The 72,089-nt window shown below is 38.0% G+C and overlaps 1 protein-coding gene across 2 annotated transcripts; it reads left to right on the top strand.

Moving 5' to 3' along the window:
* The first annotated feature begins 36,675 nt into the window (after positions 1-36,675).
* On the top strand, positions 36,676-52,162 carry LOC140892673 (calpain-type cysteine protease DEK1). Of its 2 annotated transcripts, none has more exons than XM_073301624.1 (32): positions 36,676-37,003; positions 37,117-37,258; positions 39,265-39,515; positions 40,076-40,258; positions 40,365-40,500; positions 40,721-40,851; positions 40,964-41,078; positions 41,173-42,151; positions 42,270-42,380; positions 43,095-43,153; positions 43,231-43,393; positions 43,821-44,094; positions 44,213-44,363; positions 44,485-44,596; positions 44,685-44,850; positions 44,997-45,067; positions 45,191-45,282; positions 45,426-45,588; positions 45,680-45,751; positions 46,519-46,896; positions 46,989-47,104; positions 47,189-47,486; positions 47,667-47,986; positions 48,152-48,503; positions 48,648-48,968; positions 49,346-49,450; positions 49,604-49,732; positions 50,102-50,482; positions 50,564-50,701; positions 50,868-51,104; positions 51,209-51,634; positions 51,751-52,162. In XM_073301624.1, the coding sequence occupies exons 2-31, from the start codon at positions 37,137-37,139 to the stop codon at positions 51,512-51,514; spliced, it is 6,432 nt and encodes a 2,143-aa protein (XP_073157725.1). In that variant the 5' UTR covers positions 36,676-37,003; positions 37,117-37,136; the 3' UTR covers positions 51,515-51,634; positions 51,751-52,162. The 2 variants fall into 2 exon arrangements, with proteins under 2 accessions (XP_073157725.1, XP_073157723.1); XM_073301622.1 differs by having other exon boundaries at positions 51,709-52,161.
* Positions 52,163-72,089: the final 19,927 nt, after the last annotated feature.

Consider the following 72,089-nt stretch of genomic DNA (forward strand, 5'->3'; position numbering starts at 1 on the left):
CTTGAAGGGGATCAAGATGAACCCGATGTTGGATGTGATCCAAGAAACTTCAAGGAAGCAATTTCTGATGCGGATTCAAATTTATGGCTTGAAGCTATGCAGTCGGAAATAGATTCGATGCATACAAACCAAGTTTGGTCTTTAGTAGATCCTCCCGATGGAATTGTTCCAATAGGGTGTAAATGGATCTACAGGAGAAAGCTTGGGCCTGATGGTAAGGTATTGACCTACAAGGCGCGATTGGTGGCGAAAGGTTATACTCAAAGACAAGGAGTTGACTATGATGAAACCTTTTCACCAGTTGCAATGTTCAAGAATCCTTATTGCCATAGCTGCTTGGTATGACTATGAGATATGGCAAATGGATGTGAAGACTACTTTTCTTAATGGAGACATTAACGAAGAAATCTATATGACGCAGCCTGAGGGATACACATCCATGGGAAGCGAGCATAAGGTATGAAAGCTTCAGAGATCAATCTATGGTCTAAAACAAGCATCAAGAAGTTGGAACCAGAAATTTGATGAAACAATAAAGGATTTTGGTTTCATCAAGAACCCGGAGGAACCATGCGTGTACAAGAAAGTAGTTAAGGATGCTGTGACATTCTTAGTACTTTATGTTGATGACATCCTACTCATTGGGAATGACGTAGGGATGTTGCAGTCAACAAAGATATGGTTATCAGGTAGATTCTCGATGAAGGATTTGGGTGAGGCATCCTATGTTCTAGGGATACAGATCTATAGAGATAGATCTAAGAGAATGATAGGACTCACTCAATCAACCTACATCGACACCATATTGAAACGGTTTTCAATGGATGGGTCCAAGAGAGGACATCTACCCATGTGTCATGGAGTTTCTCTATCCAAGTCTATGTGTCCCAAGACTGATGAAAAGATAGAGAAAATGACACATGTACCATATGCGTCAGCCATAGGTAGTATCATGTATGGGATGATATCTACCAGACCGGATGTAGCATTTGCTCTGAGTGTCACGAGCAGATATCAAGCTAATCCCGGTCAAATGCATTGGAAAGCCGTGAAGGACATTCTTAAGTACTTACGAAGGACTAAGAATATGTTCATGGTATATGGAGGAAGAGAACTAAAATTGGAAGGCTATACCGACTCTAGCTTCCAAAGTGACGTGGATGACTCGAAGTCAACCTCTGGATTTGTGTTCATGCTCAATGGCGGTGCTGTCTCTTGGAAGAGTTCCAAGCAGGACACCACAGCGGATTCCACCACTGACGCAGAATACATTGCAGCATCAGCTACTGCTAAAGAGGCTGTTTGGATGAGGAATTTCGTCCAAGAGTTGGGCGTCATTCCTGAAGTTGTTGGTCCAGTCCCGGTGTACTGTGACAACACTGGTGCCGTTGCTCAGGCAAAGGAACCAAGGTCTCATCAAAGATCTAAACACCTACTGAGGAAATACCACATCATCCGGGAGATTGTGGAAAGAGGAGACATCACTGTCGAAAGAGTGGCCTCTGCAGACAATATCGCTGATCCACTTACTAAGCCCTTGCCAGGACCATTATTTGACAAACATCGCGAAGCAATGGGTCTACGTAGTATGACTAGTTGGCTTTAGGGCAAGTGGGAGATTGAAAGAGTGGGTGCCCGGTGAGCCAACTTGTGGCTAAGGGCTTTGATGACTCTTTGTATAAACAATCTTTTGTTTAATATAATTTAGACTTTTATTAATGGCAATGACTTTATCTTTCTTCATATTGTTATATTGTGATATACTATTGTTGTTTTGATAAAGACCTTGAATATACTATAGTGTATGTAAGATGTGGTAGAACATGGAGATGTCTATCATGAAACACATCTTATAGTCACTGTATATTCTAAACTGTTCCTAGTCGATTGAGCCGTCCGATAATAAGGATAAGGATCACTCGAGTTTGAGACTAACATTTGCGATGCAGAGTACCACGTTTCATTGGTAGGGAACATAGAGATGTTCGAAGCATGCAAATGGATATTCATATGATGAATGATCGAACTACCCTATTCGGACTTTTCAAGTGGTTATCACTTATCGAGTGGATAAAGTCCGCGGTTTTGGTTGTACACCATTAGTCCTTACTACTTGAAACATCATTGAGACTCTATATGCTAGTACTGTGCTTTGACTCGTTTACCGACTCTATTGGGGTCATCAGGTGTCGGGATTGGGTACAGTTACAACACATATAGGAGTCGATGCTTTGTTGTCAAGGATTCACCACATACTTGCGAGTGTGGATATCCTATGCGATCTAAGGAGATATTAGTGTGACGAATCTCTGGCCAGAGTACATGATGTGATTTAAGAAATGGTTTCTTAGTAGCACATGCGATGTCACTATTTGATCTTCAAGATGTATTGCATAGTTTTAGAATCTCGAACGACTCTCGATTTACCAATGGTTGTTGATTCGATCGGGATATATGGATGAAGGGACCGTACTGTACGCTAACCAAAATCTATTGGTTCTTGCAGGCACTATCAGTGATACCTAGGGAATCATGGGGCGATGTTGCTAGGCGCTCTTACCATGATTCGATGGGCAAGTCGGAAATTGTTGTTCCGAGTCACAAGGAGTTGTGAGCCCACGGCTAGCTGTATCCCTGAACCATTGAGGGTCACACAGAGTAATGGATTTTTAATCTTCGTTGAGATAGTTAAATTTAAAGAGTTAAATTTAATGAACAAAGAAGTTGGACTTCTTATTTAAGAGTAGAGGAGTAAGATTTCCTAAAATGACATAGGGATGGGCATTTTTGGAAATCACTGAATTCGGATTCAGAAAAATTTATCTTGACTTTAAAAGGTGCAGAAATGGTTTCTGTGCACATTGGTGAAATCGGTTTATCAATCGGAGTCACGATGAATTTTATATTAATTTCTGAACATGCGGGCTTTGCTTGTCGGGCTTGAACTTATGACTAATGGGCCCTAAGCTGTTAGCGGCCTACATTATAAATAAGTTATTGCAGTACAGAAATTACATAACAACAGGTCACAAAATTATTTTCGAAAAAAACCCTATTTTTCTAAGTGTGGCCGCCGACCCCCCTCCCCTCTGCTCGGAAAAATCCAGTCTGTGAATTTTGAATTACAGTCTGGTTTAACGGATCAAATTCGTTAATTTTCTTCGTAGAAACTTCTGATAGATTTTTTAGTGCAATCTATCAGAGGGATTAAATATCCGTTCGTGGACCTGATTGAAGAACAGTTCGTCCATCAGTTCCAGGGATATACAACAAGAGCAGAGCAATCTGTTGGTGTCCATAATCTCGATTCGAGATTGGAGGTAAAAATTTATAATTGTTATTTAATTTTTACACACACAATTTAATCGTAAAGTTTTGATACCCATTATGGAATCGTTCCATATAAAATTTTTAAACTTCCGCTGCACCGGGTATCAATTCTGATTGATCTGATCGCTGCGTTCTCCAACAAATAAATGTAGCGACTCAACCCGGATACACTATCTAATCAGAGTTTAGATCATAATTAAGCATGCAATTAAAATAAATTAAGTAATTTGCTGCGGAAGATTTATATAAATGCTGGTCGGCAGAATACAACCGACTAAACAAATTCTATTATACAACCCAATAGAATAACACTCCTAAGGACAAATAAAACCTACAGCTAAACCTGTTGTCTTCTCTGGTCGCTGGTCTCTCCAAGCTATTGGGCACACTACCTGCACCTGCACCTGCCCCGTCGAATGGGTTGTCCAGACATACAGAAAATACTGGACGTGAGAGACTACGCTCAATATGAAAGCAATGATATATAAAATATATGCAACACATAAGTGACTTTAAAACAAGGGTAAATCAGTCTACTCAGGGGCTCCATGAATATACAGCGCCGTGCTGTATAGCTAGTCCGCGGGGCACTCGTATATTCACCCATCAACTATAGCGTCTACTCCACCTTCGTGGTCGCTCCTAGTGATAGCAAAAACCAGGGACTGAGCCTCCCTAGACACGAATCCATAAGGAGTAACTCATCACCGATGGAAACCATCATGACTCACATCTCACGGGATGCAGTCCAGTACGTATAAAAATATGCATGTGCTAAATCAGTAAAAACATGGAAAACACATAGCACATACCCATGCAACACATATATCATATATCATGCTGGCAATATCAGTCAGTACTTACGTACCTCACTAAAGGCAGTCCTAGCAGTCCCACTCTAGGTTCCAAGCATATCATCAGCTCTACAATGCAAATTATCCATGCATTATTATTTAAGCTCTAAAAGCCTTAACTAAGCTATTGCATACTCCTAAATAATTTAAGGAGACCATAATTATACCTGCATCCGTCGTCAGCCCGTTGATGGTGACTGCCTCAAAACTTAGGCACAGCTTCGCTACGATGCCGGGATCTCTCCGCTACTTCCGGATTCCCAATAGGACGCCTAGATATCCCTAGATCTGACTAGAAAGATCTAAGAACGAGATAGAAAAGAGGAAAGGGGCGAGTTGAAATGAGGCATCGACACCTCTACTTATAAACGCAGAACGGAACATCCATTCACGCCATCGGAGCGTCCGTTCAGATCAGAACGTCCGATCGCTCATCGAAGCATCCGATGTCCCATCACGTTTATAAGCAATGATGTCACTTTGCTGACATCACGGATGATGACAGCCCTACCAAAACGGAATGTCCGATCGTCCAACGGACCTTCCGATCCTAGTTGTTCCTTCGGGCCATTTTCGATCATTCTAAGTTCATTTCTGAATTCCTTAGACTTATCTGAAGCTTCCTTAATCATGTTTTACTTAATCTAAACATGATCACTTGATTAATTACCATTAATCACTAATTCTGGATACGGGTTACTACAGAATTCAACCGACAGGAAAACCCATAATTAAACATTGTATAATACAACCAAATCGAGTAGTGTATCAAATCCCTAATCACTATGGGAACTTAGTGAAATCCTGGCCCCTGGTCTCCACCCTGTTGAGATCCACCGGCACTATCTAACCTGAGACCTGCCCCATCGAATAGGGTGTCTAGAAAATAAAGAAATACTGGACATGAGCGACTACGCTCAATACGAAAGCAATGGTATATAAACAAATATGAGGCATGCAAATGGATTTAAAACCCGATAAAAACTCAGTCTGCTCAGGGGCACCAATGAATATACAGTATCATGCTTGATAGCTAATCCATGGGATACTCGTATACTCCCCTATCACCGTAGCATCAGTATCCGTCGTCGCGACGTCTCTCGGTGATAGACAAAACCATATGGGGCTGAGCCTCCCCACCTGACCCACCTCTCACGAGATGCAGTCTAGTGTAAAATCATGTATGTGCAAAAGTGGTAAAACATTGTTTATACAAGCACATACAAATGCAACATATAAGATCATATATCATGCCGGCTATCTCGGTCAGCACTTACGTACCTCTATCACAGTAGGAAAAATCCTAGTACACCGCTCTAGGTTCCAAGCCTACAAGTCAATATTATCCGAGTCACTACTATTGTTCTAAAAGCCTTAACTAAGCTAATAGATATCCCCTAATATTTTTAGGAACCCAAAGTTATACATGCGTTCGTCGTCAGCCCGTTGTTGTCAAAAGTTCAAACTCTTGTACACAGCTCCGCTACGACCGTCGGAACGCCTCTCCAACTCCCTAGGTACGCCTAGAAGTTAGGAAACCACCGAAAAGCTACCAAGAGAAGAGAGGGAAATGGTGCAATAAATGAGCTCCTCTGACCCCATATTTATAGCCTACGATCGGACGGAGAGTCCAATCTGAGATCGGAGCATCCGATCTCGCCCCGTGACGTCACCCAGATGACATCACATTGCTGACATCACGAAACACCTGGACACTATTGATTGGACCTTCCGAACCATCCTCAAATCGGGACCCTACGAGCTATTATCGAGTGTTTTGAATCCATTCTCAAACTCCTCAAACCCATCTGCAATTCCTTAATCAAGATCTACCCAATTTAATCATTATAACCAAGTTAATTACTCATTTTGGGTATGGGTCACTATATGAATTGAATATGAAAACCTTAGATTGCGTTGTGAATATCTTTATGCACCATAGTTCAACTAGTGAAGTGTACCGAGAGAGATGAAATTTCGATTGCTTGACCATTGTACGACACTAGGACTTAGAGAACTCAAAATGTAATCCTGTGAATTTTTGGACACTCTAGTAATGCACTTATGATCTTGGCACTGTATTTGATTTACCCCATCGAAATTAGAAGTTGAAATACCCTCATCAATCCACAAAATTGTTCAACCCTTCGAACTCATAATCCTTGATTGATCCATATATGCATCTTTGAAAAAAAAAAGAAAAAAAAAAGAAAAATTCCATCCGGGCCATGGACGAAGGGATTGAAATCCTAACCCAACCAAGTCCAAAGCTAAGTTTGCGGATTATATGAGGTTGAAACAAAAGAAAAAACAAAAAAAAAATAAAGAAAAAAAGAGAGAGAAACTCCATCCGGGCCATGGATGAGGGGATTGAAATCCTAATCCAACCAAGTCCAAAGCTAAGTTTGCGGATTATATGGGTTTGAAGTAAGTCAAGTGTAAAATCTGGCGGTGCACAAAAATAATTTATGGATCATTCATACCCATAATCGATATCCAAATTCCAACCTTGAAACTTATATATCCATAAGATCATTCGTGAAAAGTCCAAGGGAGGTGTAGGACTCGATGTGACTAGGAGGAACAGTTACATGAGAGGGAAATTTGCACCAATGTGTCAATTGGGTCATTTTGCATTCAAGTAAACAGAGTTTACTTGAGGTACATGACACTGGAGCAACTTCACACACACACATTCATGCTTAATCCAATGGTATGGTATGAAAAGAAAAAGGTGTTTCTAATTGTTAGTAAACATTTCTGAATTCTTTGAGGCTCGAAAACTAGCCATGAGATCATCCGCATTCTGGTATTTTATCATTATGTGTCTTAGTTGTTTTCCTTTGACACCTATTTTGCTCGAGGGAGAGCAAAAGATTAGTATGGGGAGCTTGATAGGTGTCGTTTTTACGTGTTTTATTGCATTATTTTGCATTTTTTTGCATGATTTCGTGTCGTTAAGGCCATTAGTGTTTAGTTATCGAATATTTGTTTCATTCGAATCATTCCTCATGTTTTTGGTTTGTTGTAGGCAAAAAATGGAACATAGAAAGAGTCTAAGCACCGAGAAGTGACGCAAGAACGAATCACAAAGTAGTAATTGTCTAGAAATTATTGATGACTCTAGAATGATCCAAATCCAATCTTCGCCGTTCATAATGTAGTATAAAAATTTTAAAGCTTCTGTCAAAATTTGACCGCTTAATTCGGTATTTACTAGCAAGTGCACTAGGTCAAGTAATAGTAAAGTGGACAGAAAGTCCAAGTATCGATCCCACAAGGACTGTAGTCAATTCTCAAGAATTAATTATTTTACTTAATCTAGACAAAATAATAAAGGATGAAACGAATTAAATAAAAATTTAATTACTAAAAATAATAAAAATTAAAATAACTGAAATATAAATATAATTAAATTGATACAACCAAGACACACGCAGGTACCGAACAAATCATGTAACATGTAGCCGATTCAGGACTCAGATTTAATCTTAGATTACGGGAATTCTCCTAACTTGTTTAAAGGTCTATTTTTAGAACAATCAAACCTACTCAAATATTGACGGATTAATCTTTCGTAATTCTAATCAAATTTGAATGCATTAAATATTTATGAAAATTCAGTTTTCACCTGAAACCGCACACTGAAACCGAATTCTATTTCTAATCGGTTTTACCATGTGTTGATTATCAAAGTGATCGAAATCAATCCCTTCTCTATCGACTTGGAACCGATTAATATGCAAGCAAACAGTTGATCAGGCTATTCACAAGACAAATATAAATCTAACAATCAATAAAATAAAATCAAGTCTGAAAAAATCCCAAATAAACATCCAAGTTTTCTACATAAATTTGCCCGGCCCAATCACGCCGTCTTGATTGAATAAAACTACTCAATAATTGAAATTATAATTAAAAAATAGAAAGAAGAAGAAAAGAAAAGAGAAATCTTCTATTTCAAGCCTTATAGCCGCCTCCCTTGTGTTGTCTGCGTTCTGGAACCCATCATCTGATGATAAAAAGCCTATTTATACGCCCCAAATCTTCAAAAGATTGCATCCTACGCGAATAAGAGTTTCCAAAAATAAAAAGTCTGCACGTCGTCTCGCTCGAGCGGGCTCAAGGTGCGCTAGAGCGAGAGATCTTCTATATATTTTTTTTCCTATCCGTAATTCTCGCTCGAGCGAGCAGTTTCCTGCCTCAAAACTCAAAAATTTCGCGACATGCACGGACCCCGTGCCAGGTCCATGCCTGTGTCCGTGCCTATGTTTTTTCCAGCACACAGTTTTCTTGAAAAAATCAAATCTCAAGTTCTAGATGTCGGATCGAGTTGAAATTTGGACAGCAGCTTCAATACATCTTGAACTTCATTTTGAACAGTGTAGATTGGATTTGGTTCTTTCTAAAATTAAAATTGAATTTTTGACCAAGGCTACTCCGTAATTCATTCTTCAAAAATCCATTTTCCTACAAAATTAACCCGGAGAGTGAAATACACACACATCCACTAAAACACATAAAAACACATAAAAACAATATGAATGCACACAAAATAGACATAAAAATAACACAAAATAATTCATACAAAATGCACTCATCAATACCCCCCATACTTAACTCTTGCTCTCCCTCGAGTAAGACATGCAAAAACAAAATTCAAACAATAACATAAGTAAGAACGAGTCATGTAAATTACAGCCTTAGATAAGTTCAAACACCACCTAAAAAAAATCCCACATGCTCATGATTTTCCATAATACACCATCAGTTTAGCGTGAACGTGTGTGTGTGCCATGTTATTCCAACTACATGCAACTTCAAAAGAATTCGTTCTACGACTGCTTAGCGACCTATGACAAACCAATGCAGGTGTCACAATCCAGTGTTCCTTCCTCCCAACGATCTCTAACAAAAACACGACTCCCTTGAGATAGATTACGCACCTCTGGATTTTGCACCCGATTTTCTTAAGCCCCAATAATTACCCGCAACTTAGCCATAACTAAGATAGGATTTGAATTTCAATCCCCTCGTCTATAGCCCGGATGGAGCTACAATCACATTTAACCCGCAAACTTAGCTATGGAAGAATGATTAGAATTTCAATCATTTTCCAAGCCCGGATGGAATTGTTATTTTCAAATTTCAAATTTTTAACCCCATGAAATCCGCATACTTAGAGACGAACAGAGGATTAGGATTTCAATCCCTTGCTCGTAACCCGGATGGAGTTAAATTTTCATAAAAATTAATATCAATTAAAATTTTTCAAAACTTTTGGTGTGCCCAAGATCGTATATGCAATGTCAGAAATTCATTGAAACTCAAAGAACACATTCAAGATTAACAAGTACCTATTGTCATACAATGGTCAAACAGATACAAACATCATCCAATACATCGCTACATTTCACCGGTCTAACATGCGTGCTTAAAAAATATTCACTACACAACCTACGGTTCTCATGTCTAATCAAGAGCAAAAAAAAATTTCAAAAATCCATTTTTTTTAAATCAACTTCATCGTCATTGGCTATTATGACTCATCCTACTTAATACACATGCAAGACAAAACAAACAACAACAAAAACAAACTAAACGCAAACAAACACGAAACATTACTAATGCAATACAAACATGACACACAATAAAATAAACTAGTCTACCCCTCATACTTATCCAAAGTGTTGCCCTCAATGATTTAAAACAATGAACAGAATGCATGAACAAACACACATATGCAAGACGAACAAAAATAAAATGAAAACAAAAACAACACTCCTCTGGTTTTTTATTCATCCTCGTTCTTCTTGACAGTATCCGCTGGGATGGCAGCAGCAGACTGGGTATATCGGCAAGCATGACAAACTGGAATGAGAAAGAAGCAAAAAAAATAAAATAAAGATAACAATAAAACTAAACAAAAAGAAACTAAAAATCAAGGTAAGAACACTGGGTTGCCTCCCAGTCAGCGCTAAATTTATAGTCTACAGCCCGACTATGCAGAAGCAACCATCAAAAAGCTCCATAATCTATCCAACTTCTTGCTGTCGCATCCAAACGACCATAAAAAATCTTAACTAGAGTGTAGTTTGAAAAATCATGGCATTGAAATATGTTCGCCAAATCATTGAATCTCCCCCAAGCAGCATAAAAAGGCTCCGAGTATTGTTGGTCAAACCTTGTGAACATCTGTCGATGATCCATCTCCAAGTACCTCACAAGTAAGAAACAACAAAATTAAAATTAAAATAAACAAATGCAATAAAAAAATGTCTAGTCTCAAACAAATAATCTATCCTAATATTAACTAAACAGTCCCCGGCAACGGCGCCAAAAACTTAACTGCTTAATTCGGTATTTACTAGCAAGTGCACTAGGTCAAGTAATAGTAAAGTGGACAGAGAGTCCAAGTATTGATCCCACAGGGACTGTATTCAATTCTCAAGAATTAATTATTTTACTTAGTCTAGATAAAAATAATAAAGAAGGATGAAACGAATTAAATAAAAATTTAATTACTAAAAATAATAAAAATAAAAATAACTGAAATATAAATATAATTAAATTGATACAACCAAGACACACGCAGGTACCGAATAAATCATGTAACATATAGCCGATTCAGGACTCAGATTTAATCTTAGATTACGGGAATTCTCCTAACTTGTTCAAAGGTCTATTTCTAGAACAATCAAACCTACTCAAATATTGACGGATTAATCTTTTGTAATTCTAATCAAATTTGAATACATTAAATATTTGTGAAAATTCAGTTTTCACCTGAAACCGCAAACAGAAAACGAATTCTATTTCTAGTCGGTTTTACCATGTGTTGATTATCAAAGTGATCGAAATCAATCCCTCCTCTGTCGACTTGGAACCGATTAACATGCAAGAAAACAGTTGGTCAGGCTATTCACAAGACAAATATAAATCTAACAATCAATAAAATAAAATTAAGTCTGAAAAAATTCCAAATAAACATCCAAGTTTTCTACATAATTTTTTCCGGCCCAATCACGCCGTCTTGGTTGAAAAAACATACTACTCAATAATTGAAATTATAATTCAAAAATAGAAAGAAAAAAAAAAGAAAAGAGAAATCTTCTATCCCAAGCCTTGTAGCCGTCTCCCTTGTGTTGTCTGTGTTCTGGAACCCTTCATCTGATGATAAAAAGCCTATTTATATGCCCCAAATCTTCAAAAGATTGCATCCTTCGTGAATAAGAGTTTTTAAAAATAAAACGTCTGCATGTCGTCTCGCTCGAGCGGGCTCAAGGTGCGCTCGAGTGAGAGATCTTCTGTATAATTTTTTTCTGTCCGTAATTCTCGCTCGAGCGAGCTCAAAATTTCGCGACATTCACGGACCCCGTGCCTGGGTCTGTTCCTATGTTTTTCCAGCGCGCAGTTTTCTTGAAAAAATCATATCTCAAGTTCTAGCCGTCAGATCAAGCTCCAATTTGGACAGCAGCTTCAATACATCTTGAATTTCATTTTGAATAGTGAAGATCAGATTTAGATCTCTCTAAAATTAAAATTGAATTTTTGACCAAGGCTGCACCGTAATTCATTTTTCAAAAATCCATTTTCCTACAAAATTAACCCGGAGAGTGAAATACACACACATGCACTAAAACACATAAAAACAATATGAATGCACACATTATAGACATAAAAATAGCACGAAATAATTCATACAAAATGCACTCATCAAAATTTCTGCTCGATCCAACGGCTAGAACGCCAGATATGATTTTTGCAAGAACTGCAGCTGGACATGAAGCAGCCATTCCTGAGCGCCAAAAGTTGCGCTCGAGCATGCCTATGAAAGAAAAATGTCTGGACAGAGAAGATGTGCACTCGTGCGCGCCCGCGAAGCAAATTTACCTTGGGACAGAGTAAGGTCGCGCTCGAGCGGTCACTTTCTGCGCTCGAGCATGATTGCGAAAAAGGAAACAATATATTTGATGGAGTTTCATGAAGGAAGGAGTCTTGGGCCGTATAAAAAAGAAAATAACATACGAAAAGAGGGTTCCAAACATCATATTGAAGGGGGAAGCGGCAACCATCAAGAAAAAGAGAAAGAAACGCGAGAAGAGGGATGCCGCATGAAGAACTCAAGAAGAATCAAGAACCACAAACACTAGTTTTCTCTTTTCTCTTTTCTATTTGTTGGGATTTAGGAAATCCTACCCCCAATACTATGTTTTGATTTTTTTTTAAGATTGAATTTGGTTTTTATGCATTCTTGATTATATTATTGTGCTTATTGAATCTTTGGAGATTGATCAACTTCGAAGTGATTTTATATCTTATAATTGATATCGAGAGGAGATTTTATAACATGATAGAGTAATATAATCCATGGATCTACAACTTGCATAGTGATAAGTGCATTTTGTATGCATATTTTTGAGATATTTTTATGTCTATTTTGCATGCATATGTTATGTGTTTTAGTTTGATTTGTGTTGTTTCTTGATTTTTGTCTACATGTGTAACGCCCCAAAAAAAATTTATTACCGAATTAATTGGCAATTAAAATAATTATTGAGTTGTAAAAATAATTATTACTATCAAATGAGTTATAGAGTGTATTTACAAAATACACGTGTCAATTAGTCAATGGATTTGAATATTTCTGGATATCTGGTAATATTGACCTTTTGAGATAATTATTGAGATATTGGAATTAAAATAATTATTTTTTTTCCAGATAATTTAATTTGGAGAAATAATCAGTCTGGTTGTATGGTCAAAGTCTAAGATTGACTCAATTTATTTATTGGGACTTTACTGGTCTAGTTGACAGGTCAAAGTTCACTATTCCAGATAATGGTAAAAATGTGTTAAATTATGTTTTGGAGTAAATTAACACAAGAACATTGAAATTGGATGAGACCGGGTCATTTTAGGACCAATTTTTATAATATTTAGTGGTGCCCTCTCTCTCTCATGCACGAAACACCTTAAACACACACTAAACCCTAACCCCCATTCACGCCTCTCCCATCGCCGACCGCCAGCCGCCGCCCTTCGACATCGATTGAACCTCCCATCTTGTAGCTCTCGTCGATGCGGTCACAACCATACCAAGAATCGTGAGTTTTGATGTCCGTTCGGGTTGGATCGAGACGAAATCGCGGCTGCCTTTGTTCTGCATCTTCCTCGCGCGAATTGATGGATTTGAGGTCGATTCTTGTTGTTTTTGAGTTGTTAAGTAGTTCTAGGATGTGTGTAGATCATTTCCCGAGCTTATTACAGCTTTTTCCGTTGAAAAATCGGGTAGATCTGAGCTCGAACGTCACCGCCACCGCCGTCTATTTTTAGCCGATTTCGGCCGCCACGGTGGTCCTCTCCGGTCGTGGCTTAGTGAATTGGAATCGTCTCGTTGAGATCTACAACCTTGCCGAATTTCAAAATTTTTGGAGTTGATTTGCTCATCGCCGCCATGTAGCTGCCGCGCCGCCGCCGCCGTCTCCCCACTTTTTCGGCGACCTCCGACATGTTAACCATTTTTTATCGCCTTGATGTGGTAGATTCGAATATCCAAGTTTCGAGTCGATATTCGAAACCTTTAAGCGGTAAGAGCGCAATAAAGTTTGGTAATTTTTGGTCAAAGTTTGACCAAAGTTGACTAGGGTTGACTTTTGACCATTATATAATTTTTTGAGATCGAAAGCCAGTTGAGGATAATTAGAGGCAGGAATCAGCAGTTTTGGGATTTGTGCTTCCAAAATTGGATAATTATGAGATTTCCGAGTCCCGATATGCGCAACCGCAACTGTATAAGTTTTTCGTGCGTTCTAAACGCAAAGGCATGTTATGCCCTTCCTTTCTCACATCATTTAGATCAGTATATTCACTGTTTTGATGATTAAATTGTGTTGTTGCATTTGTATGTGGATATGATAGCTCAAATTTTAACTCATGCATTATTCACGTTTTTATGTATTGTGGATGATTTTTCTGTCATGGCTAGGTCTTAGTTGTTGTTCAATGGTTTATGGTTGGATTAGGTCCCTTTGAATGTTGTTTTAAGATGTCTTGAAGTAGTTTTGGCTAGGTGAACAGTTTGATGGTTGTAAGGGTGGTCTATCTAGCGGGCGGCTTAGGCAGGGCTCGGGCGAGTCGGTTGTCTGGGTCGGGTAAAGTGTATTAGGATCATATGTTATGGTTTGGTTTCGGATTCTTTTATTTTGGGCCGGGTAATTTATTTAAGAGTCTAAGTGTTTAGTTTATTCATTAGGTTAATTTTGTTATTGGGTCTAAGATGTTCATTGGGCTTAATTTAGTTATTGGGTTTAATTTATTTATTGGGCTTAGTTGTGTATTTGGGATAAAGTGTTATTTGGGCTTGAATGAATTGATTTAGTTATTGAGCTAAGCTTATTGGGCTTAAGATATTTATTGGAGGTTTAATTTAATAATTGAGCTAAATTTGTTAATGAACCTAAGTTGTTTAATTATTTGGTTGGACTAAGTTCTAAGTTGGACTAAGTACTATTGTGTCAATCTAAGTCTGATTGGGTCATTTTAAGTGTGATTGAGTTAGACTAAGTATTTTTGGGCCAGTATAAATGTTAATGAGCCAGTCTAAGTTTATGGGCTTTAGTTAAGGGGCAGCAACTCGAACTAGCCAGTTGCAAACAAAATAGTCCGTAAATATATATTTAATAGATGTATATGTATATTTTGATATAAGTATGATTTTTATTATGAAAAATGAATTAAATATATATTTACGGGCAAAGTTTTAAGAAAATGATATTTCTAAGTTCATGATTCATGCATGTATTTTATGATGAGATAACGGGCATGTAAAGAAAATATTTTTGGGAAGTTGAAGTGATTTGTGACAAACACGAGACTGGAGGTCGGGATACCGGGCCCGATGACCTTTCCACTTATGATTATGAGCCTATGGATCCCCAAAGATTGGGTGAAGTGGCATAGGGCATTAGGGGTACACCCCACAGGCTGCCACCACGTACGATGGATTTAGATTGATCAATAGAATTAGGTTACACTTCACTGATATGACCCACAGGAAAATAGTTTTTATGTTTATGACATGTCAATGCTTATGTTATGTATTATGTTACGTATTATGTTATGATTTAGATTACGACGCAGTTTATGCATACGATTTTACGATCATGCATACATTAGAATCCTCAGGTTATTTTTATATACGTTATGTGCTTACATGTGGTTTTATTTAGTAGTACTCGTTATTAAAGGTAGAGCATGTTGGGCCTTTAGGCTTACTAGATCTAAATGGTGTGCAGGTGAGTTTTATGTTATTCAAGAGGTTGTGGTCCCGACTTATTGTGAAGACCTCTGTGAATCCGTGGCGAGCTAGCACACCCGTGACCTTCGTCAGCTCATGTTTCAGTTGATTTAGTTTATGAAGAGATATTTTATTATTGAGCTAGTTTCCGCACATGTTTACTATTTCTCATTAGTTTGCATACTTTTGAGATTATAGTTGTTTTCATTGATTTTAACCTGTTCGAGTTTTTAAATTTTTAAGATGCAATCGATTTTTATTATGCATTAAATTTTATGAAAATCTATTTTAAGTATAGATACATATATGTATGGGCATATATTTAATATTTAAAAAAAATAAAAATTATGAGTTTGGGTCGTTTCATTTGATATCATAGCAAGGTCTTTGGAGGGTTAGCTAGCCTGCTACGTGGAGCTCAGAAGTCGCACTGTCAGTTTGTGAGTTTTTAAATGCTTTTAATTATGTTTTACGAATGGGACCCATGAGTTAGATTTTTCACTGAAATTTATGTTATAAGGCTTTTAAATTAAAATAAATAGCTATGCAATACGGTTGCGTGAGGGATTATTGAGAATTGTAGTATGTCTTCGAGTCGCGTAGTTTGGGATGCGGGTAATCAGGATCCACCTTCACCTACAGCTCTACCACTCGAAGCTTTTGAGAGGGCCAGCATGGACATGCTAGCTGGTATCACGAGTTTACTTGAGCATCAGGCTGAACAGCTTAGGAGGGCGTACGAGGAGGACATCACTGAGAGGTTCTGCAAGCAGGGACCAAAGGATTTTGCGTGGACCCGTGATCTGAAAAAGTTGATGCCCCGCTAGCCAACTTGTGGCTAAGGGCTTTGAGAGTCTCTTTTTGTAAACAATCTTTGTTTAATATAATATACGTTCTTTAAATGGCGTTCACTTTATCTTATTATTATATAATGATATACTATTGCTATTTTGATAAAGACCTTGAATATACTAAAGTAAGATGAGATAGTGAATATAGAGAGATCACTGTCATGAAACACATCTTATGTTCACTGTATATTCTAAACAGTTCCTAGTCGATTGAGCTGTCCGTTAATAAGGATAAGGATCGCTCGAGATTGAAACTAGCATTTGCGATGCCGAGTACCACGTTTCATTGGTATGGAACATAGAGATGTTCAAAGCATGCAAATGGATATTCATATGATGAATGATCGAACTACCCTATCCGGACTTTCCAAGTGGTTATCACTTATCGAGTGGATATAGTCCGCGGTTTTGGTTGTACACCATTAGTCCTTATTACTTGAAACATCATTGAGACTCTATATGCTAGTACTGTGCTTTGACTCATTTACCGACTCTATTAGGGTCATCAGGTGTCGGGATTGGGTACAATTACGACACATATAGGAGTCGATGCTTTGTTGTCAAGGATTCACCGCACACTTGCGAGTGTGGATATCCTATGCAATCTGAGAAGATATTAGTGTGACGAATCTCTGGCCAGAGTACATGATGTGTTTTAGGTTACTTGGTTTCCTAGTAGCACATGCGATGTCACTATTTGATCTTCAAGATGCATTGCATAGTTATCGAATCTCGAACGACTCTCGATGTATCAATGGTTGTTGATTCGATCGGGATATATGGATGAAGGGACCGTACTGTACGCTAACCAAAATCTATTGGTTCTTGCAGGCACTATCAGTGATACCTAGGGAATCATGGGCGATGTTGCTAGGCGCTCTTACCATGATTCATTGGGTAAGTCGGAAATTGTTGTTCCGAGTCACAAGGAGTTGTGAGCTCACGGCTAGCTGTATCCCTGAACCATTGAAGGTCACACAAGTAATAGAATTTTAATCCCCGTTGAGATAATTAAATTTAAAGAGTTAAATTTAGTGAATAAAGAAGTGGGATTTCTTATTTAAGAGTAGAGGGAGTAAGATTTCCTAAAATGACATAGTGATAGACATTTTTGGAAATCACTGAATTCGGATTCAGAAAATTTATCTTGACTTTAAAAGATGCATAAATGGTTTCTGTACACATTGGTGAAATTGGTTTATAAATCTGAGTCACGATGAATTTTATATTAATTTCTGAACATGCGGGCTTTGCTTGTCAGGCTTGAACTTATGACTAATGGGCCCTAAGCTGTTAGCAGCCCAAATTATAAATAAGTTATTGCAGTATAGAAATTACACACAACACAAGGAACAATTTTCGAAAACCCTAGAGAGTTTCTCTTTAGTTTCGGCCGCCCCCCTCCCTCTGTCTTTGAGATTTTTCAGTCTGCAAATTTCGAATTTGCAGTCTGAATTAGTAGATCAAATCTGTTATTTTTCTTCGTAGAAAATTCTGATAGACTTTCTAGTGCAATCTATCAGAGGGATTAAACTTCTGTTCGTGGACCTGATTGAAGAAAAGTTCGTTCATCAGTTCTTGGGATATACAACAAGAGCAGTTTAATCTGTTTTTGTCCATAATCTCGCTTCGAGATTTTAAGGTAAAATTTACATTGTTTAAATTTTATGTTATCAATTTTAATCGTAGGAATTTGATACCCATATGGAATCGTTCCATATAAAATTTTAAAACTTTCGCTGCGCCGGGTATCATTTTTTTCGATCCGGAGAACGACCGTGTTCCAACAGTGGTATCAGAGACAGGTTGCTCTCGGATTTTACGATTAAAATATTGTTCAATTGTACAAGCCTCGATTTTTCAGAAAAATAAAACGAAAAAAAAAAATTTAAGTTTCCGAGGGGCTGCCCGCTGCCCGAAAAGGCAGCGGGCGGCCGCTGCCCTGCGCGCAGAGTGTCTGCGCGCAGGGTGCCTATGCGCAGCACGCTGCGCGTAGCTGGGCCGCGGATACGGCCCAGCAAAGGGCTGGGCCCCCGGCCCGATTGTCGGGGACTGCCCGGGATCGTCCCGGGAAGCCCAGAAAAGTTAAAATTTTATTTTTTGAAATTTTGAATTTCAGCCCGTTAATTGTTATCAGGCCCAGTTTTTGGCCCGATTGAAAATTGTTTCAGTTGGTCCACGAGGCAATGGGTCAAAATTGTTTGAGTCCAAAATTTTTAAGAAAATTAATTTTTGGATAAATTTTGAATTTTGAAAATTTATAAATTTAATCCAATAAATTAAATCTTTAATTATTAATTTTGGTACAATTGATAATAAAATATGATTTTATGTATAAAATTGGATTTTATATGTAAAATATGATTTTATAGAAAAACTAGATAAAATATGATTTTATATATAAAATAAGATTTTATGTATGAAATATGATTTTATCTATTTAAATTTTATTGCCATTGCATGTTATCCAATGAATTAATTTGGAATTAAAATTATTGGATAAGGATGATCGATTGCCATGACCAATATTATAGGTGTATGTTAGGTTTTTTACATTTGGTTTTATTATTGTTGTTGTGTTTTATTAATGGGCCTGGTTTATGGCCAAATATGAATTGTCATATGTAATATAAGTGGGACTGGTTTATGGCCCGTTCCCACCCCTAAAATATGTATCCCCTACTTGTCATCGAAATTTATTGTAAATTTATAAGACTCAGTGGGAGATGAAGATTTGAAGACAAAGGTGGGCCCAGCAGACAATAAAGACCGAAGAAATGTAAATTGGAGCTCAATGTAATAGGATTGCATTGCATACTTGCATATTATTTAGGATTGGACTTAGACTCGTGATTGGCAACCACGGGTCGATTAGTAATGAAATCGATCATCCTAAAATAATATATGATATTATTTTTGTATGCATGTTTAGACTAAATTGTATGAATCCCGCAAACATATAAATTTTAAATGATGAGGCAAATTTTCAAAATTAAAAATCCCTCATTTTAAATATGATTTAAAATTGATATCAAGATAAATAAAGGAAATTTAAATATTTTTTAAATGTTCCTACCTTCCATCAACGATCAATGTATGAGATGCTACCCGCGGATACGGTCCGGCTCATATTATTGGGGGGGCCCGTTCATCGGAAAGCTGTACATTGGATCGACACATGTTGTAAGTTGGATGGAACTCCCATGGGATTGGCTCATATTATTGGGGATCCACATGGCGACCGTCCATCACAACTTAATATTGATGGGTCATCTTGACGTGTCACAATAAACGGCGTCATATTATTGGGCCCTTATTGGACATGAGGTAAAAACATGGAGGTTGCTTTGGAAGCAATTGGGCTCTACCATTTGAAAATTATGGTTGGCTGATATTATTCGGGACTATAATTTGTCAATTGGACTCCATGTTCCCACTAAAGAAAATGTTTCTCGTTTTCACTAGAGGGTAGTGAAATCGTTAAAATAGTGGGAGTGAGATTCATAAAATAAATTTCGCCTTATTTTATGTCTTAGTAAATTAATTAAACAATCACTGATTATTGTCTGTTTCTTTTCAGTATTTCATTAATATGAATTCGCGCAATCCACTATTCTCTATTCTCGAACAAAACAAACTGACTGGCGCAAACTATACGAAATGGTTCCGTAAGTTGAAGATTGTCTTGACCTCGGAGAAGATGTTCTACGTGTTAGAAAAATGTTCTCCGAAGGAAGCACCAGCTGATATAAGTCCGGAAGAGTTGGCCAAACTTGATAAATGGTGGGACCATGATATCAAGGCCAAATGCTATATGCAAGCTTCGATGTCTGATGAACTCCAGAGGCGATTTGAGGATACCGTGAATGCTACTGACATTCACGTACAACTCAAGGAACTTTTTGGGGCTCAATCGAGAGCTGAAAGGTTCGCTACTGTAAAAGAGTTAATGACGTGTCGCATGCGTGAAGGGACTTCGGTCCGTGATCAAGGGGTACGCGTGATTTGGCTCATTCAGAAGTTGGTAACGCTTGAATTGGTATTGGAGCATGAAATCAATGTGGACTTATTACTTCTCTCTCTTCCTTCATCGTTTGACGGTTTTGTGGTGAATTTCAATATGAACAAGATATAGGCCTCCCTTGAAGAGATGGTCAATATGCTTGTAACTTATGAAGCCACTTTAAAGAAGGATAAACCGATTCTCTTGGTGGGCTCCTCTTCTTCTGCTAAGAAAGGGCCAAGTACAAAGGGTAAGAAACGTTCTGCCCCATCCAAGAAAACCGGACCCGAGAAGAAGAACAAGACAAAGACTTCAAACATGGAAAAATCCAAGGATGTTTGCCATTACTGCAAGAAACCCGGTCATTGGAAACGTAACTGCAAGGAATATCTCGAGCAGTTGCGAACTGCGAAAGGTATGTTTTATATTGAAATAAATGTTTCACTTAATACTACTTCTTGGGTATTGGATACCGGATGTGGATCTCACATTTGCAATGATTTGCAGGTGATGACAAGAAGTCGCAAGCTTAGGATGGGTGAGACCCAGCTGAGGCTCGAAAATGGTTCTCGAGTTGAAGCCAAAGCTGTGGGAGACATTTGTTTAATTTTGCAGAATAATTTTAAGTTATTTTTTAGAGATGTTTTATATGTGCCAGATTTGGTTAAAAACATTATTTCTATTTCTATGCTTGATAGAGATGGTTTTTCTTGCAATTTTGTGAATGAGATTTGCAATATTTACAATAATGAATGTTTAATTGGATGTGGACAACTTGAAAACGATCTATATAACTTAAAATTAAAAGACGTTCCAATTAATTATGTTGATAAACCGGTAACAACAAATAAAAGAAAAATTGATAATCAAAACCCGGCAAACCTTTGGCATGCTAGGCTAGGTCATATTTCTTCAAGGAGGATGAACAAGCTAGTGGGAGAGGGCATGTTTGATATGTCTGATATTAACTCTCTACCTACTTGTGAGTCCTGCCTTAAAGGAAAAATGACTAAATCTCCTTTCAAAGGGAAGCCAGAGCGTAGTCAAAATCTATTGGATTTGATCCATACAGATGTTTGCGGACCATTAAGTATTGGTACAAAATTTGGTCACACCTACTTCATTACCTTTACTGATGATTATTCTAGGTATGGGTACTTATATTTGATGAAATATAAGTCTGAATCATTTGAAAAGTTCAAAGAATTCAAGGCTGAAGTAGAAAACAAACTAGGTAAGAGTATTAAAGCACTTCGATCAGATCGAGGTGGAGAATACTTAAGTACCGAGTTCTTGGATTATCTAAAAGAGAATGGGATTCTCTCTCAGTGGACTCCTCCTATGACACCTCAGCTGAATGGTGTTTCGGAGCGTCGCAATCGAACCTTGTTGGACATGGTTCGATCTATGATGAGTTTCACTGAGCTCCCACCTTCATTTTGGGGCTATGCTCTTGAAACGGCGGTATTGTTGTTAAACAACGTCCACACTAAAGCAGTGGACAAAACACCATACGAGAAATGGAATGGCAAAGCTCCTAAGTATTCGTACTTGAGGATTTGGGGATGTCCTGCTTACGTAAAGCAGACAGTGGGAGATAAGTTGGATAGTCGATCCACCTTATGTTATTTTGTAGGATATCCGAAGAATTCAATCGGATATTATTTCTATCATCCTACTGAAACAAAAGTTTGTTTCAAGGAATGCCACCTTCTTGGAGAAGGAGTTCTTATTGGATAAGAAAGGCAAGATGATGGAACTCGAAGAAATTCGAGAAGAACCCGAGATACAAAATAACGATCCTATACCTCAAGAATCATCACAAGACACGCCTATTACTAGAAGATCCGAGAGGACTTCTAGGCCTCCTATTAGATATGGTCTTCTTCTTGAAGGTGATCAAAGTGAACCCGACATTGGATGTGATCCAAGAAACTTCAAGGAAGCAATTTCTGATGCGGATTCGAATTTATGGCTTGAAGCTATGCAGTCGGAAATAGATTTGATGCATACAAACCAAGTTTGGTCTTTAGTAGATCCTCCCGATGGAATTGTTTCAATAGGGTGTAAATGGATCTACAAGAGAAAACTTGGGCCTGATGGTAAGGTACTGACCTACAAGGCACGATTGGTTGCAAAAGGTTACACTTAAAGACAAAGTGTTGACTATGATGAAACTTTTTCACCAGTCGCAATGTTCAAGTCCATAAGAATCCTTATTGCCATTGCTGCATGGTATGACTATGAGATATGGCAAATGGATGTGAAGACTGCATTCCTTAATGGAAACATTAAGGAAGAGATCTATATGATGCAGCCCGAGGGATTCACATACATGGGAAGCGAGCATAAGGTATGTAAGCTTCAGAGATCGATCTATGATCTCAAACAGGCATCAAGAAGTTGGAACTAGAAATTTGATGAAACAATAAAGGATTTTGTTTTCATCAAGAACCCGGAGGAACCATGCGTGTACAAGAAAGTAGTTAAGGATGCGGTAACATTCTTAGTACTTTATGTTGATGACATCCTACTCATTGGGAATGATGTAGGGATGTTGCAGTCAACAAAGATATGGTTGTTAGGTAGATTCTCGATGAAGAATTTGGGTGAGGCGTCCTATATTCTAGGGATACAGATCTATAGAGATAGATCTAAGAGAATGATAGGACTTACTCAAGCTACCTACATCGACACTATATTGAAAAGGTTTTCAATGGATGAGTCCAAGAGAGGACATCTACCTATGTGTCATGGAGTCTCTCTATCCAAGTCTATGTGTCTCAAGACTGATGAAGAGATAGAGAAAATGACACACATACCATATGCGTCAGCCATAGGGAGTATCATGTATGGGATGATATCTACCAGACCGGATGTGGCATTTTCTCTGAGTGTCACGAGCAAATATCAAGCCAATCCCGGTCAAATGCATTGGAAAGTCGTGAAGGATATTCTTAAGTACTTGAGAAGAACTAAGAACGTATTCATGGTTTATGGAGGAAGAGATCTGAAATTGGAAGGTTATACCGACTCTAGCTTCCAAAGTGACGTGGATGACTCGAAGTCAACCTCTGGATTTGTGTTCATGCTCAATGGCGGTGCTGTCTCTTGGAAGAGTTCCAAGCAGGAAACCACAACGGATTCCACCACTGAGGCAGAATACATTGCGGCATCAGCTGCTGCTAAAAAGGCCGTTTGGATGAGGAATTTCGTCCAAGAGTTGGGCGTTATTCCTGAAGCTGTTGGTCCAGTCCCGGTGTACTGTGACAACACGGGTGTCGTTGCTCAGGCAAAGGAACCAAGGTCTCATCAAAGATCCAAACACGTACTGAGGAAATACCACATCATCCGGGAGATCGTGGAAAGAGGAGACATCACTGTCGAGAGAGTGTCCTCTGCAGACAATATCGCTGATCCACTTACTAAGCCCTTGCCAAAACCATTATTTGACAAACATCGCGAAGCAATGGGACTACGTAGTATGACTAGTTGGCTTTAGGGCAAGTGGAAGATTGAAAGAGTTGATGCCCCGCTAGCCAACTTGTGGCTAAGGGTTTTGAGAGTCTCTTTTTGTAAACAATCTTTGTTTAATATAATATACGTTCTTTAAATGGCGTTCACTTTATCTTATTATTATATAATGATATACTGTTGCTATTTTGATAAAGACCTTGAATATACTAAAGTAAGATGAGATAGTGAATATAGAGAGATCACTGTCATGAAACACATCTTATGTTCACTGTATATTCTAAACAGTTCCTAGTCGATTGAGTCGTCCGTTAATAAGGATAATGATTGCTCGAGATTGAGACTAGCATTTGCGAGGCCGAGTACCACATTTCATTGGTATGGAACATAGAGATGTTCAAAGCATGCAAATGGATATTTATATGATGAATGATCGAACTACCCTATCCGGACTTTCCAAGTGGTTATCACTTATCGAGTGGATATAGCCCGCGGTTTTGGTTGTACACCATTAGTCCTTATTACTTGAAATATCATTGAGACTCTATATGCTAGTACTGTGCTTTGACTCGTTTACCGACTCTATTAGGGTCATCAGGTGTCGGGATTGGGTACAGTTACGACACATATAGGAGTCGATGCTTTGTTGTCAAGGATTCACCGCACACTTGCGAGTGTGGATATCCTATGCAATCTGAGGAGATATTAGTGTAACGAATCTTTGGCCAGAGTACATGATGTGTTTTAGGTTACTTGGTTTCCTAGTAGCACATGCGATGTCACTATTTGATCTTCAAGATGCATTGCATAGTTATCGAATCTCGAACGACTCTCAATGTACCAATGGTTGTTGATTCGATCGGGATATATGGATGAAGGGACCGTACTGTACGCTAACCAAAATCTATTGGTTCTTGCAGGCACTATCAGTGATACCTAGGGAATCATGGGGCGATGTTGCTAGGCGCTCTTACCATGATTCGTTGGGTAAGTCGGAAATTGTTGTTCCGAGTCACAAGGAGTTGTGAGCCCACGGCTAGCTGTATCCCTGAACCATTGAGGGCCACACAAGTAATGGATTTTTAATCCCCGTTGAGATAATTAAATTTAAAGAGTTAAATTTAGTGAATAAATAAGTGGGACTTCTTATTTAAGAGTAGAGGGAGTAAGATTTCCTAAAATGACATAATGATGGACATTTTTGGAAATCACTGAATTCGGATTCAGAAAATTTATCTTGACTTTAAAAGATGCAGAAATGGTTTCTGTACACATTGGTGAAATTGGTTTATCAATCTGAGTCACGATGAATTTTATATTAATTTCTGAACATGCGGGCTTTGCTTGTCAGGCTTGAACTTATGACTAATGGGCCCTAAGCTGTTAGCAGCCCACATTATAAATAAGTTATTGCAGTACAGAAATTACACACAACACAAGGCACAATTTTAGAAAACCCTAGAGAGTTTCTCTCTAGTTTCGGCCGCCCCCCTCCCTCTGTCTTTGAGATTTTTCAGTCTGCAAATTTTGAATTTGCAGTCTGAATTAGCAGATCAAATCTGTTATTTCTCTTCGTAGAAACTTCTGATAGACTTTCTAGTGCAGTCTATCAGAGGGATTAAACTTCTGTTCATGGAGCTGATTGAAGAAACGTTCGTTCATCAGTTCCTGGGATATACAACAAGAGCAGTTTAATCTGTTGGTGTCCATAATCTCGCTTCAAGATTTTCAGGTAAAATTTACATTGTTTAAATTTTATGTTATCAATTTTAATCGTAGGAATTTGATACCCATATGGAATCGTTCCATATAAAATTTTAAAACTTCCGCTGCGCCGGGTATCATTTTTTTCGATCCGGAGAACGATCGTGTTCCAACATGATCCACTTGTGGCTGAGGAGTAGATTCTAGCGTTGTAGACGATCTTTGCCTACATGGGGACCCAGGATGCCGATTGGGTCAGATGCGCAATCTACATGTTGAAGGATGATGCAATTCTCTGGTGGGAAGGCGCAGTGACTGGTCTTGATTTGGCTAGGATGATTTGAAGGGATTTCAAGACGGCATTCTTTGAAAAGTACTTCACAGAAGATGTGCGAGGCCATCTGATTCGTGACTTCATGAGCCTCCGACAGGGAGACAGGACTGTGGCCGAGTATCTGAGAAAGTTCGAGCGGGGTTGTCACTTCGTGCCCACAATTGCTACAGTGGAGAATGAGAGGCTGCGATATTTCACTGATGTCTTGAGGTCCGACATCAAGCATGATGTTTCCATGGCAGACGTGACAACGTACAAAGTAGCGATTAATCGAGCGTAGCGGTCTAAGAAGGGGAGAAAGGAGATGCAGGCTGACTTCCAAAATAAGAGGCAGTTCCAGCAGTCATCTAGAGGACATTCCGTGCAGCAGCTAGCATAGAAGTCTTATTTTGGGTCGTCTAAGGGCTCAGGATTCTCTTAGACCGCAGCAGCAGTGGCAGCAGAGGCCGCAGGGCCAGCAAATACAACAGCATTAGGGGGCAGTTGCCCTTAGCACTAGAAGGGTACCTTTATAAAGACAGTGTTAGAGGCCTCATGTTTGAAGGTGTTTGGTTGGTTCAGGCAGGTGCTACCATTGCGAGGATCCGGAACGATTTCGAGGAGCTGTCACAGGGCGAGGCAGACCATAGGGAGCTTGTTTGTGGTGTAGGCTGAGGATGCAGATCATGGTACTTCTCTTATCTCGGATAATCTTAATTTGTGTTCTTAAATTCAGTTATTGGGATGATTAGTTAAGATTTGCATTGAAAATTGCTTGACTGTTGTACTTGTGTTTTAGAAATGCATGTGTAGGATGAGAATTATGAATTGGTGAAATTAGCATTCATAGGATTGAAATTTAGATGTTAATTGGTTGCTCTAAAAGAATGATCTATATCTGTTGGGAAATCTTTTGCGTACAGAAAAGATTGTCATTAGAGGTATTGTTACGTTTGTGTTGCTAGATTCTGGAGCTACGGATTCTTTTATCTCGCATTAGTTTTTGAGGATTTTTAGTAATTGTTTGCTATAGGTTAAATGCGAATGTTGGATCGAAGAGAATGTTTTGAGAATTCTCTTAGAGATTTGATTGATTGATATTGAGGAATTCAGATTTCATTTTTCTCAAGAATCGTTGAGCTAAATGATTTGGGTGAGGGGTACTATTGAAAGATGAATTAGTTTGTTGCAGATATGAAATTTGGGAATTTGGTGATAGTCCTAATTGAGTAATTAAGTATTGATTGACGTTTAGTTGATTTTGTGAAGGATTGGGAAGATGCTTTTGGGATAGAGGAAAATCAGTTACGTGAGCCATTTTATCGATTTTTTCCAAAAATATTGGGATCCTTCTTGTAGTTCATGCATTCGTTGATTCGCATGACATTGTTCATTGAAGATTCAGTCAATTTGGCTTCGAATGATATTTCGGTTATGAATTTCGGAAATTCATATTTCTTGAGAACTTGAATTCTAAATCTAGACATGGATATTGATTTGGGTGAGTATTGTTATTCTATTCCATTGGGATCTCGATTTTATTTTGTTGACATCGGATTACACCTTGGGATTTTTTTTTTCGTTGAGTGCGTGCGGATTTCCTCGTGTGTAAGCCACGCTGACAATCTTGATTTTGATTTTTATTGATGATGGGGCATGATGTCATATCTATTGACAGGTGATCACCTGATTTGATATTGATTGATTGGCTCGTATCCCTTGTTCATGGAGCCTTGAATTGATTCGCTCACTCCTTGTATTAGACTACAAACGAGTTGTTTTCTTTTAGCAGATTTGTTTTCCAGATTATTGTATTTTGATATTGTTTTGAACCATGTCTCTTTGATTTCGATTTGATTATGACCCAACAAGTTATTTATTGAGCTGAGTTATATTGAACGTCATCTTGACATTGTTTTGGCTCGTAACTGATAGTGATTGTTAGAAATATTAGAATTTAGTGTTTGGCGGGCACCAGATAAAATCGTGAGACTGTTGATATCGAGGTCTTGTTGAGAGCATGTTGTGACTGAATTTCAGGGCTCTTAGGAGTCGAGACTACCTTTAGTGGAGTTCAACTATAACATCAGTTGTCAGGCGGCTATAGGTATGGCTCCATACGAGACTTTTTCGAAACAAGGTGTAGATCTCCCGTGCATTGGGATGTTGTTGGCGAGAGGATTCTCTTAGGTTTCGAGTTAGTTCAGCAGAATGCAGATATCGTGGTTCGAATTTGGGATAAGATGAGGGCCACACAGAGTCGTCAGAAAAGTTATGTTGACCAATGACTATGAGACCTCGAGTTTGCTGTTGGAGACCATGTGTTTGTGAGGATTGCGCCAATGAAGGGCGTGATGCGTAATGGATATGAGCCTCTGCAGTTGGCGTCAGACTTGTCGTCCGAGGAATGAATAGAGCAGATCTTAGCACAGGCTGAGCGAAGACTTAGAACGCGAGTTTTTCCCTTGGTCAAGGTCCGATTGTAGAATCAATCAGAGGAGGAGGCTCTCTGGGAGGCCGAGGTCGTTATGCGGACGTATTTTCCAGAGCTTATCGGTACTTACTCCAATTTCGAGGATGAAATTTCATTTAAGGAGGGGAGGGTTGTAACGCCCCAAAAAATAATTTATTACCGAATTAATTGACAATTAAAATAATTATTGAGTTGTAAAAATAATTATTACTGCCAAATGAGTTATAGAGTGTATTTACAAAATACATGTGTCAATTAGTCAATGGGTTTGAATATTTCTGGATATCTGGTAATATTGACCTTTTGAGATAATTATTGAGATATTGAAATTAAAATAATTATTTTTTTCCAGATAATTTAATTTGGAGAAATAATCAGTCTGGCTGTTTGGTCAAAGTCTAAGATTGACTCAATTTATTTATTGGGACTTTACTAGTCTAGTTGACAGGTCAAAGTTCACTATTTCAGATAATGGTAAAAATGTTTTAAATTATGTTTTGGAGTAAATTAACACAAGAACATTGAATTGGATGAGACCGGGTCATTTTAGGACCAATTTTTATAATATGTAGTGGTGCTCTCTCTCTCTCTCTCTCTCACGCACGAAATACCTTAAACACACACTAAATCCTAACCCCCATTCATGCCTCTCCCGTCGCCGACCGCCAGCCGCCGCCCTTCACCGTCGATTGACCCTCCCATCTTGTAGCTCTCGTTGATGCGGTCACAACCATACCAAGAATCGTGAGTTTTGACGTCCGTTCGAGTTGGATCGAGACGAAATTGCGGCTGGCTTTGTTCTTCATCTTCCTCGCGCGAATTGACGGATTTGAGGTCGATTCTTGTTGTTTTTGAGTTGTTAAGTAGTTCTAGGTTGTGTGTAGATCATTTTTCGAGCTTATTACAACTTTTTCCGTTGAAAAATCGGGTAGATCTGAGCTCAAACACCGTCGCCGTCTGTTTTTTGCCGATTCCGGCCGCCCGATGGTCCTCTCCGGTCGTGGTTTAGTGCATTGGAATCGTCTCGTCGAGATCTACAATCTTGCCGAATTTCAAAATTTTTGGAGTTGATTTGCTCATCGCCGCCGTGTTGCCGCCGCGCTGCCGCCGTCTCACCCATTTTTCCGGCGACCTCCGACATGTTAACCATTTTTTATCGCCTCGATGTGGTAGATCCGAATATTCAAGTTTCGAGTCGATATTCGAAACCGTTAAGCGGTGAGAGCGCAATAAAGTTTGGTAATTTTTGGTCAAAGTTTTACCAGAGTTGACTAGGGTTGAATTTTGACCATTATATGATTTTTCGCAGATCGGAAGCCAGTTGAGGATAATTAGAGGCAGGAATCAGCAGTTTTGGGATTTGTGCTTCCAGAATTGGATAATTATGATATTCTCGAGTCCCGATATGCGCAACCGCAACCGTATAAGTTTTTCGTGCGTTCTAAACGCAAAGGCATGTTATACCCTTCCTTTATCATACCATTTAGATCAGTATATTTACTGTTTTGATGATTAAATTGTGTTTTTGCATTTGTATGTGGATATGATAGCTCAAATTTTAACTCATGCATTATTCACGTTTTTATGTATTGTGGATGATTTTTCTGCCATGGCTAGGTCTTAGTTGTTGTTCAATGGTTTATGGCTGGATTAGGTCCCTTTGGATGTTGGTTTAAGATGTCTTGAAGTAGTGTTGGCTAGGTGAACAATTGGATGGTTGTAAGGATGGTCTATCTAGCAGACAGCTCAGGCAGGGCTCGGGCGAGTGAGTTGTCCGGGTCGGGTAAAGTGTATTAGGGTCATATGTTATGGTTTGGTTCCGGATTCTTTTATGTTGGGCCGGATAATTTATTTAAGAGTCTAAGTGTTTAGTTTATTCATTGGGTCAATTTTGTTATTGGGCCAAAGATGTTCATTGGGCTTAATTTAGTTATTGGGCTTAGTTGTTTATTTGGAATAAAGTGTTATTTGGGCTTGAATGAATTGATTTAGTTATTGAGTCAAGCTTATTGGGCTTAAGATATTTATTAGAGGTTTAATTTAATAATTGAGCTAAATTTGTTAATAAACCTAAGTTGTTTAATTATTTGGTTGAGCTAAGTTCTAAGTTGGACTAAGTACTATTGTGTCAATCTAAGTCTGATTGGGTCATTTTAAGTGTGATTGAGCTAGACTAAGTATTTTTGGGTCAGTATAAATGTTAATGAGCCAGTTTAAGTTTATGGGCTTTAGTTAAGGGGCAGCAACTCGAACTAGCCAGTGGCAAACAAAATAGTTCGTAAATATATATTTAATAGATGTATATGTATATTTTGATATAAGTATGATTTTTATTATGAAAAATGAATTAAATATATATTTACGGGCAAAGTTTTAAGAAAATGATATTTTTAAGTTCATGATTCATGCATGTATTTTATGATGAGATAACGGGCATGTAAAGAAAATATTTTTGGGAAGTTGAAGTGATTTGTGACAAACAAGGGACTGGAGGTCGGGAGACCGGGCTCGATGACCTTTTCACTTACGATTATGAGCCTATAGATCCCCCAAAGGTTTGGTGAAAGTGGCATAGGGCGTTAGGGGTACACCCCACAGGCCGCCACCACGTACGATGGATTTAGATTGATCAATCGCTTCACTGATATGAACCACAGGAAAATAGTTTTTATGTTTATGACATGCCAATGCTTATGTTATGTATTATGTTACATATTATGTTATGATTTAGATTACGACGCAGTTTATGCATACGATTTTACGATCATGCATGCATTAGAATCCTCAGGTTATTTTTATATATGTTATGTGCTTGCATGTGGTTTTATTTAGTAGTACTCTGACCGGCTAAATCGGTGTGATATAAATCTACTGGCAAGCGTACCAGGTCAAGTAATAGTAAAGTGGACAGAGAGTCCAAGTATCGATCCCACAGGGACTGCAGTCAATTCTCAAGAATTAATTATTTTACTTAATCTAGACAAAATAATAGACGAATTTTGAATTAAATAAAATAAGAATATAAAATAAAAACTGATTAAGAAATAAGAATAAAAATAACTAAAGATAAAAATAATTAAGACAAAGACAACCAAGACACACGTAGGTACCGAACAAATCACGTAACATGTAGTCGATTCAGGACTCAGTTTTAATCTTAATTCACGGAAATTCTCCTAATTTGTTCAAAGGACTATTTCTAGAACAATCAAACCTATTCAAATATTGATGAACTAACCTTTCGTAATTCTAATCAAATTTGAATGCATTAAATATTTGTGAAAATTCAGTTTACACCCAAACCGCACACTGAAACCGAATTCTATTTCTAGTCAGTTTTACAATATGTTAATTATCAGAGTGATCAAAATCAAAACCTCCTCTGTCGATTTGGAATTGATTAACATGCAAGCAAACAGTTGATCAGACTATTCACAAGACAAATATAAATCTGACAATCAATAAAATAAAATCAACTCTAAAAAATCCCAAACAAACATCCAAGTTTTCTACATGAATTTGTGCGGCCCAATCACGTCGTCTTGGTTGAAAATAAACTACTCAATAATTAAAAATAATAATTCAAAAATAAAAATAAAAAGAAGAAAAGAAAGAAGAAATCTTCTCTCCCAAGCCTTGTAGCCGCCTCCTCTTGCGTTGTCTGCGCTCTGGAGCTTCCCCAAACCCTCAAAAATAAGTTATATTTTGTATATATATGGTCCGGAACGCCTACCAGTTAGTTTCCTCCCAAAAAAAGGATTTTTCGGAACTCATATGACCCCAGGTCACGCGCGCGTGCGCGGCACAGGCCTCGCGCGCGCGCAGCAGTGCAAAACAGAAGCCTGAACGTCGGACTCGCGCGTGCGCGAGCTTGATTCTCGCGCGCGCGCAGTATAAAAAATTTGCATCAAGCGATAATTTTCAAAAATTCATATCTCAAGATCTAGCCGTCGGATTGAGCTGAAATTTGGACAACAGCTTCAAAACATCTTGAAATTTAATCTGAACGGTGAAGATCGGATTTAGAGTTTTCTAAAATTAAATATGATTTTTTGAACAAAGATGATCCGTAATTCACTCTTCAAAAATATATTTTCCTAAAAAATTAACCCAAGGAGTGAAATACACACACATGCACTAAAACAGATAAAAACACATAAAAATAATATGAATGCTCACAAAATAGACATAAATCTATCATGAACTAATGCATACATACTCATTATTAAAGGTAGAGCATGCTGGGCCTTTAGGCTCACTAGATCTAAATGGTGTGCAGGTGAGTTTTATGTTATTCAAGAGGTTGTGGTCCCGACTGATGGTGAAGACCTCTGTGCATCCGTGAAGAGCTAGCACACCCGTGACCTTCGCCAGCTCATGTTTCAGTTGATTTAGTTTATGAAGAGATATTTTATTATTGAGCTAGTTTCGCACATGTTTACTATTTCTCATTAGTTTGCATACTTTTGAGATTATAGTCGTTTGCATTGATTTTAACATGTTCGAGTTTTTAAATTTTTAAGATGCAATCGATTTTTATTATGCATTAAATTTTATGAAAATATAATTTAAGTATAGATGCATATATGTAATATTTAAAAAAAATTAAAAATTACGAGTTAGGGTCGTTTCAACATGTCATTCCCCTTAGTTTATTTAAAAAAAAATGATGGAAACTCGGCATTTTTGGTAAAGAAGAGAAGCTGCTACGCTTTGTAGATGGAAGAGTCGAGCTTTGGTGCATGAATTGGAGCAGCTGTGCTATGAAGCGAATGGAATTCAGGAGCTGTGTTTCTACGCATCTGCACTTTGGAGAGAAGCAGTTGCGCACCACATGAAGAAAGATAGAAGGGTGCGTTTCTACGTTGAATGAAGAGCAGCTGCGCTGGATTGAGAAAGAAAGCTGCGCATCTGCAGCAATAGGAGACGCATCTGCGGGAACATGAAGGCGCATCTGCTGTGTGAAGGGCGCTTCTGCGCAATGGAGAGAAACAAGGAACAACGCAATTGCGCTTGGATGATGACGCAGCTGCGCTTGCATCTGTGCGTGAGAAATCTTGGGCAGTAGACATCTCGCTCGAGCGAGCCCGGAGAAACGTGAAAAATAAATTGACAGAAGTTACCTCGCTCGAGCGCAACAAAGTTGCGCTCGAGCGAGAGATCGCGAATCCGAAAAAAAATCAGAATTTTCAGAAATTAAAACTCTTATTTTGCGGGCTTTATTTTGTGGGCTTTCAAAGACATATAAATAGAGATTATTAGACGTGAGAAAGGGGGTAGTATCAAATCGCATCAGACACAGGACGACGGCTAGGGCGTGGGAGATTGAAGACTAGGAAGATCGCTCCATCCTAGTTTTTTTTTCTTCTTTATTTTATTTTTGAATTATATTTTTGTTATTTGATTAGTTTTTCTTCAACCAAGACCGCGAGATTGGGTCGAACAATTTTATGTCGAACATGTGAATTTTGATTTGGAATTTTTAGATTTTTATTAAAGTTATTGATTGTTGGATTTATATTTTGTTCTTGTGAATAATCTGATCAATTATTTACTTGTTTGTTAATTGATTCTGAGTCGATGAATTAGGAATTGATTTCGATCGCTCCAATAATTGACGTATGGTTAAACCGACTAGAAATAGTATTCGGTTTCAGTATGCGGCTTTAGGTGAAAACTGAATTCTCATAATTCCTAATCCATTTGAATTTGATTAGAATTATGAAAATTAATCCGTCAATATTTGAATAGATTTAACTGTTCTAGAAATAGACTGTTAAATAAATTAGGAGAATTCGCCGTGATTTAAGATTAAATCTGGATCCTAGATTTGCCACTTGATTGCATAATTTGTTTGGTACCTGCGTGTGTCTTGGTTGTCTTGTTTTAATTAAATTTATCTTTCAGCTATTTTATTTCTTATTTGTTTTAGTAATTAAATTTTTATTTAATTCATCGCAACCTTTTTATTATTAAATTAAACTAAATAATTAATTCTTAAGAATTGACTACAGTATCTGTAAGATCGATACTTGGACTCTCTATCCACTTACTATAACTTGACCTGGTACGCTTGCTAGTAATTTATTTAATACCCATTTAAGCGGTTACATAGACATATGAGGTTGGATATATGTTGATAGTCATAGTCCAATAGGTCGAAAGCTAGAGGATTCCATGGTTCATTAATGCGATTCCAATTGTTAAATAACACAAAGGCACTTGGTTATTGCATTTGACAATTAGATTAATATAGCTCGAGAGAATATATTGATAGATAAGGTAATTCCGTAAAAAAAAAAATGACTTGATAATTAAAATTCAATTATTAGAGAAGATTAAGGGGTAGGTGAACCGAGATCCTAACAATTGTTAATTTTTTTTTCTAAACTTAATTTCTTTATTTTTCTTTTGCTTTATCCTATTTTTCTCATTCATTAATTTATTCTCCATCTCATCTTAATTATACTTAAGTAATTTTGTCATAAATCAATCTCTGTGGGATGATAGTCGTACTCTGTATACTATATTATTACTTGACTCGTGCACTTGCGATTTATTCGAGCTTAATCGATAGATATATTTAAGTTGATTTTCAGTGGTAGTATTTGCTCGATCAATAATTCTTAACGATGTGATTTTTTTAAAGTTGATTTTCAGTGGTAGTATTTGCTCGATCAATAAGTCTTAACGGTGTGATTTTTTTTTGCCGCACACTGTTGATATAAGTTTTAACAGTGTGATTTTTTTGCACGCTGTTGAAAATACTATTTTGCGTGCACTAATTGCACGTTATTATTTATAAAATATAAATTCATTAACATCACACATAGATGCGCGCGTTGTTAATAAGAACATCAATGACGTGCTTTTAATGTGCGTCGTCGATATCGCGCCGCGAAAAATCATATTTGTTATAGTGATTTCTTGGATAGTGGTTCAAATATTGAATAAAACTTGTCTTTTTTTGTTGGTATGGAAATCTGAACTTCGAGAATACGATCCTGGTCTTTTTTCGAATGAGTGACGTCAAAATCTTCTTGAATTCATGAGAAGTGAAATTTCGAAAATTTTAGGGGGAAAGAAGAGGCGGCTGAACATGAAAGGAGAGAAAAAAAAAAGATTTGACGCTAACTTTGGACTGCGTAAAGTTGGACTCTAATCTTTAAAAATTGGCCCATAAAACTTCAAATATAACCTTTTAAAAATAATTTTCTTTTCTAAACTTTAAAATTAAATAACATACATAAATTTTTAAATAAAAACTGCATAGTAAACTTATACTTCTTTAAAATTCAAAGATTGCTCAAAAGCTAGTCTCGATACTTGGAAAGTATCAAAACTAACTTTTGAATAAAAATATACCATTTAAACATTTAAACACATAATTTTGTAATAATATATTAAAATATATCATGAGTGGATTTGTGGATTATCGGCCATTTAACACATTCATTATCTTAACAAATCAACCATGTGATGAACATGTGCTACATTTTCAAGCGTTTTAAGATCAAAATTATTTGTTATTTGTTGTTATTACCCCCAATTCATAAACTGGACATGACTCTTTGAAAGTCATTGATCGTTGATTTATTTTTGTGTTAGACACCGTTTGGTTTGAGGTATGGTATAAGTAATATATAGATAAGTAGTATAATGTAATAAAAAATAAATAAGAAATGATAGTTAAAATTGTATTGAATTTGATTGATAGATTATGGTTTATTTGAATTGATTGATTAAATTTTATATAAAAATGTTAAATGACTATTTTGTCCTTTTAACAATAAATAAAATAAAATTTATATTATTTATAAGGGGTAATATAGTAATTTGAATTCAATAATTTGATTGATGTGAGATAAATAATTAATGATTTGATTGATGTAAAATAAATAGTTAAAATATAGATAAATAATATGATGAAAAGAACATGAGATAAGATGAGATGAGTTATACATATATTAGTAATACCGTGAATAAAACGGTCACTTAATGTCAAATGATTATAACGGAGATGGACTTTGACTGTAGACTGTATATTGTACCCAATGATAATGAATTAGTAATTAGGAAGAATGAGTTTATTATTATTATTATTATTATTTTTATTATTATTATTATTATTATTATTGATTTTGATTATAAAGGAATGTAAGCAGCATATTTGGCATACACAAAACGCCACCCTACAACATGACAAACCGGTCCCATTGGTGCGTGTCAACCACGCTCCAAATCCCTCGGACAAAATTCCCAGCTGTTACTTTTGTATTTACAACCACAACCTCAACATATGCAAACTAAAATTCCTGCTTATTATTATTATTATTTTTTTTTAAAAAAGAAGAAAAAATAGAAAGAAATTCGTACTCGTCGCTGCTCTTTCTTTCTTCAACACAGTCTCTCTCTCTCTCTCTCAAAAACCTAAAGCCCTCCATTCCGTTCCGACTCACAATTTGTCAAAAAAGTGTGTATTTTGCTTCTCAAATGCAAGAATTGTTGACTCTCTTCACATTAGCCGCTCCCAATCAAACATAAAAATCTCACTCCAATTTCGGATGTGCTGAAACTAGTAAATTAGGGCAAAACCCTAACCTTTCTTGCAGTTGATTATGCTGTGGCTGCGCATTATGCTGGAAGACTCTAGCTTTCCGAGCTGAAGTCTCGCGGAAATGCTCCGATTTTCACTGAAATAGGTAAGCTGTTTTATTTTCTTGAAAAATCTGCTTCGGCACTCCTCCAAGTTAAGGGTTTCTGCATGTTTTGTACAAGTTGTTAGTATGCGCTTGGTGTTTTTTTGTGACTGTAGGTGAAAGAGAGGGGAAAGAAATGGAAGATGAGCATGAGTTGATCCTAGCATGTGCAATTTCAGGGACACTCTTTTCTGTTCTTGGTGCTGCTTCATTTGTTATACTCTGGTTGGTGAATTGGAGACCTTGGCGCATCTATAGGTAACACAGGATTCTACCTCCTTTTTATATCTCTTACTTTTAATGGATACTCCACTACAAAAAATTATTGCATTTACTAATCTGGTCGATTATTATAATATAGAGCTCCAATGGTGTCAGTGGATTATTACGCTGAATGATAGAGAGATTATGGTTATCCTTGTGTATATTAAAATCGGTTTTCATTTAGATTTTTAGGTGCCCGTGTTACAATAGTTGAATTTGTTGAAATAACATGGGTAAAATTGGGCTCGGTGAATCATTTTTCCATGTGTTACTTTTTCCGCAGGTCACTAACTGATTGTTTAAAAATATTCATTACCAAGTGGAGGATTTCTCCATTTTAAACTGGCTTCGGAAATGCAAGAGTATGCTATGTTCCCTAGTTTCCAAATGTGGGTCGTGAATCTAGGATTTGTTTGTACAACGATTATTCAACTTTGGTTCTTATCAGAAAAAGCAAGTGGACTATTCAAATAAGGAAGGTTCTCGTGAAAAATATTTTCAGATTTGAAATTCTTGTAAACTCTTCTTTCTCTTGTTATCTGCATGAGGTTGATACTTCAAAAAAATCTCACTATACTTTCCTCAAACAATTTTTTTCAAAGATTGACCGGTCTGTTTATATCAAGCTGAAGTACGAGAACAGTATATATGACACTGCATGCTGAATACCACCACATAGTTATCCATTTGTGGTGCTTGTTTTGAAATATTTGGCATGGATTTCCATTTTCCACGTTCTTGCCATTTTATCATGGATAATGAGAAATAGAAATTCGAAACCAAACATTCTAGTTGTCTAAATGGTCAAGTATGTCTCTTGGCCAGCCTTTGGAATTGAACTGGTGTGAAATTCTGTGGTATATTCTGTTCTAGTTGTCTTTTAGTAATCTAATTGTTTAAGTATGTCTCTTGGCGAGCCAATGGAGTTGAACTGGTGGACAATTTTTGGGTGTATTTGTTTGTCTCAAACTGGTTGTAAAGTTAGAATGCTCTTACAGTTTCTAGGATCTTAGGAGAATGTATGTGTCAATAGTTGTGCCTCTTCTGTGGCTCCTTTTTATTTATATGCGGTTTTACAGGGTGAGTGCAAAAGAAGCACAATTGAGACATGGATGGTTTTTCATTCACCATGCCTTTCTGATTTTTCTTCCTTTTTGCCTATCAAAATTATTCATTTGAAATATTGTGTAAGTTATTTTCCTACACTAATTTTCGCATTTTCCTTTTCTTCTTCAGTTTTCTTATTCTGGTCTCGACCTTCACACTGCTCGACTGAAAAAATCTTATGGAGTAAGAATGTTAGTGCTGTTTTAGTTGCTAAACATAGTGTCTTGGGATTCGTTCACCTAATTGTTAGCATAAAGAGGAAAATCAACAATTGGGTTCTACATATGAGATAGGGTTTCTGAAGAAACTGTACTGTTTCTTAATGGTACCTATGACAATCTACCTTGATTTGTTTTGTGATTTATTTACTTTTCCTTTCATCTCTCACTTTTCTTGACTACTTTGTATCATTTCAATATGTGTAAATATGCTTTGCTTATGTATGTGTTTTTTCCTAAATTGATGTAGAAAAGCCTTTAAGGGGGGAAATATATGTTAAGGATCTCATAACTAAATGTAATCTCAATTTACTAATCTGGAGAAAGTTGCCCTTCTGCAGCATCTTCTTTATCACATTGCCATTATTGGCTTTTTCTCTATTTGGTTTTAAAAGTTGTTACCGAGAGACTGTAGTATGCTCTTGTAATTTTAACTGCATGATGATTTGACATGACATTAATAGTATGGATAGGATGGCCTTTGAACTGATTATGGTGTTTCTATGTAACTTATTATAGATTAAAATTTCTTATTTAGATTTACTTCATGTCTTTCCTTTGTGCACAAGAACATCAGACCCTTGGTTTACCATCAATCTTCCACTTGAGGATAGGACATACTTTTGTGGGTTCATGAAGAACTTTAACTGAATTTTCCTCATCATTGTGTTTCAGTTGGATCTTTGCTAGAAAATGGCCAGATTTTGTTCAAGGTTCGCAGCTGGGAGTATTATGTGGGCTTCTTTCCCTTGGTGCTTGGATAATTGTCATTTCACCGGTAGTTGTGGTGATCATATGGGGTTGCTGGTTAATAGTGATATTAGGGCGAGACTTGATTGGTCTAGCTGTTATAATGGCTGGAGTTGCTCTACTTTTGGCATTCTATTCTGTGATGTTATGGTGGAGAACCCAGTGGCAAAGCTCAAGTATGTATCTCTTATTTTTTATTCTTTATTTTGGAACTTTTGATATGAAAACAAAATTTCTGGGTGCAAATTTTAATTTGTCCTTTGGAGGACCCATGAAATTTTACCCAATTTCATTGAGTCCATTTTGGAGAAGCTAATTGATATAAAAGCCCATTTAATACGAGTCTTAACAGACGGAGAGTCTGTGTATAATGGAATCAGGAAGAATAATATATCCACTGCTTCTGTTACTCTTTCTCCAAGCCCGCAACCCTTGTTGTTGGTCTGGATGCTCGCTTATGTGTTTTATTGGTCTAAATGTTGCATTTTTACCCATTGCATGGACATGTTTCTTTTAGTTGTTGACCCTCTGTTGTTCCTGCCCTTTAAGCTTTAACTCAGTTGAAATTTCTGTCATTTGTACATAATGCTATAAATTATTTGAATTTACACCAATGTTGCTCAGCCATTCCGTCCAATTCCCTTAATGCACATTGTCCATTGAACTAAACTCTGCATGACACTTTATGGATACATTCACCCCCAAAATAATTAATCTGCATGGAAACCTTGAACAGGGGCTGTTGCTGCTCTTCTGCTTCTGGCTGTTGGATTGCTTTGTGCATATGAGCTTTGTGCCGTGTATGTTACAGCAGGTGCAAAAGCATCTGAGCGGTATTCATCTTCAGGATTTTTCTTTGGTGTGTCAGCAATTGCCCTTGCAATCAACATGCTTTTCATTTGCAGAATGGTTTTCAATGGTAAGTCATTATTTTGGTTTTGGGCATCAAAACTGCTTCCTCAGTTGGTATTGTCTTTTCATTTGATATTTGTGTTTTTGGCAATCCTCTTGCACGACTTCTTCAGGAAATGGTTTAGATATCGATGAATATGTCAGAAGGGCATATAAGTTTGCTTATTCAGATTGTATTGAAGTGGGTCCAGTTGCTTGCTTACACGAACCGCCAAATCCGAATGAGTTATATCCTCGACAATCTAGCAGGCAAGTCCTTTGTCTCGTTGGATTTCTCTTCAGACACTCTTTTGCATTATGCTTTTGCTAAAAACATTTACTTGTTCAATTGCTTATTGGTTACTTGTATGTATAATTCAACTTTATATAAATTTAATTCCATCATCTTGTGGATACACCTATTTTGTTTTATGTTTATCGTTAATCTTTGATTGCCATAGATTTTTTTTCCTCATTTGATTCTCTACAGGGCATTGCACCTTGGGCTTCTCTATTTTGGTTCTCTTGTAGTTCTGCTTGTATATTCCATCTTGTATGGCCTGACAGCCAAAGAATCACATTGGCTTGGAGCGATTACCTCAGCAGCAGTTATTATTCTTGGTATATCCATCGGAAATAATAGAGTTTGTTGTTTCCATTTCTGTATTATGCAGTTTTGTTGTTCTCCTGAGTCTTGACAGATCATATCATCCTATTTTTCTTTCTTTGGTAGATTGGAATGTGGGAACATGCCTGTATGGGTTCAAGCTTCTCAAAAGTCGCGTTGCTGCACTTTTTGTAGCGGGGGCATCTCGTGTCTTCCTGATATGTTTTGGAGTTCATTATTGGTTTGTCATCCTCAGTGACTAGATATTATACTTTTGATGAACTTTCATTTTACTTGACTTAGTTATATTGACTTCCACCTCAATCTTGTTACAGGTATCTTGGACACTGTATTAGTTATGCTGTTGTCGCATCTGTGCTGCTAGGTGCTGCTGTTTCTCGTCATTTATCAGTCACTAATCTGTCAGCTGCGAGAAGAGATGCGTTAGAGAGCACAGTAATTCGTCTTAGAGAAGGATTTCGGAGAAAGGAGCAAAACTGTTCATCCAGCTCATCCGAAGGCTGTGGTTCGAGTGTGAAACGTAGTAGTAGTGCAGAAGCAGGTCAACTTGGTAACGGTGCAGCACCTTGTACTGGTGATATTAATTGTTGGAATAATGTTGATGGGATTCATAGTGAAAACAGCATGGATAGTGGGAGACCGAGTTTTGCTTTACGTAGTAGTTCTTGTCGTTCTGTAGTTCAAGAAACTGAAGTTGGGCCATCATCTACGGATAAAAATGTTGATCACAATAGCTCTTTGGTAGTTTGTTCTAGTAGTGGCCTGGAAAGCCAGGGATGTGAGTCCAGTGCATCTAATTCTCTTAATCAAGCATTAGATTTGAATTTAGCCCTTGCATTCCAAGAGAAGTTGAATGATCCGAGAATTACTTCTATTTTGAAAAGAAGAGCAGCACATGGAGAGCTGGAACTTACCAGTTTATTACAAGATAAAGGTCTAGACCCTAATTTTGCTGTGATGCTGAAGGAGAATGGATTGGATCCGATGATACTTGCATTACTGCAAAGAAGTAGTTTGGATGCGGATAGAGATCACCGTGACAATAATAACACGACTGTGATTGACTCAAACATAGTTGACAATATTGCACCTAATCAAATTTCATTCTCAGAAGAACTTAGGCTCCATGGATTGGAGAAGTGGCTCCAGCTATGTAGACTAGTTCTGCACTACATAGCTGGTACCCCGGAACGGGCATGGCTTCTCTTCAGTTTTGTCTTTAGCATGGAGACAACAATGGTAGCTATTTTCCGCCCGAACACCATTAAATTGATAAATGCTACACATCAACAGGTAACCGGCATGACTATGCAAAATATGCCCTAAAGTATTTATGACAATGCCATTAAGAAACTTGCATGTGCTTATTCTCTACTTTCTCATTTACAAGCTTCACATGCTTCTGCTACAGTTTGAATTTGGCATTGCCGTGCTGTTGTTGTCTCCTGTTGTCTGGTCAATCATGGCTTTCCTTAGGTCACTGCAATATGAAGAATTGTCCATGACTTCAAAACCTCGGAAGGTAATGGTATTATGTTGTTAAAGTTTTCTTTTCTTCTCTTTTCATGGATTGATATTTTCTAATTCGATGGACCTGCTTGTAGTATTAGTTTAAACACTCTCAACTTATTTGGCTACGGTTGGATGTTGTTAAGCTGAAGTATTGAAGGCACCATTTGGTTCGTGTGATTTGATGATGAATGTTGTATGTTATAGGGATGATAAATCAATATTTATGGATGCTAAAATAATTTAAGACTTTATGGTTGGTAGAACTTGTGCCAAATGCTGGATGAAACAAACATGTGTTAACAATTAATGGCTCATTCTACGCACGAAATGTTGTCTGAGTACCATTTCATAGGCCCCCATCTCCTTTCTGCTCTTAAATCATTCAATCCACAAATTATTTAGTATACGTTCTCGGTTGTCAAATGATCTTTTTGGCTTGTGTAGAATGACGCTTTGGAAGAATAGTGCTATTCTAAGTTCTAACCCCGTAAATAACGTCAGGATGTGTTTATGTACAATCTGCTTGTCCATGGAGCCTCGTATATTTCCTTATTGTTCCTGCAAACATTCTACTTTTAGGTGTTGCATTTTCTTAATGATTAGTATTTCAAATGTTCTAATGCAAAAGCATAATTTCATGTTATGTAATTCCTCACCGTTGTCTGTTAGGATTTATGCTAGCATTCAGGTTTATGTATTTTCTGTTATCTTTCATCTTATGCAGTATGGCTTTGTGGCTTGGCTGGTGAGCACCTCAGTAGGATTGCTGCTCTCCTTCTTGAGGTATGACGTCTTGATTCCATGTGCCTGTTGTTTTAGTTGCTGACTTGAACCCAATCCTGATTGTCAATGGTTTGCAGCAAGTCGTCAGTTCTTCTGGGATTATCTTTGACGGTTCCTCTTATGGTAGCATGCCTTTCTGTTGGCATTCCCATATGGATAAGCAATGGTCACCAGTTTTGGGTTTCTGGAGGTGGTAGTGAAGACAGCATACAGAATCATAGAATGACTGGGAAGATGGAGGTATAATATTATCCTTTTAACTTTAGCTGTTTTGTTTTTTTCTGTTCTTGCTCAAGTTATTGAGCTGGATTCTGGAGATTCTGTTCCAATGTGATTGAATTCTACTGCTTTACTTGTTTTTCCCGAAATGAAAAATTCCTCCATATTTTTTATCCCACTTCACTTCTCACTGTTGCTATTAAAGATGGATCATTTTAGCATTTCTTAGAAACCATTCAGTGGATTTGAACTGTTTGTGCACTGTTGCTTGTTTTGAATTATATGGTCATTTGTGGATTCTGGCGTGAGATTTCAGTGGATTCAGTTGTATAATTGATTACTGTTAACAATATGTGCATATTTGTGTTTTTCGTGGTTGTGGAATTTATGACTTCCTTTGTACTTTCTTTCGTTTGGTATTAACGACATTACTGTAATTTAATGGCAGAGAATCGTTCTTTTCATTTGCATGTCCTTGTTTGCTGGATCTGTGCTGGCTCTTGGTGGAATCATATCTGCTAAGCCTTTAGATGATTTAAGCTACAAGGGGTGGACTGGATATCAGAATCATGTTTCTTCTCCCTATACATCATCAGTCTATATTGGCTGGGCAATTGCTTCGATGATCGCCTTAATAGTGACTGGTGTGCTGCCAATTGTTTCATGGTTTTCGACTTACCGATTTTCCTTATCATCTGCTTGTTGTATCGGATTGTTTGCAGGTGAAGTATGATTTACTATTTAGATCTTGTACCCAAATCTCTGAAGCATCATCTTTTACTTGATGCTGTTTATTGGCATTATATAGCTTTACAATACTAAAATCTTGTTTTGTTGTAGCTGTCCTTGTGTCGTTTTGTGGGGTATCATATGTGAAAGTTGTGAATTCAAGAAATGACCAGGTTCCAACAAAGGCTGACTTTCTCGTTGCTTTGCTTCCGTTAACTTGCATGCCTGCAATATTATCACTATGTTCCGGTTTGCTCAAATGGTATGTGAAGCAGATGTACTGTCTGACTGGATTGTTGCTTTATTCCTTCATAATTGGTTTCAGTTGATGGTATGTTTAAGCATGATTCAAAGACTATAACACCCTAGATATACTATTGCAGGAAAGATGACAACTGGAAACTTTCTCGTGGTGCTTACATATTTATTACGATCGGTCTTGTTTTGTTGCTTTCTGCCATTTCAGCAATTATAGTTACGATTCATCCATGGACGGTGAGCTAGCATTTTCACTGAGTTTGCATGCCAAATTAAATTTCATTTCAGCTCCACCTAACATGATGTTTTGTTCTACTGCCTACAGATTGGTGTATCATTCCTTTTAGTGGTGCTGCTTTTGGTTCTGGCAATCGGTGTTATTCATTACTGGGCTTCAAACAACTTTTACTTGACACGGTTTCAAATGTTGTGTGTGTGTTTCCTTGCATTTCTTTTGGCTTTGGCGGCATTCTTTGTTGGCTGGTTTCAAGGTGAAAGCTTTTAAAAAAATCCTATGTTACTGACAGAATAAGCTACATTGTTGACTTCTCTCATCTACTTTATTGAATTCCATAAATATGTACCTTTGAAGAATTCTTGCGTATGAAATAACATTATAAAGTTGTTTTTTTCCCAGATAAGGCTTTTGTTGGGGCGTCTGTTGGTTACTTCTCATTTCTTTTCCTTTTGGCTGGAAGGGCATTGACAGTGAGTAACATCTTGCATAAAACAGCTGCAGCGATATGCCGCTTTAGTTTATCTAGTCTTTGGGACAATTGTATTCAAATTGACTTTTGGTGCATCTACATTTATCACTATACTACTTTGCAGGTTCTTCTTTCACCTCCTGTTGTTGTTTATTCTCCTAGAGTGTTGCCTGTATATGTTTATGATGCTCACGCGGATTGTGGAAAAAATGTCAGGTTTGTTACGTTCCTTCGTTAACATCATATTAGTTTCATCTTTCCAACATGTGTGACTTCTCAGGTCTTTTTTTTTAATATGAATGTCTCAGCTAGTTGCTGCATAACATTCTATTTGTGTTCAATCGTTCTTCTGTTTCCAGTGCTGCTTTTCTCGTGCTCTATGGGATTGCACTGGCTACTGAAGGTTGGGGTGTTGTTGCCAGCTTAAAAATTTACCCACCTTTTGCTGGTGCTGCCGTATCAGCAATTACACTTGTTGTGGCTTTTGGCTTTGCTGTCTCAAGATCGTGTTTAACTCTCGAGGTTTTGCAGTCTACCTGGCACTTATCTACACAATTTAGCATTTGTAACTCTGGAATAGTCACAATTCGCTCTAATGTATAATTCTTTTCAGATGTTGGAGGATGCGGTTCACTTCCTTAATAAGGAAACTCTCATCCAGGCAATTGCGAGATCTGCCACCAAGGTGCGGGTAGTAGTTAACATGATAACATCTTAACACCAATGTTTATTTTGCATTCTTGTTTAAAAGAAGTAAATGAGTGAGTTAAATTTGCTATTCTCAAATCTATGAATCTTAAATCTGTCTTAAATCTGTCTTTCTCAATGAAAACAATTCAAAATGTGGATAAAAAGGTGGAGCAGTTTCAGATTCATGTTAAAAAGTAAATGGCTTCCAATCTTCATTTGGTGTGCCTAATGTAGCAAAACACAAAATTCAAATGTGGGATCTGGCACATTAATATGCTCACGAACCTGTCCAAGTTGTTTCTAGACATAATGAGGCTTAATTTGGTATTCAAAGACTTTTGAGGTTCGAGAAAACTTTTACAAGTTATTTGAACGCTGGGGGCTTGAAGCCTTGGATGATTATATACTTTGTTGTTTGCATGCATTCTAATTTGATTGTGTTTAACTAGTTATATGTTTTATGTTTAGTGTTCACATAATTGCTTAAACTGAGATGTATTTTACATTGAATGTGTGTGTGAATGCGTGAATACGTATACGTATAGTGGTTCCTTGCCATCTCTTGAAACTTCCAAGAATTACTATGTCCCTTGTAGCAGGGGGGATTTTGTTTGTAGAAGGTGATTTTGGTTTCGTAAAGGCCATTCCATTCCATTCCGTTTCAATCCAAAAGTTGTTCTGCTAATCACTCTGAAATCTGGAACTTTTGGTTGTCTGATGACTGCATTCTTGCTTGGTTTAAAGTTCACTTATCCAATGCAGACTAGAAATGCATTATCTGGGACATACTCTGCTCCTCAGAGGTCAGCTAGTTCAGCTGCACTGTTGGTTGGAGACCCTACTATTGCCCGGGATAGGGCAGGCAACTTCGTGCTTCCCAGGGCTGATGTCATGAAATTAAGAGATCGTTTGAGAAATGAAGAACTGGCTATTGGGCCATTCTTCTCCAGACTGAGATGTTGCAACATTTTACGTCATGAAGCCACCAGTGACCTGGGTCACAGGAGAGAAATGTGTGCCCATGCTAGAATTCTCGCTCTTGAAGAAGCTATTGATACCGAGTGGGTTTATATGTGGGATAAGTTTGGTGGTTATCTGCTTCTTCTGCTTGGTTTGACTGCTAAAGCAGAAAGGGTGCAGGTAGTCACTGCTATATTTCTGCTGTCAGTGGGTGAATATTCTTGTTTTGTCTGCTGATGATCATATTCTTTCTTCTTTTTTTCCTTATCCAGGATGAGGTTCGTCTGAGACTGTTTCTAGATAGCATAGGATTTTCGGATTTAAGTGCTAAAAAAATTAAGAAGTGGATGCCTGAAGATCGTAGACAATTTGAGATTATACAGGAGAGGTTGAAAAGTTCCTATTTATAAATCTTGTGGATTTTCATTACTTTTTCCTGGTTATTCACATTTTTCTTAATTGGTTCCTGTAGTTATATAAGAGAGAAGGAGATAGAGGAGGAAGTTTTGATGCAGAGGCGCGAAGAGGAAGGAAGAGGTAAAGAAAGGAGAAAGGCTCTTCTGGAGAAAGAGGAACGCAAATGGAAGGAGATAGAAGCTTCTCTCATATCAAGCATTCCAAATGCTGGCAGCAGAGAAGCAGCAGCGATGGCAGCTGCTGTTCGTGCTGTAGGTGGTGATTCAGTGCTAGATGATTCCTTTGCGCGGGAGCGGGTCTCTAACATTGCTCGTAGGATACGATCAACTCAGTTATCTCAACGTGCACTTCAGGTCACTATTATGTTGTAATGTACTTTGCTTCTTAAATGGCGCGCCAAACTCCGTATATTTGAGATTTTAGTATAACCTATCATGTAAGATATTGTTGCAGTCATATTTGACCGCCCATGATTATCTTGACGAAGTAAATTTCTGCTGACAGTGTTCCTTTCTCTAAATTTATTATTGCAGACTGGACTTGCTGGAGCTGTATGTGTGCTTGATGATGAGCCCACTACAAGTGGCAGGCACTATGGTCAGATCGATCTTAGTTTATGTCAGAGCCAGAAAGTTAGCTTCTCAATCTCCGTGATGGTTCAGCCTGAGTCTGGGCCAGTTTGTCTATTGGGCACTCAATTTCAGAGCAATATATGTTGGGAAATTCTTGTGGCTGGTTCTGAACAAGGAATTGAAGCTGGACAAGTTGGCCTTCGTCTGATCACAAAAGGTGATAGACAGACATTCGTTTCCAAGGAATGGAGTATAAGTTCATCCAGTATTGCAGATGGAAGGTGATGACCTATTTTCTTGCCACCATCAATATACTCCAATATTTTCATTTGCATCTTTGTTTTTAATTTTTTTGTCATCTATTCCCCTTTTGTCATCGAGTGTCAGTACTTCTTCAATGGGTTTTACCTGTCTTCATGCTTTATCTTAGATTCACTCTCTTGCAGGTGGCATGTTGTCACAATGACAATTGATGCCAATTTAGGTGAGGCAACTTGCTTCATCGATGGTGGTTATGATGGATATCAGACTGGGCTGCCACTCAACATCGGTAATGGTGTGTGGGAACTAGGAACAGATGTTTGGATTGGTGTTAGACCACCCATAGATATGGATGCATTTGGGAGGTCTGACAGTGAGGGAACTGAATCCAAGATGCATTTGATGGATGTTTTCCTTTGGGGAAGGTGCTTGAACGAAGATGAGATTGCTTCTCTGCCAGCCGCCATGGGTTCTGGAGATTACAACTTTACCGATTACCTGGACGATAACTGCCACTGGGCAGATTCACCTCCTAGGGTTTGTGCTTAAGTTTGCATCTCTGTTCCCCCCCTCCCTTTTTCTCTCTTACAATTTTCGCTTGCTTCAAACTTCCATACGAGTTGCCATACACCTTGGTGCTAACCTGTTTTCTGATTGTTCTTCTGTGCCATTTTATATTAGGTCGAGGACTGGGAGAGTGATCCCGCTGAGGTTGATCTCTATGATAGAGATGAGGTAGACTGGGATGGGCAATATTCAAGTGGGAGGAAGAGGAGGGTAGATCGGGAAGGGATTGTTGTAGATGTTGATTCTTTCACCAGAAGATTGAGGAAACCTAGGATAGAGACTCAGGAGGAAATCAATCAACGTATGCACTCAGTCGAGTTGGCTGTTAAGGAAGCTCTCTTGGCAAGAGGAGAATCACAGTTTACTGATCAAGAGTTCCCCCCAAATGATCGTTCATTGTTTGTCGATCCAGGAAATCCCCCATCGAAGTTGCAGGTAACTTATTCCATCAACTAGTGTTTTTGTACGCAGTGCCCGCTTATACAGTTGAAATATTTATCTGACTATGATAATTTTTGTTATTTTCAAATTAATTATTTTTCCATATATTTTTCAAGACTGATGGGCTATCTAAAAATTCAAAGAGAAAAACTATTACAGGAAAATTTTAAAAAGTCATCAATGAAGTTGTATAATGAGGATATTGTAATTTTAAATAAGGCTTCACCAAATCAATTAAAACTTAATAGTACAGGGCTATCAAGTTTAATTAAATAGTAAGATTTTTCTTCTGACGTAGGCTTATTTAAACCAGTCACTGCTATTTCGCTATACTATCTTTGTTGCTTATTTTAGCTGGATGTTTCTCATAGGTTGTCTCTCAATGGATGAGACCTACTGAAATAGTCAAAGATAAGCATCTGGATTCTATTCCACGCTTATTTTTCGGAACAGCAAATCCTTCTGATGTTTGTCAGGTCTTTCACTTGCATGTTCTCCCTTCCACCCTATTTCCGTTTTCCCTCTCTTTCTATGCGTATGGTCCTCATACAGGTTGAGGGGGCATTGCCTCTGTGCCATATGATCCTTGTTTCATTCTTAATTTTTTTCTTGTAATCTACATTGAATAGGGTCGATTGGGCGATTGTTGGTTTTTGAGTGCTGTTGCTGTTCTGGCTGAGGTTAAACGCATATCAGAAGTCATTATCACACCAGCCTACAATGAAGAAGGAATCTATACAGTTCGTTTTTGTATTCAGGTGGTTTAATTTTTTTAGTCACATTTGTTTTGTTAAATTGTTATCTTTCTTTTGTCAGAAACGGTCTTGTTTTTTCCATAAGAATTTGGGAACCACTCTTAAAGGTGTTTTAAATGATATGTAAGCAGTGAAGGTCGCCTCTCCCGATTACATTTTTTTATGTTGTCATATGTGGAGTTTCATTTCAGTGCCTTCGCTGCTTCTGCTGCAGTTTTGGAAAGCTATTCCCATTGTTCAGAGAGTAGTATGATACTCAGACTCTGCAAGTCCTTGGGCCTTTTTTTTTAAAATTTTTTTTAACTGAAGGTTAGGGTAAATTGGTATTGGCTGGTTTATTTTGAAACTGACACTCGCTTTAATTAATGTCAGGGGGAATGGGTTCCTGTTGTTGTAGATGACTGGATTCCTTGCGAATCACCTGGAAAACCCGCATTTGCAACCAGCCGAAAGGTGAATGAATTGTGGGTCTCTGTACTCGAAAAGGCATATGCTAAGCTCCATGGTTCATATGAAGCGCTAGAAGGTGGTCTTGTCCAAGATGCTCTAGTAGACCTTACTGGAGGTGCTGGGGAGGAGATCGATATGAGATGTTCTCAATCCCAGATTGATCTTGCAAGTGGAAGACTATGGTCTCAACTGTTGCGCTTTAAACAAGAGGGATTTCTGCTTGGTGCTGGTAGCCCTTCAGGGTCAGATGTGCATGTTTCTTCTTGTGGAATCGTGCAAGGACATGCGTACTCAATATTGCAAGTATGTTTTCCCACTTTGTATCTGTGATATCTCGATAACTTTGAACACTTCGATTACTTCTTTGGTATCCTAATTGCACAGGTACGTGAAGTGGACGGCCACAAACTTGTTCAGATCAGAAATCCTTGGGCTAGCGAGGTTGAGTGGAATGGCCCTTGGTCTGATGCTTCCCCTGAATGGACTGATAGGATGAAGCACAAGCTTAAGCATGTACCTCAGGTTATTGAACTTCTGCTCCCTTTAATTGGTCTTTGAATATTGTGCGGTTTTACAGAGGATGTCATCCTCTGAAATTAGCATCATATGCTATTCTTACTTGCATGAACTTAACATTCGAAAACTTTTGTCTTTCATTTGACTATCTGATGATGTGAATTTGGAACAGGCAAAAGATGGTATATTTTGGATGTCGTGGCAAGATTTTCAAATTCATTTCAGGTCAATATACGTATGTCGCGTCTACCCATCTGATATGACTTATTCCCTCCATAGTCAGTGGCGTGGCTACAGTGCTGGAGGCTGCCAAGACTATGATACATGGCATCAAAATCCACAATTCCGGTTGAGGGCCACTGGACCTGATGTATCGTTACCTATTCACGTTTTCATTACCTTAACTCAGGTACAGCCTTTCTATGTACAGGAATTCGACGTTTGGACATTGAGATCTTTCATTCCATTTGTTTAATAATACCATACTTACATGACCTTGACCATTATTGCTAGGGGGTGAGTTTCTCGAGAACAACCGCAGGTTTCAGGAATTACCAATCAAGCCATGATTCAATGATGTTCTATATAGGCATGCGGATTCTTAAGACACGAGGCCGCCGTGCTGCCTACAATATTTACATGCATGAATCAGTTGGAGGAACTGATTATGTTAATTCTCGGGAAATATCATGTGAAATGGTCCTGGATCCTGATCCGAAGGGGTACACGATAGTTCCCACAACAATACACCCTGGAGAAGAGGCACCCTTTGTTTTATCTGTATTCACTAAATCCTCGGTAGTGCTTGAAGCCTTATAGCTTGCAGTCCATCGGGTTCAGTATCTGCAGAAGGAGAAGTCTGCCTTGCTTGGCTATGTCGTGGCCATTCATGTGCATCCCTAATCAGACACGAGCAAAAAAAGGCAGCAGAGTGTCATGGTAAGAATTTTGTCAAGTTGGACTAATCATACTGGTTTCATGGTCTGTCATCATCCTTTCTTCTATTTTTCCAGTACTGAAATTGACACCAGGCAAATGAACCCTCGATCTTTCAGCCAAGCTGTACATGCAATCACATTATTTGTCGTGGAATTGCTACCATCTGTTGGGATTTGTGAACAGCGGCATCAGTTCATGGTTATTTTAGGCGATCTAATCTGACCCGCCTTCGCCACCAAGGTTAAAACTGTGCATACAAAGGCAAAGTATAGGAGGTAGTAGTAGCATTATAATTGTAAATGAGCAGCAAGGAGAATAGGGTAACACTTATTCCTGTTAGGTATTTATAGGTTTACAAAAATACCAAATGTGGGTGGCTGAATCATCCATCAGCTACAATTTTGAGGCTTTAGATAGGTGACCGAAGCTCATTGTATAAACATTTAATCTTTTTCTAACCGTAATCCAACCTCCTTTTAATCTATCTGACACTGCTGCCCATCTCCATAATTTAAGAACGGTCTCGAGAGGACGTTTAAGGAAAACCAGCGATGAATTTACATTTGTGTCATGAACTAAAGTATTTGTTAGTGTATGGCATGAGATACGAACTTCTAGCAAATGAGTCGCACCATTTTGCCTATTTTATTATTATATCTATTAAATTGAATAAATAGTAGGGCAAAGTTTCGTATTTCATTCTAATGGATGTCCAAATTTACTCTTTGTTATTCTTCCAAAAGTATTTAAAAATCAATGTGAATAAAAGAAAATTGTTAACTCAAAAACTTCTCATGTTCTCTTCCAATTATTCGTTATCGTGACCACTATCACATTATCTTAACAAAATTTATAATTAAATTTAAATTTATGAAATTTTTTAATTACAAACAATATAGATTTTATGTACTTGCATTGTATGTGTTCCGTGTAGGGGTGGAATCGGGTTGGGATCTGTCCTGTAATTTCTTTACCAGATTCTCGTCCCGATAGGAATTGAAATATTTTTTTTCTCTCGATCCCGCACCCGAGAAGTGTCGGGACCCCGTCGGGTCGGGAGAGGGTAATCCCAAATAATATTTTTTTTAAAAAAAATTTTATGAAATTTTTTTTTTAAAAAAAATTATAAAGAAAATCAAACAATTTCTTAATACATTACAAATAAATTAAAATTTCTTTGTATATAACCATTAAAAAACTAAAAAATCTTTTTAGTACATTACAAATAAACTAAAACTACTTGATTAATAAAAAACATATAATTATTTATAATAATAAAAAAAACAAAATAAAAATTTATAACTCAATGTTAATATTAAAAATGATAAATATAAAAAAATTATATGGTATATAATTATAAAACATTAATATAAAAACATAAAATTAAAAAAAAATTATTTTTTTAATTAAAAAATATTATTAAAAAAATATTATTTTTATATTCGGGTCGGGTCGGGAATCCCGTCGAAAATAGTTGCATATCCCGATCCCGAAATTGATCGGGTCGAAAAAAATACCGACCACTCGGGTCGGGAAAAGTTCGAAACGGAAACGAGTTGGGAATCGAGACGGGTCGGGATTTATGTGAAATTTGCCATCCCTACTTCCGTGTCCTATAAATTAAAAATTCACACTATTCTGCCACTTTTTTTAATCAAATTGTTAAATTAATAATTAATGCAATATATTTGTTAAAAAAATCGAGTAAGAAATTGCTGGGTAATTCATTGTACATGATGGGTAATAACCCAATTTTAAGGATAAATTATTAAAGCCCATTTATCTATCAAGCACATCGAAAGTTCTATAGATTGCCATTTTTCTCAAGTGGAAGGGTAAATTCTCATTTGATCCCCATTATGAATATTTAGCTCTTGCAGGGTTTAAATGACAAATATTTAGCTTTAAAATGCAAAAAAAATTAAAAAATGGTTTGATTGCTTTTTTATACCACGAATATTTCTCTATAAATACTAGTATTTTCGTGCTCGCGTTGCGTGCTTGTAAAGTTCGTGTTTTTTAAAAGAAAAACAAAAAGAGAAAAAATAAATTGTAAAATAAAAAATAAAAAAATATAGTGGTTTCGTTAATAAATAATCACTAAAACAAAATAAATACATTAATTTTACATGTGTGTTGTATTTTCGTTAATAAAAAGACAATACAGGTCACAAAGTTAATGTAATTTCGGTAAACAATAAAACATCTAATGACTAAAAAAAGATAAACTCATATAAAATGACTAATTTTCCAAATAATTTTGGTTTTGTTGCGAATTAAGTTAGGATATAATCGAAATTTTATATAAAAATTCACTAATTAATTGAAAGTTAGGTTATGAAAGGGTAGATAGCTACTATAATAATATAGTAAGATTTGCATCACTCTCCATTTCAAGTAAGTGACTTCTTAATATTTAAAAGCTCTCTACTTTTGGTTATTTCAAGAGGTGATCACTGACCTGAGCATCAGAGGGTTTTTGCCGAGTGGTCACCCGACGTCTCTAACGTTCGTTCGTGAAGCAGGTGACAATCTCGAAGAGATCAAATATTGTATTTCAAATTTTTTAGGGGACATGTTGGAGCAGGAGTTCATCCGAGTTCCAGAACTCCTGATTTGGTAGACCACCCGAATCCCCCTGATTCAGATAGTCAATTTTGTTGCTCGCTTCAGCTTGGTGCTGTCTGTGGCAAATTCTATTCACTAAGGATGCAGACAAGGTCACATGCTGCTCATAACACCGAGGGTCTTCAAGAGCTCACCTCTTGATCTCCAACAACAAAAAAGGTTTCTTATCAATCCTACTGCCCTAAAAGCCATGATGGAGGAAGTTGCCTCACGTGCCCCGGCGAAGCAGTAGCTCGTTATTTGGCAACTCAGCAACAGAGTCAGGGCGGTAGGCAAAACCTGAATAGCGAGGTGCCTCTATCTCGCCACCTATAAAGAAGTCAAGTGGAAAAAGGGAGTAGGATGCAACAATGTGCAATTATCCAACGCTAGGAGGAAGACTGTGTTTCAAGACGACGAGGGAGATAGCCATGGGCCCTCACGTCAAGAGTTTCGTATTGAGGAGGGAGGAGAAAGTACTTTGGCAATCCTGCTGGCCCAGAACAACACATTCACTACTGCTGATGTGGTGATATTTTCCCATATTTACTTGAGTTAATTTGTATAATTAAAAGAATTTGCAGTGATTAAATTGATTTTATAGTTCCTAATCATTGGTTTTCGATTTGATGTAGGAAGAAGAGAAGAAGTTGACAAAAAAAATAAGAATAAGAGTCGAAAAGAGAAGCAAAACATAAAGTTTTGCGCTCGAGCGGCTAGAAAAATTTCGAGGATGGGCAGAAGTATTCGTGCTCGAGCTGTAGAATATACCTGCTCGAGCGCAAAAGGGAATACAGGGCAGCGCCCCTGTGCTGCTGAGCGGCACAGCTACGCTGCGAAGAAGAGGAACCAGCGCCCTGCGCTTGAGGAGCGACGCAACTGCACCATGGGGAATAATGGGAATGGCGTAGCTGCGCTGCTTGGAAAGAACATAATTAAAAGAGCAGAAAGTTGCGCGCTCGAGCGGCAACTTTTACCCGCTCGAGCGTGTTCGAGATAAGGAAATATATTTTTTAAAAGGAAAGCAAGATTGAAAGGACTCTAGGTTATTTTTATAGATGAAAACTCACGAAATTCAACAGAAATAAGATGGTAGAAGACTCAAAACACATCTTGGCGGCTAGATTTTCCTCCCTTGTTCATAGATTATTTTTGTTCATCAATTTTCTAGAGATTTCATGGCCCTTCGTGGCTAAGGTTTAATTCTTGGTTGAGGAAGACGAATCTTTGAAGTTTTATTTTCCTTGCGAGATTTTTACACTTTCATTGTTTGATTTTAGTTTGAATATCAAGAGTTGTTTGAGTATATTTATCATGCTTGTGTGTTTGATTATTAACTTGATCACCTAGTAATTTTCTCATACAATCTACAGCTAAATTACATATCAAATCCGTAATTGTTTGATCACTCTAATTTGTGAAGCAACTGCGATTGATAATTTCTGTTTTTGAATATATTAATTTGTAGGAATATCTCTTGACTAGATTAAATACAACCGCCTGTGCTTGTGTTGTTTAGCTTCATCAATCTCACTAGTTTTAATGCTACCTTGTATTTAAACCTTAATCGCTTGTATTTTGGTTGATTCATTGGTAAGAGTTAATATTAGAACGCTTGCTTCTATTTAACTGAAATTAAGGTGATATAAAAATTTATATTTCAATGATGAATATTCAAATATGAATTTATTATTTTTAGAGAATCGATGATCGAGTTAATAAATTTCAAGGGCGTAGTCGACCGATACCAAGACTGGTTAAATTAATTGTTAGTAAAGTTAAATTTTAATCTTGCATGCTAGTTAATTTGAATTTTAGAATTAGTATTTCTTTATTTTCTAATTTATTAGAGTTAATCTGAACAAACAAAACATGCTTTTATTTACTTTTGGTATTTTTAATCTATAGCACAATAAATTTCAATCCTTCTCGTGGGAACGATCCCTACTCTCGCTACTACATAATTATTTATTTGAATCGAGTGGGTTAATTTGAGCGTGACACGACTAAGCGCAGCTAAATTTTGGCGCCGTTTCCGGGGAGTCGTTTAATTTATTTGTGTTTGTGTTTTTGTTTTATTTTTCTTTTCTCCAGTGCTTTTCTTGTTTGCTCATGCGTGCAGGTGAATCTTCAGAAGAAGAATTTTCATACGATCCTGAGAAAGAGAGAACTTTTCATCGACAGAAGAGGGAATCTCGAAAAAAATTTGAAGAATAAGAGGTCACATTTGATGAACCTAGAGAAAATATGGTTGCAAATATGAGCTTGAGACAACTTGGCGCCCCTGATTTAAATCAACAACCTTTATGCCTTAATTTTCTTACTTTAGAGGCTACTGCCACTTTTGACTGAAATCTGGACTAATACATCTTTTGCCTTCTTTTCATGGCCTTGCAGGTGAGGATCCCCATAAACATTTGATGGAGTTTCACGTGGTTTGCACAAGCATGAAACCAACTGGAGTGACGGAGGAACAAATTCAGCTTAGAGATTTTCCTTTTTATTTAAAGGATGCTGCGAAGGATTGACTATATTATCTACCTCCTCGATCCATCACAATCTGGAATGAGATGAAGATGATTTTCTTGGAAAAGTATTTTCCAGCTTCGAGAGCAGCGAACATCAGGAAAGAGATATATGGCATGAAGAAATATACTGGAGAGTCACTTCATGAATATTGGAAGTGTTTCAAGAAACTTTTTGCTAGCTGTCCGCAACATCAGATAAGTGAAAATTTTTAATTCAATATTGTTATGAAGGCTTTTTATCCCATGACAGGAGCATGGTGGATGCTTCCAAATTTTGGTGCCGTTGCCGGGGAGGAGTTTTTGTAGACAAAACACCGCAAGATGCAAGAAATTTAATTGCGAATATGGCAGCCAATTCTCAGAAATTTGGTACTAGTAGGCTTGACCCATCACCCAAGAAGAACAATGATGTAAACTTTTCTTCCCTTGAACAACAACTGATTGATCTGACGTCTCTTGTGCGTCAAATTGCTGTATGAAATGGGCAAAATGTAAAGGTGTGTGGAATTTTCACTTCGATGGGGCATTCAAGTTATATGTGACCCACACTTCAAGAGGGATCCCTTGAACAAGTCAATGCAACAGGAGGATTTCCGGGGCAACCACAAAGGAAGTATGATCCTTACTCAAACACGTATAATCCAGGTTGGAGGAATCATCCAAACCTCAGATATGACAATCCTGCGATGAACCAACCTGCACCTCACATGCAGTCGAATAATCAACCATTTAGGCCGCCATATCGTCCAAAACTGCAAACCCCTCAAATTCCAAACCCTGGTGAGTTTTTGGAGAATATTGTTAAGGATCTTGTCACTAATACTTTGAACTTTCAACAGGAAACAAGGGCAAGAATTCAAAACTTGAACAATCAGATGGGGTAGTTGGCGAAAAAAATAAACAAGTTAGAGTCACAAAACTCTAGCAGTTTACCATCTCAAACAGTGCCCAATCCAAAAGAAAATTCAAGTGCAATCACTATAAGGAATGGAAGGGAGTTGAAGATTCAAGAGAAAGTGATACAAGCACCATCAAAGAAGGAAAAGGAGGAGGAATCTAAGGTGGAGGAGAATGAACCTACTCAAGAAGACATACCAAAAGGTAAGTTTCCTCCCCTTTTGGAATACAAACCCGTACCCCCATTTCCCCATGAGTTGAATGGTCTAGGAAAGATGAAGGCATTAAGGAACTTTATGATACTTTTCGTAGATGTGAGGTAAATATTTCTTTGTTAGATGCTATTAAACAAATACCTCGCTATGCTAAATTTTTGAAAAAATTGTGTACTGCGAAAAGAAAACATAAATTGAAAGGATTCCAGAAGGTGGAGTTGGGATAAAATGTTTTTGCTATGATAAAGAGGAATATTCCCGCAAAATGCAAGGATTCAAGTATGTTTTCTATTCCTTGTACGATAGGTAACGTTCAACTAGAGAAGGCCATGTTGGATTTAGGAGCATCAATTAATGTCATGCCATATTCTATTTATGCTTCCTTGAAACTCGGTCCTTTGAATAAAACTGGAGTTGTTATCCAGTTGGCTGATAGATCTAATGCATACCCTAGGGATGTAGTTGAGGATGTCCTTGTGCAAGTAAATAATTTGGCCTTCCCTGCTGATTTTTATGTGCTTGATACGGAACATGGTGATCATAATAGCCCTATTTTGTTATGAAGACCATTTTTGAAAACATCAATGACCAAGATTGATGTTCATAGCGGCATATTTACTATGGAATTTGATGGTGAAGTCGTCAAATTTAATATTTATGATGCCATAAAATATCCTTGTGGTGATGACCATGTTTACTCTATCGATAGTATTGATTACTTGTCACAAGAATTTTTTGAACTTGCAGAAAAAGATAAATTGGAGGTTGCTATTACTACACCCATTCAGAAAGAGGACGAGGACTTTTGTGCGAATGAAGAATTGAAAGAAATTGTGGCCACTCTGAATCGTGTTCTTGAACTATCTCAGTCAGGTAATATATCTTATATTTCTTTGCCAATCTCTAATGCTAGGTGTCTTCCATTTGTTTTGCAGGCACCTATAATTGAGTTGAAGCCTCTTCCTGATAATCTAAAATATGTTTTCCTGGAGGAAGCAAAAACATTTCCAATTATCATCTCCAGCAGTTTGGAGAACGAGCAAGAAGAGAAACTCATACAAGTTTTGAAAGAGCACAAGACAGAGATAGGATGGACCATTGCAGATATCAAAGGAATTAGTCCTTCCACTTGTATGCGTAGTATTTTGTTTGAGAAGGGATCTAGCCCTACACGCCAGCATCAAAGGAAACTGAACCCACCCCCGATGGATGTGGTGAAGGAAGAAATCCTCAAGCTTCTGGAAGTTGGGGTTATTTATGCAATTTCAGATAGCAAGTGGGTTAGCCCTGTTCAAGTTGTTCCCAAAAAGACAAGAATCACAGTGGTGAATAACAAGAATGATGAGTTTGTTGGAAAACTGGCGTTCAGATCAATCACGATTGATACCCAGTGCAGCGGAAGTTTAAAATTTTTAGTATGGAATAATTCCATAGTGTGGGTATCAACCATACGATTAAATTATTTGTGTGTGTAAAATTAAATAACTATTATTAAATTTTACCTTCAATCTCGAAGCGAGATTATTGGACACCACACAGATTTCTCTGCGCTTCTTGTATCTCCCTGGAACTGATGAACAAGCTTTCCTTCAATCAGGTCCACGAATGGAGGTTTAATCCCTCTGATAGATTGCACTAGAAAATCTATCAGAAGTTTTCTGCGAAGAGAATAATGAATTTGATTTGCTAATCCTGTCTGCAATTCAAAATCACAGACCGGAAAATCTCTGACAGAGAGAAGGAGGGGCGACCGAATTTCTAGAGAGAGCTAGGGTTTTTTTTCGAAAACTGTCTCTCAAAATTATGACCAACTGTGTGTAATTTCTGTACTGCAATAACTTATTTATAATGCAGGCCACTAACACCTTAGGGCCCATTAGTCATAAGTTGAGGCCCGACAAGCAAAGCCCGCATGTTCAGAAATTAATATAAAATTCATCGTGACTCCGATTGATAAACCGATTTTACCAATGTGCACAGAAACCATTTCTGCACATTTTAAAGTCAAGATAAATTTTCCTGAATCCGAATTCAGTGGTTTCCAAAAATGTACATCCCTATGTCATTTTAGGAAATCCTACTCCCTTACTCTTATTTAAGAAGTCCAACTTCTTTATTCATTAAATTTAACTTTTAAATTTAACTATCTCAACGGGGATTAAAACTCCATTACACTGTGTGACCCTCAATGGTTCAGGGATACAGCTAGCCGTGGGCTCACAACTCCTTGTGACTCGGAACAACGATTTCCGACTTGCCCAACGAATCATGGTAAAGCGCCTAGCAACATCGCCCCATGATTCCCTAGGTATCACTGATAGTGCCTACAAGAACCAGTAGATTTTGGTTAGCGTACAGTACGGTCCCTTCATCCATATATCCCGATCGAATCAACAACCATTGGTATATCGAGAGTCGCTCAAGATTCGATAACTATGCAATACATCTTGAAGATCAAATTAGTGACATCGCATGTGCTACTAAGAAACCATTTCTTAAATCACATCAAGTACTCTGGCCAGAGATTCGTCACACTAATATCTCCTCAGATCGCATAGAATATCCACACTCGCAAGTATGTGGTGAATCCTTGACAACAATGCATCGACTCCTATATGTGTTGTAACTGTACCCAATCCCGACACCTGATGACCCCCATAGAGTCGGTAAACGAGTCAAAGCACAGTACTAGCATATAGAGTCTCCATGATGTTTCAAGTAGTAAGGACTAATGGTGTACAACCAAAACCGCGGACTTTATCCACTCGATAAGTGATAACCACTTGGAAAGTTCGGATAGGGTAGTTCGATTATTCATCCTATGAATATCCATTTGCATGCTTCGAACATCTCCATGTTCCCTACCAATGAAACGTGGTACTCCGCATCGCAAATGCTAGTCTCAAACTCGAGCGATTCTTATCCTTATTATCGGACGGCTCAATCGACTAGGAACAGTTTAGAATATACAGTGACTATAAGATGTATTTCATGATAGACATCCCCATGTTCTACCACATCTTACATACACTATAGTATATTCAAGGTCTTTATCAAAACAACAATAGTATATCATAATATAACAATATGAAGAAAGATAAAGTCATTGCCATTAATAAAAGTGTAAATTACATTAAACAAAAGATCGTTTGTACAAAGAGTCATCAAAGCCCATAGCCACAAGTTGGCTCACTGGGCACCCACTCTTTCAATCTCCCACTTGCCCTATAGCCAACTAGTCATACTACGTAGACCCATTGCTTCGCGATGTTTGTCAAACAATGGTCCTGGCAAGGGCTTAGTAAGCGGATCAGCGATATTGTCTGCAGAGGCCACTCGTTCGACAGTGATGTCTCCTCTTTCCACAATCTCCCGGATGATGTGGTATTTCCTCAGTACGTGTTTGGATCTTTGATGAGACCTTGGTTCCTTTGCTTGAGCAACGGCACCCGTGTTGTCACAGTACACCGGGACTGGACCAACAAATTCAGGAATGACGCCCAACTCTTGGACGAACTTCCTCATCCAAACGGCCTCTTTAGCAGCAGCTGATGCTGAAATGTATTCAGCCTCAGTGGTGGAATCCGCTGTGGTGTCCTGCTTGGAACTCTTCCAAGAGACAGCACCGCCATTGAGCATGAACACAAATCCAGAGGTTGACTTCGAGTCATCCACGTCACTTTGGAAGCTAGAGTCGGTATAGCCTTCCAATTTCAGATCTCGTCCTCCATATACCATGAACATATTCTTAGTCCTTCGTAAGTACTTAAGAATGTCCTTCACGGCTTTCCAATGCATTTGACCAGGATTAGCCTGATATCTGCTCGTGACACTCAGAGCAAATGCTACATCCGGTCTGGTAGATATCATCCCATACATGATACTACCTATAGCTGACGCATATGGTACATGTGTCATATTCTCTATCTCTGCATCAGTCTTGGGACACATAGACTTGGATAAAGAAACTCCATGACACATGGGTAGATGTCCTCTCTTGGACCCATCCATTGAAAACCGTTTCAATATGGTGTCGATGTAGGTTGATTGAGTGAGTCCTATCATTCTCTTAGATCTATCTCTATAGATCTGTATCCCAAGAATGTAGGATGCCTCACCCAAATCCTTCATCGAGAATCTACCTGATAACCATATCTTTGTTGACTGCAACATCCCTACATCATTCCCAATGAGTAGGATGTCATCAACATAAAGTACTAAGAATGTCACAGCATCCTTAACTACTTTCTTGTACACGCACGGTTCCTCCGGGTTCTTGATGAAACCAAAATCTTTTATTGTTTCATCAAATTTCTGGTTCCAACTTCTTGATGCTTGTTTTAGACCATAAATTGATCTCTGAAGCTTGCATACCTTATGCTCGCTTCCCATGGATGTGAACCCCTCTGGCTGCTTCATATAGATTTCTTCCTTAATGTCTCCATTAAGAAAAGCAGTCTTCACATCCATTTGCCATATCTCATAGTCATACCATGCAGCTATGGCAATAAGGATTCTTATGGACTTGAACATTGCAACTGGTGAAAAGGTTTCATCATAGTCAACTCCTTGTCTTTGAGTGTAACCTTTTGCCACCAATCGCGCCTTGTAGGTCAATACCTTACCATCAGGCCCAAGCTTTCTCTTGTAGATCCATTTACACCCTATTGGAACAATTCCATCAGGAGGATCTACTAAAGACCAAACTTGGTTTGTATGCATTGAATCCAATTCAGACTGCATAGCTTCAAGCCATAAATTTGAATCCGCATCAGAAATTGCTTCCTTGAAGTTTCTTGGATCACATCCAATGTCGGGTTCATCTTGATCCCCTTCAAGAAGAAGACCATATCGAACAGGAGGTCTAGAAGTCCTCTCGGATCTTCTAGGTTCAGGCGTGTCCAGTAATGGTTCCTGAGGCGTAGGATCGTTATTTTGTATTTCGGGTTCTTCTCGAACTTCTTCGAGTTCCATCATCTCGCCTTTCTTATCCAATAAGAACTCCTTCTCCAAGAAGGTGGCATTCCTAGAAACAAACACCTTTGTTTCAGCAGGATAATAGAAATAATATCCGATTGAATTCTTCGGATACCCTACAAAATAACATAAGCTGGATCGACTATCCAACTTATCTCCCACTGTCTGCTTCACGTAAGCAGGACATCCCCAAATCCTTAAGTACGAATACTTAGGAGCTTTGCCATTCCATAACTCGTATGGTGTTTTGTCCACTGCTTTAGTGTGGACGTTGTTCAACAACAATACCGCCGTTTCAAGCGCATAGCCCCAAAACGAAGGTGGAAGCTCAGTGAAGCTCATCATGGATCGAACCATGTCCAACAAAGTTCGATTATGACACTTCGATACACCATTAAGCTGTGGTGTCATAGGAGGAGTCCACTGAGAGAGAATCCCATTCTCTTTTAGATAGTCCAAAAACTCGGTACTCAAGTATTCTCCACCTCGATCCGATCGAAGTGCTTTAATACTTTTACCTAGCTTGTTTTCTACTTCAGCCTTGAATTCTTTGAACTTTTCAAATGCTTCAGACTTATATTTCATTAAATATAAATACCCATACCTTGAATAATCATCAGTAAAGGTAATGAAGTAGGTGTGGCCATATTGAGTCCCAACTCTAAATGGACCACAAACATCTGTATGGATCAAATCCAACAGATTTTGACTACGCTCAGGTTTCCCCTTAAAAGGAGATTTAGTCATTTTTCCTTTTAGGCAGGATTCACAAGTAGGTAGAGAGTTAATATCAGACATATCAAACATGCCCTCTCCCACTAGCTTGTTCATCCTCCTTGAGGAAATATGACCTAGCCTAGCGTGCCAAAGGTTTGCCGGGTTTTTGCTATCGATTTTCCTTTTGTTTGTTGTTGCCGGTTTATCAGCATAATTTATTGGAACGTCTTTTAGTTTTAAGTTGTATAGATCGTTTTCAAGTTGTCCATTTCCAATCAAACATTCATTCTTGTAAATATTGCAAATCCCATTCACAAAATTGCAAGAATAACTATCTCTATCAAGCATAGAAACAGAAATAATGTTTTTAATCAAATCTGGAACAAATAAAACATCTCTCAAAAAAACTTAAAATTGTTCTGCAAAAATGTCTCCTATAGCTTTGGATTTATCTCTGGAACCATTCCCGAGCCTTGACTGGGTCTCACCCATCCTTAGCCTATTACTTCTTGTCATCATTTGCAACTCATTGCAAATATGAGATCTACATCTGGTATCCAATACCCAAGAAGTAGTATTAAGAAAAACATTTTAATGTAAAACATACCCTTTGCAGTTCGCAACTGCTTGAGGTATTCCTTGCAGTTACGTTTCCAATGACCGGGTTTCTTGCAGTGATGGCAAACTTGTTTAGACTTGTCCAATTTTGCATGTAACATTTGGCCTTGAGATCATGGTCCAACCATTTCTCTAGTTCGGCCAACCTTTCGGCAGTTACATCAGCCGGGGCTGTTTTCGGAGAAGCCTTTTCTAACACTTTAGAAAATCTTTTCCGAACTTAGGACAATCTTAACTTATGGAATCATTCTGTATTGTTTGCGCCAATAAGTTTGTTTTGTTGGAGAATAGAAACATGTGGATTACTGAGATGAAACAGACAATTATCGATGATTGTTTAAGCAATTTACTAAGACATAAAATAGGCGAAATTTATTCTATGAATCTCACTCCCACTATTTTAACGATTTCACTACCCTCTAGTGAAAACGGGAAACTGTTTTCCTTAGTGAGAACATGGAGTCCAATTGACAAACTTATGGTCCCGAATAATATCAGCCAACCATAATTCTCAAAAGGTAGAGCCCAATTGCTTCCAAAGCAACCCCCATGTATTTACCTCATGTCCAATAAGGGCCCAATAATATGACGCCGTTTATAGTGACATGTCAAGATGACCCATCAATATTAAGTTGTGATGGACGGTCGCCATGTGGATCCCCCAATAATATGAGCCGATCCCATGGGAGTTCCACCCAACTTACAACATGTGTCGATCCAATGTACAGCTTTTCGACGGACGGGCCCCCCCAATAATATGAGCCGGACCGTATCCGCGGGTAGCATCACATACATTGACCGTTGATGGAAGGTAGGAACATTTAAACAAATTTAAATTTCCTTTATTTATCTTGATATCAATTTTAAATCATATTTAAAATGAGGGATTTTTAATTATGAAAATTTGTCTCATCATTTTTCAATTTATTGTATGCTTGCCGGATTCATACAATTATGTCTAAAACATGCATACAATCATAATATCATATATTATATAGGATGATCGATTCCATTTCTAATTGACTCGTGGTTGCCAATCACGAGTCTTAGTCCAATCCTAGGTAATATGCAGTATGCAATGCAATCCTATTACATTAGTTTCCAATTTACATTTCTTCGTCTTTATTGTCTGCTGGGCCCACCATCTTCAAATCTTGATCTCCCACTAAATCTAATGTATTTACAATAAATAGCAATGACAAGTAGGGGATACATTTTAGGGGTGGGAACGGGCCATAAACCAAGCCCACTTTTATTACATATGACATTCATATTGGGCCATAAACCAGGCCCATTAATAAAACCAACAACAATAAAACAAATGTAAATTCCTAACATACACCTACAAAATTGGTCATGGCAATCGATCATCCTTATCCAATAACATTTAATTCAAAATTAATTTATTGGATATCATGCATATGGAAATTTAAATTTAAACAGGATAAAATCATATTTTATATATAAAATCATATTTTACATATAAAATCACATTTTACCTTTTATTAAATAAAATCATATTTTATCTACAGAATCTAATTTTATAGATAAAATCATATTTTACTTAATATATACATAAGATCAAATCTTATCATCAATTGTACCAAAAATAATTGATTTCAAAGTTCAATTTAAGGATAAAATATTAAAATTTTCCAAAAATTCAAATTTATCCAAAAATCAATTTTAAAATTTTCGGACTCGAACAATTCGATCCGATGCCTCGTGAACCAATCAAAAACAATTTTTGACCGGACCAAAAATAAAATTTTAACACATTAAAATTAATTTAAAAAAAAAAAATAATTTTTCCCGCGGGCCGCCCGGGACACTCCCGGGCCGGCCCGCACCCGTGGGCGCGGGCCGGGGCAGCCCGGCTGCCCCTTTAGGGCAGCGACAATCGCTGCCCTGGCGGCGCCTGGCGCCGCCCCTGGGCGGCGCCGTGCGCCGCCCTGCGCAGCGCTGGGCAGCGCCGAGCGCTGCCCTGGCGGCGCTGAGCGCCGCCCCTGGGCGGCGACGTGCATCGCCGTGGGCCCCCTTTGGGCGGCGCCGTGCGCCGCCCGGGGCAGCGACCGTCGCTGCCCCACCGGGCAGCGATCCAATCGCTGCCCGGGTTTTGCCCGAAAAAAATTTTTTTTTTTTATTTAAAATATTTATTTTGTTTTAAAAAACCAAGACTCAAAAATTTTTGTACAATCGATTAATTTAATCGTTTGATCTGAGCAACCTGGCTCTGATACCACTGTTGGAAAACTGGCGTTCAGATCAATCACGATTGATACCCGGTGCAGCGGAAGTTTAAAATTTTTAGTATGGAACAATTCCATAGTGTGGGTATCAACCATACGATTAAATTATTTGTGTGTGTAAAATTAAATAACTATTATTAAATTTTACCTTCAATCTCGAAGCGAGATTATTGGACACCACACAGATTTCTCTGCGCTTCTTGTATCTCCCTGGAACTGATGAACAAGCTTTCCTTCAATCAGGTCCACGAATGGAGGTTTAATCCCTCTGATAGATTGCACTAGAAAATCTATCAGAAGTTTTCTGCGAAGAGAATAACGAATTTGATTCGCTAATCCTGTCTGCAATTCAAAATCACAGACCGGAAAATCTCTGACAGAGAGAAGGAGGGGCGGCCGAATTTCTAGAGAGAGCTAGGGTTTTTTTCGAAAACTGTCTCTCAAAATTATGACCAACTGTGTGTAATTTCTGTACTGCAATAACTTATTTATAATGCAGGCCACTAACACCTTAGGGCCCATTAGTCATAAGTTGAGGCCCGACAAGCAAAGCCCGCATGTTCAGAAATTAATATAAAATTCATCGTGACTCCGATTGATAAACCGATTTTACCAATGTGCACAGAAACCATTTCTGCACATTTTAAAGTCAAGATAAATTTTCCTGAATCCAAATTCAGTGGTTTCCAAAAATGTACATCCCTATGTCATTTTAGGAAATCCTACTCCCTTACTCTTATTTAAGAAGTCCAACTTCTTTATTCATTAAATTTAACTCTTTAAATTTAACTATCTCAACGGGGATTAAAACTCCATTACACTGTGTGACCCTCAATGGTTCAGGGATACAGCTAGCCGTGGGCTCACAACTCCTTGTGACTCGGAACAACGATTTCCGACTTGCCCAACGAATCATGGTAAAGCGCCTAGCAACATCGCCCCATGATTCCCTAGGTATCACTGATAGTGCCTACAAGAACCAGTAGATTTTGGTTAGCGTACAGTACGGTCCCTTCATCCATATATCCCGATCGAATCAACAACCATTGGTATATCGAGAGTCGCTCAAGATTCGATAACTATGCAATACATCTTGAAGATCAAATTAGTGACATCGCATGTGCTACTAAGAAACCATTTCTTAAATCACATCAAGTACTCTGGCCAGAGATTCGTCACACTAATATCTCCTCAGATCGCATAGGATATCCACACTCGCAAGTATGTGGTGAATCCTTGACAACAATGCATCGACTCCTATATGTGTTGTAACTGTACCCAATCCCGACACCTGATGACCCCCATAGATTCGGTAAACGAGTCAAAGCACAGTACTAGCATATAGAGTCTCCATGATGTTTCAAGTAGTAAGGACTAATGGTGTACAACCAAAACCGCGGACTTTATCCACTCGATAAGTGATAACCACTTGGAAAGTCCGGATAGGGTAGTTCGATTATTCATCCTATGAATATCCATTTGCATGCTTCGAACATCTCCATGTTCCCTACCAATGAAACGTGGTACTCCGCATCGCAAATGCTAGTCTCAAACTCGAGCGATCCTTATCCTTATTATCGGACGGCTCAATCGACTAGGAACAGTTTAGAATATACAGTGACTATAAGATGTATTTCATGATAGACATCCCCATGTTCTACCACATCTTACATACACTATAGTATATTCAAGGTCTTTATCAAAACAACAATAGTATATCATAATATAACAATATGAAGAAAGATAAAGTCATTGCCATTAATAAAAGTGTAAATTACATTAAACAAAAGATCGTTTGTACAAAGAGTCATCAAAGCCCATAGCCACAAGTTGGCTCATTGGGCACCCACTCTTTCAGAGTTGGTTCCCACCCGAATTCAAAATAGGTGGAGGGTTTGTATAGATTATAGAAAACTCAATGCTGAGATCCGAAAGGACCATTTTCCTCTACCTTTTATTGATCAGATTCTTTAGAGATTAGCTTGTCATTCTTATTATTATTTTCTTGCTGGCTATTCTGGTTATTTTCAGATTGCGATTGCACCGGAGGATCAAGAAAAGACAACGTTCACTTGGCCATTTGGAACTTTGCTTATCGGCGCATGCCCTTCGGACAGTGCAACACATCAGCCAAATTCCACCGATGTATGGTTAATATTTTTTGATTATATTGAGCATATCTTGGAAGTTTTTATGGATGATTTTACGGTGTATGGAAATTCATTCGATGGTTGTTTTTTTAACCTTACACTTGTTCTTAAAATATGTGTAGAAACCAACCTTGTGTTAAATTCTGAAAAATGTAATTCTATGGTTGAGCAAGGTATAGTTTTGGTTCATGTTGTTTTCTCCAAAGGTATTGAGGTAGAAAAAACTAAAGTTGACATTATTCAATCACTACTTTACCCCACTTGTGTGCGGGAAGTGCGTTTTTTTCTTAGACATGCATGTTTTTAGAAGGTAAATTCAAAATTTGATAAACCTGCATCACCCATTTTCAAGCTGTTGCGAAAAGAAGGGGTTTTCGAGTTTGATGATGCATGCAAGATGCCTTTGACAAGTTGAAGGATTCATTGATTTCTGCACCCATCATTCAACCTCCAGATTGGAGTGAGCCATTTGAGATTATGTGTTATGCTAGTGACTATGCAGTGAGAGCAGTGTTGGGACAAAGAGTTGGGAAAGAATCTCATGCCATATAATATTCCTCAGAACTTTGAATGATACCCAAATAAATTATTAAACTACAGAAAAGGAGCTTTTAGCTGTTGTTTTTGCTTTGGAAAAATTTAGATCTTATTTACTTGGAACTAAAGTTATTGTTTATTCTGATCATGCAGTTCTTCGCTATCTGATGGAAAATAAAGAGGCAAAACCAAGATTAATAAGATGGATACTGCTCCTAAGAGAATTTGACTTGGAAATTAAGGACAAACGAGGGACAGGGAATAGAGTGGAAGATCACTTGTAGTAGCCTGAACCCAGTTTTAGTGATTAACTGTTATTTAATCCAATAAACATGATTAAGGAGACTTCTAATGGATTAACGGAGCCCAGGATTATACCCAGTATGATCAGAAATGGTCCGGAGGGTCAGGCAGAACGGAAGCAACGTTCTAGGAACGGATGCAACGTTCGTGCCATCAGAAATGGGTCACTGCTTACGTACTTGATGTGACATTGGCACCATCGGAAGCAACGATGGTGAACGGACGCAACGTTCGTCAGGAAGAACGTACGCAACGTTGAGGAACGGACGTTCCGTTCGTGGTCTATAAATAGGGGTGCCGAGGCTCACATTTGAGCACACCTTTAATCTCTTCTCTCTCGATTCTTTAGCCTTCCAACTCATATCTAGGGAATTTTAGGCGTCCCATTGGGAATCCGGAAGTGGCATAGCGATCCAGGCGTCGTAGCGGAGCTGTGACCTAGTTTTGAGGCAATCGACAACAAAGGGCTAACGACGGACAAAAGTATAGCTTTTGCTTCCTAAAATATTTAGGAGTATGCAATAGCCTAGTTAAGGCTTTTAGAGCTCTATAATGATATTCGTATCATTTGGCAGTGTAGTGCGGATTATAGGCGTAGAACTAGAGCTGGTAGAGTGTGCCTATTGTTTGAGGTACGAAAGTACTGTTCTAGATATCCTGACTGAGTATGCATGTATTATGTGACTGCATGATTTATATGCCATGATTTTATGCTGCATACATTTACATCTTGAGCTATCTCTATTGAGATGTCTGTTAGTAGGGTTTACCCTATCAGGTTAGTGGATGAACTTCCATCGATTTGGGTCCCGTGTATCCACTGGTATTTTTGGTATGTGAGCCACCTCCTGAAGCGACGACATAGCGTGCTACATACCAGGGCCCGGTCTGTATTTGTTATCTGATCTTTGACCTCGAGTCTGTAGGGAGTTCACTTGCATGTATGTATACTCATACTCTCGTGCTGGGCGTTTTATGCTCACGTCTCGTACTCTGTGTTTCTGGATACCCTATTCCTTGGGGCAGATTTGCGACTGGACGAGGCGGGTGGATCCAAGAGGGGCTAGGCAGTAGTCAGCCAGCTGGAGCTTTGTTTAGTTTTCTTTTACTGTTGTTATTGTGTTGATACAGCTTTCGATTTGGTTGTATAACTATTCGGATATTTACAGATTCCTTTCGGGATTGTATAATGTTTATGGTTTTCGCAGTTTAATTCTGATTTCTGTTTAATTAAGTTAATTGCATGCCTAAGTTCTGTTAGTAGGTGATCAAGGTAAGGGTCACTACATTTATGGTATCAGAGCATGCATAGTATTCTTGGGAATTTATATTCTGCATAAGATAACCGTGAGGTACTTTTGTAGATGGCGAACTACGATGATCAGAGTAGCTATGGTAGTGGAGGTGGACGCTGGGGAGACGATGACCGTGAGCGTCATCGGGAGCGTCATCATCGTCGACGTGACGAGGATCATTTCAGTGTGAGCCTCTTCCTGCAGATGGGTCCTAAGACCTTGGTTGGAGGCGAGTCTCCAGAGGATGCGGAGAACTGGTTAGACCGCATGGAGACGACTTTCCAGACTTTCCACTGCACTGAGGAGCAGAAGATGGAGACACTGGGTTACCTTCTGGATGGGCGAGCCCGTAGGTGGTGGAGCAGCATAAGAAAGAAATATACAAATATCTTCAAGTCTAGCTACCGAGGCAAAGGTTTCATCAAAATTTATACCTTCTTCTTGTCTGTAACCTTGTGCTACTAAACGAGCCTTATTTCCTACTACAGTACCATTTTCATTGAGTTTATTCTTAAATACCCATCTAGTTCCTATTATAGATTTATCAGATGGTATAGGAACTAAATTCCAGACAGAATTTCTTTCAAATTGATTCAATTCATCTTGCATAGCTTCTATCCAATTACTATCAAGTAAGACTTCTTCTACTTTCTTAGGTTCTATATGAAAAATGAAAGCAGCATGCAATATTTCACTTAACATCTGACCTCTGGTTCTCAAAGGTGCAGATGGATTACCTATTACCAAGTTGGGCGGATGAGGCTTGGTCCATCTGTAATTTGGGCCAAGTTGATCTGTATTGCCTTGATGATCATGTTGATCTAAATTTTCAACTTGATTAGTATTTGTTGGAAACTCATTATCAATAGGTGGTTCTTCTGGTCTCTGTTCTTTGATTTGTTCTGGTTCACATGGATTTTCTCTGTTATGCCTGATCTGGATCTCTTCTTCATCATCTGTGTCTAACTTTGAATCTTCCATCCTGTTGCTAAGATCATTTAAGCTTGGAGATTCATTAGTAACAGATGTTTCATCAAAAACAACATGAATCGATTCTTCAACTGTTAGAGTTTTAGTATTAAAGACTCTGTAAGCTTTACTAACAGATGAGTATCCGAGAAACAAACCAGCATAACTTTACCATAACAGATCTCATAAGGTGTCTTCTCCAATTTTCTTATTAATAATTGATCTGTTCTGAGTATAACAAGCTGTATTTACAGCTTCTGCCCAAAACATTTGTGAAATACCTGAATCAACAATCATTGTTCTAGCAGCTTCTTTCAGAGTTCTATTCCTCCTTTCTGCAACACCATTTTGTTGTGGTGTTCTAGCTGCTGAGAATTCATGCTTGATTCCAAG

The sequence above is a fragment of the Henckelia pumila genome, chromosome 3, assembly GCF_033568475.1.
Source record: "Henckelia pumila isolate YLH828 chromosome 3, ASM3356847v2, whole genome shotgun sequence".
NCBI classification, from domain to species: domain Eukaryota; kingdom Viridiplantae; phylum Streptophyta; class Magnoliopsida; order Lamiales; family Gesneriaceae; genus Henckelia; species Henckelia pumila.

Coding starts and splice junctions, on each gene's coding strand:
- LOC140892673 (XM_073301624.1), top strand. CDS start 37,137: ATGGAAGATGAGCATGAGTTGATCCTAGCATGTGCAATTTCAGGGACA. Junction 43,394..43,820: donor GAATGACTGGGAAGATGGAG/GTATAATATTAT, acceptor ATTTAATGGCAG/AGAATCGTTCTTTTCATTTG. Junction 50,483..50,563: donor ATGCGTACTCAATATTGCAA/GTATGTTTTCCC, acceptor CTAATTGCACAG/GTACGTGAAGTGGACGGCCA.